The following is a 65,655-nucleotide window of genomic DNA, read 5'->3' as shown; positions in this document are numbered from 1 at the left end:
AGATGTGGAAATAAAATGAGTCATGACAAAAATACATATAAACACAACATACTTTATATGTAAAATTAGTACAAATCACTACATCCAACTTAAAGCCATCTGAGGTTTTTTTTTTATGAATACATATGTACTGCATTAGTGTAAGGGCATAGTGCACTCCATGAGAGCCTGTCCTTACATCTAACAGCTGGAGCCCACACAAATTCAGCATTGCCCAACATGCAATCAGCTATCTCAATAAAAACACACTGCAGTTACTCCAAAATGACTTTAATTTGCAGAATAAATACTCAGACATACTTAATGGCTGATTGACAGCAATGTGAATCTTTTTTTCCTGAATTGGTGCTTTCTGCCACTTTTCAATGCATTAACTGAACTGCCTCAATCTTACATTTACACTCCATTACCAGACAGCTTTTCCACCAAGCATACATCTACATCTACATGCAATAATATTAAACCTGGCTGTACCAGTGGTTGTTACATTTACTGAAGAGTTTCAATATGTCGGGGGGCTGAAGAAGTGCTCTCCAAACAGAATTCAGCAGACGTTAAAATGTCAGAGCACAACAGTGACGTCATTCAGATATAGTAGCGTCATTATTTAAGAGCTTTGTATTGAAAGACATTAATTCTTCCATAAACATGAGAGTCGGGTTATCCTGTGGAACATACTTCCAATAACAGTTTACCATTTAGCCATGCATATGACCCTGTTATTGTTTATTAGATGATAATGTATTGAAATCCATTCAGCTAATTAGGATCACTTTAAAAGAAATGCAAAAGCAAGAGACTGCATCTAATCAGGAAAGAAATGTACAGGACACTTGTAAAAAAATGTAGGATGACACTTATTCACTGTCTCAAGGTTAAGTAAATGAAAAGCCTGACGATAGGATTATAGATTCACCCTCACACAGGTCACAACGGTTGCTGGATTGAAGTTAAGTGTCCTTTTGACGTGGACACAATTTTCACCAGGTTTCATAATATCAAGGCTCGGGCCATGAACCTGCACACCTGAGCCAAACCCACCTGCCTCAGCTCTGCAGCGTGACCTTCTGTCAGTCTGTCAATCAAATGACCTCAAAGGCGTTTTTCCTTGACAAGACGTTTGTGCTGTTTTCACCCCTGAGCAGGTGTGGCAAAGACACACTTAAACACACACAAACACACACAAAGGCCCACATTGTTTCATCTGTGAGTGTGAGTGAAGACAAGGCACATTTTTAGAAAAAAGAGGTAAAGAAATGGAAATTAAAACACTGAGACTTGATAACACAACTCTTAGAGCAGTGGGGGCTTAATTAAAAGTGATAGAAGAACAAATGAGGGAATGACAAAGGATGTGATTTCTGCATTGAGCAGTTGTCGGTATTGTGCTTCCTCTGGAAGAAAAGTGTTAAAGAGCTTGTGTTCTGTGGGATTTTATATGGCTGAATAACTGCTGCTGAAGGCTGTCAAATTATGTCAAAGGAAAGGAAGGAGACTAATTTGGTGACATGCTTTTTGAGGGGTTGATAGCTCACAGCTCAGAAAGGTTGATGACAAAAATGATACTGAGATCATTTGTGTCAAGGCGAGTAAATTATTGTTAGATCGTTGTAAATGACATCAAATCAGGACTGCAGTCTAAAAAAACTTCTTTGTTCTGATTTTATTTGAGCATTTGACCTTTTCATGGAAGATGACTCCATTGGTTTATTGCAAACATCCCTTAAATATGTGTGCCCACTTCTACAACCTTTTTACACGAATCACCTGCTGTTTGATGCTGCAGCCCACGTAAACAGAAAGAGGCCGCTGATGCGTCTCTAATAGCAGTGCTTGCTTACCAGGAGTAACATATTGTCACCGTAGCACAATAGTTGAGACAAAAGCCCCAATTTACATGTCAGACTCGTGTGTAAAAGAGCTGTAATAGCCAAGAAAGCACCGGAGCGCTATGATATATGCCTCTTTTCACATGTCCTCCCTGTTCGTCTGCATGCAGCAGCCTGATAGAGAGGCTACATGCTGTCAGTTGAACATACTGCAAATTCGAAGAGTGTGATTCACAGCAGCGGAAAATTACAGGCCTTTTCATCTCAACATATCTTGGGAGAGATACTTATTGTCCAAAGACGGCTGATGAGAGGAGGGGAAAAACAAATTTGCATTTTTACAGCTTGCTCTGTACACGACTCATGATGCACCGACGTGATTTCTGATAACGACAACCTAAGCTCCAAGAAATTCTCCTACACAGCAATAACATTTAGAGCAGCAATGCTTCATTGTTATGTTAATTGTGGGTAAGTTTCAGAGACTAATCAAGGAAACAGTTCTCTTATAAATGATTGGTAGCCATCTTTCTAATGGCAATGATATTATTAGAGCTGATGTTGATCTAAATTGATGGCTTATTAATACTCCATTAGGCCTGTCATTTTGCCTTTTTCTTTCCTTTGATCTGGAGGAACGGTGCCCTCTTCCTTCATCAAGCCACAAAGAGGACCAGCAGATTTCCGCCACAATCTGGCCTGTTTGTTCCAGTTATTTAATCTTATTGTATGCTATGAATATTTCACTAATTATACTCAGGCTGACGCTGATACACAAACCAATCCAATGTTTGTGTGTTAGGTTAGCACAGACTATTAAAAGTGGAAAACAAAGAGAATATCTTCAGGAAAATGTGTCTGAGTTTTAGTCTAAGGTTGAGTTTGTTGATTACAAATCACTGACTCTACATAAAGGTGGAGGTCACATCTCCACCTTCCCTTGTTCAGCAGTGATGCCAACTCACCTAACTCCACCTGAACATTAAAAAAGACAGAAGAGCAGAAGAAAGCTCCTAGACCACCAGTAGCAGGCTGCTAAACTACAGTACACATTGACAAAGTTAGCTTCTTGTCACGTTAGCCTATGGATGCTAGGATCACCAGGCTTCCAAGAGAACTACATATAGCTGGCAACTAAACTATGGTACAAACTTACAACATTTGTTTGTTGTCATGTTTCAAACAACATTGCTACGTAACTGTTGATAAATACTTTACCTCGTTGCATTGTTTGTGAAAAGTCTTGAACAAAGAAAATTTGTTCCACTCTGATCTCCATTCATTTCCAAAACAAACACACGCCCTGTTAAAAGTCTCATCTTTACAACAGTGTGCATGAGACTCCAGGCCAAAAGGTGGCGCTACAGTCCAATTTCAACAGATCCTCCTCACAGCATGTTTAACACATTGACTGTCTAAAACATGGGCGTAGCCTCAGTGACGTCACCCGCCCGTTCCATGAAATGAAGCCAATTCACGGATGCAGCCACATTTGCTAAGACGCCAGCTGTGAGTTTTTTCTTCGGGCCGCTACAGGGGGCCCGACAGTCACATGACATGAACTGTGCCTCTGATAAGACAATTAAACAATCCTAATAATTTCTAAACTGCAGAGATAGAAAAAAAAATCACTTACCGTACAGTGTGTGCCGATGGTGAAATCAGTGTTTTAGACCCAAGCTGTTTTTTGAACCAGGCTGTAAATATGTTTTTTAATGCCGTAAAACTCGTTTTGATGACTGGGTGTGTACGTGACTTCCAGTCTTTCTGCAGCCAGCCTGAAGAGGATTCTCAACAAACAGCGACTTTTAGCACCTCCGCATAGGCTTCATTTTTACTAACCGGATGTTGCCCTTTTGTTTAACATTAAGAATGTGGGATTTATTCCTTATACTTAGACCTGCCAGTAGGGGGAGCACTGAATCTTTTAGCCTCCCTATGCTGTCTTGAAGTCCAACAGTCTTTCATCAGAACTATTCTAACAGTAGATCGGTACACTTTTGTTACATGAGTAATCACCATCCTTGCATGGTAATTTTTTCTCATATTATAATAAATTATATAAACATTAGAGTATCTCAAATGGATATTTTCAGGGGCCTTTTTTTTATAGTTAATGGTTCAGGCTCCACTTTTTTGTGTCTGCACTGCAAGAACTAGCAGTAGTTATATGTCTTAAAGTACTGTGTCAAGAACTTTTTTACAGCACAAGAGGAGGCTTTGGTAGACAATAACTGTTCAAGACGTACAACAATGTTCCATTCTCAAAGACTAAAGCCCAAACAGCTTGTAGCATCGCTTCAAAATAAATAATGAATGAAGCACTCAAAAGTTGTAGATCACCTGTCACAAACCCACGGAACAACAACACACACCAACCATGCATTCAAAGGCTTGTGTCCCTAACTGAACAACAGAAAAAAGGGGATGAAGGTAAAGGTATAACGTTTTCACAGGAGCTTCAAGGTGAGTGGTTCATCACAGAAAATCTAAGCTTGGTCAAAAAACCCTGTTGATGTGAATTGTATTAATGTTTTCAAATCAAACGTTCCCTCTAAGTCTGTAAATATTTCACTCAAAGTGTCTTCATGCCTGATTGTGTTTCTGTGTTTATGATTTGTTTAGCTTAAGTTGAACTAAGCTCTTCTTTCTGGTTATCTTAAAGCTTGGTGTCCTGGTGGCGGGAATACATGCTGCTTAAAAAGCTAAAATGCGTCCCCTGAAGATATGGATTCATGTGTGTGTGCTCTGTAATCCTGTGTGACGGGCGTATTTGCTTTGGAATACATCCGATATGTTGTCAACATGTTGTTACACCTTGGGGATTCGTGGCTGTAGGAGTAAAAGGGGGATTAGTGTCATTTTAGCGGGGCTATTTGAGTTAACAGTGCACTGTTAAATGAGAAATATTTAGTTCAGTGTGTCCATGAAGAACAGCAGCAGTAGTAAAACATTCAAAACATACTAAGGAGCCTCAAAGTCTCCGACTGTTATACTTCCTAACAGCAGATATGTTGAATGTACAGATTTGTGTTACACTTCTGAAACCTTATTGTGTCTTTATAGATAGCATAGTGGGTCAGTCTAGTACTTAAGTTAACCTCTGAATAAACGCAACAAGCAAGTCAGGGTTTTTATCTGATCAGTAAAAATAACATAAATGTGCCATACTTTAACACTAACTAGATGAACTGGAACAAACTCTATGTCCAATGTGCTATTGATGCTATGACTCAGCATTTGTTTGGTTACGTCACTATTTTTCTCTCTGTGTCTTTCTCTCTTTAGGCATCTCCCTTTAACCCACCTCCAGTCAGGGATGGTCATCACTTTTGTTGAATGTCAAGTGTTTGCTAATGATGGACTCGTGTTAAGTTACTGAAAAGTTTATAACAAAAAGTTCAGTCTAGACTTGCATTTTTTAAAAGTGTATTTTTGTTGAGTTAGTGCTCTTTATCCTGCTTATCAGGTAATCATTGGTGACTTGCTAATCATAGTTTGCCAACTTTAAAGCTCTTTGTTGGAAAGTTAACAGTAAGAGGTACCCTGAGGTAATAATTCAGCTGAGAAGTAGGGTGTGTTTTTTATTTTTATTTTTTTCATCTGACATCAAGGAGATGCCCCCTGCTGGCTCTCAGAAAGGATGGGCTTTTATGACACATTCATGATAACTTGACTTCAGAAACCTAGAGGCTATGATGGGTTTTTACAGTGTGTGACAGACATTTTCAGCCGAAGACTTTTCTGATGTGGGCTTCATGAGAGCATGAGATATGCATGCACACACATGCAAATTAAACAGTTATACACCCTTCCTGTCTCCAAGAAGAATAATGACTGCAAACATTCAGCATCAAACTGATGTTAGAGTCCTGTTAGTAGTCTTTAAACTCACAATCTAAATCTGATAAATTCTTCAAGGCTTTAAATTATGATGTTTGCATTAAGTCACAATCTTAAGTTTTTGAAAATTAGAGGCCTCCCAAACCAATGTACTACCAAAAAAATATGCAGATGTTTCCAGGCTCTCAGATGGATAGGTGCTGCGCAAGTGGCTGCCTTTTGCAGCAGCTCTCTCTTTGTTGCTGTCGTTGTTTTTGTCTTTGCACACAAGATTTCACCTGTTAGCTGCCTGTAGCATGTTGATGCTAACTGGTGCTAGGGCAGGTGTTCTCTGCAAGCTGAAGAGAGGGAAGCGAGGACCGTGTGCTCTAAGAAAAGATGACATCAACCTGTCCTTCCATCAATCGTTATGGACAACGCAAGATCTATCTCCGATAAGATGAACAAGCTAGCAATGCTAACCCAGCACAAGAGAGAGTACCAGAGGGCCAAGTAGAATCATGCTATTCACAGAAATAGCAAATGGAGCTAACACAGGACACAAACACCAGTCCAGCTCAGTCCTGGACCCTGTGTAGATGGAGGCTGACTAGAGAATTATGACCAACCTGTCGTCTCTGATGGACGTTTTTATTCTAGATGACACTAATTGTACTATTCTGATTATATATTCTTGAATAATTTGCACTATATATTTTCTTGTATTGCTGCTGTGACTATGAATCCCCCCCCTTGGGTTTGATAAAGTACATTCTACTCTGCTCTAAATGTAGTAGTCAAATGTCTGACAGTGTGCAGAAGTTGCTTGCAATTTTTGGTAAACTGTTCCCCCTCCCACTCACACTCTCAGGAATTACATTAAGTTTTCGACAAATTACAGCACGAATAAAAGAAAATGATCAAATTCTACACAAAAAAGCAGCCGGTTGCTGCTCGATCTACATAGTTTATTAAACAGAAGTTTCTGCCTTACATCTGATAAGGAAAACTATCGATGTGTTAAAGGGTGTCACCAGGGCGGGACTTTCACCTTACGGTGTGGTCAACAGCTGATCTAAATGTTAATTTATTCAATAATATCTCAGCTGCTTTGTGTGAATTTGCATATGTTATTGTGAGGTGGAAATGTTTAACAACATGGCATGCCATCTGCATGTCTTGCAGTGCTCATTATAGTGATAAGCATAAACAATGTTTGTTCCTGAGCATGCAAAGCTTCACAAAGCTGCTAAAATGACTGAAAACTCAAAGAGATGTTTATTCCGTGATGACACGAGTGACATGTCCTCTTCTATTTTAGCCTGTCTGCTTCAAGGATCAATGAGTCGTTCATTCAGGGGGGCATCAGTTCACCAAATGTCAGCTGTGTCTACGGCACTACAGAGGATCCTTCTGTACTAAATGCTCACGATTTACTTTGTGTGTTTAAGCGAACACTAACTGACCTCACAAATTTGTCTGTGTGCTTTGAGCATCCTCTTCACATGGATGCCAGGTTCTCAAGATATCCACCTAGGCTAAAGTTGTGTGCTCAAAAAGGTGTTATACCTCCAGAAGTGAGTCACTGAGTGTGTGTGTGTGTGTGTGTGTGTGTGTGTGTGTGTGTGTGTGTGTGTGTGTGTGTGTGTGTGTGTGTGCGCTGAAGAGGACTAGAAGCACTAATTCCTGCCTGCCATCCCCAGGATTCGGTCATGACTTTGTGCTCCTCACTCTCTCTCGTGTGCCTCATTCCTCGTCTTCCTCTCAGCATCCTGTGTCATACAAAAAGCTCTTAACACATCCCCTCTGCAACTTAAAAAGCAGCTCAGCTGAAGAATACTGATTTCGATAGATTATACGGCTGCGAGCTGGTGTACAAAAGAGTTATGAATGGGAGGTAAATGAAGCACTCAGGGATACAGATTCATTTGAAGTGCTATTTGGGTTTTCTTATTAAGTGGGTTTCTTGGAGATCAGGCTCTGCTTTGAGCGATGCTCCTCTATATGCACATTTAAACCTTTTTGTTCCCACTGAATATCTCAGTATCTCTTCATTTGATGGAGTGAACTCAGAAATGAAATTAGTGGACTAATTCAGTCAAACAGCTTGTCAAGAAAAAAAAAAAAAAAGCTTCTCGTCTCTGTGAGTCTGTTTGAGATCTTTTTAGCGTTCATCATCGTCACACGAGCATCTTTTGGGAAGGAGGCCGCCTGTGAGAGATTTATTTGAAGTTCACCCACAGTGTCACATCACTGACATTCTTTTGTGGCTTCAGATGGGATTACTGATCTCATTGAGGCAGAAGAATCACTACTTGATTGTGGAATAATTTATCACCTTCTTTCTCAAAGAGCAAGCCTCAGAAATGCCAAACATCACTCTCAGGCTGTGTGTATCAATCTGTTTGACAGGGTGTGTCTGAATGCAACAGTTATTAGGAGGGTGGGCTATATGTGGCAAATTTATGTGTGCACCTGTTCATGCACATACACCTGCATCTGGTATATAAAATGTAACGTTTTTAATGCAACACTGGTTCTATGTCTAATGAAATACTGCTGTCAGTTGCTTCTACTCACTGCTATTTCTATTAAATATGGTTGCCTTATTTTGCCTTCTATCCTAAAATGTAACTGACTCAGCTTTTAAAAAAAAAACGACCTAATCTCTAATCCCTCTTGGTCACATTGGGAACAAGACTTATTAACTCACTCTATTTTTAGTTTGCAGTGTTTGTTTTATGTATTTAAATAACGGGAATAAGGTGTTTGGTTGCCAAACTAATGACAGCATCACTGGTGACGTTCACACGAAGAAAGGCAGAGACTTGCGGTAACCGGGGCGCAGCTCTGACGCGTTTTTTTTTCTTGCTGCGCTTTGGCGCACACAGATATAAAACCCGCTGCGCACCGAGAGCCCAGGAGAGCAGACGAGACGCCACAGAACTGCGCGGAAATCTGCCACTGATTCTCTGTGAAATGTAAGTATCATGATGATAGCTCTACTCAAAACCTTAACATGCAGAAAGAAACTTATTAAAACTATCTCGGGACCACTTTATTTTACTTATTTAGTCATAAAAGTGCTTTTTTATGTTTTTATATATGAACTATAGATGCATTAATGCTAAGCGGTCGATCTTTGCTCAATAAATGATACTGATTCATTTATTAGAATAGGATAAGAAAGCTCAAGCGCTGTTTTATAAATTGGACCAAGAGCTCTCTCTCCTCTCCCTCAGATGCATCCCAACTTGGTGAGCTGGCTCGGTACTCTGGGGTTCCTGCTGTGGGCGCTGCTCTGCCTGGGCGCCCTGACGGAGGGATACCCGGTGAAGCCGGAGAACCCCGGGGAGGATGCTCCGGCGGAGGAACTGGCCAAATACTACTCAGCCCTGAGACATTACATCAACCTCATCACAAGACAGAGGTAGGCGGACTAATCACACTTCTCTGTGGGGATAGATTAAAATCTTTACAGAGCTACAGCATCTGATTTCAGTGGAACATTAATATAAATTGTGATCATTCTCATTTTCTATAACTCCATTAGTTTCATTTTTCATTGATTATTATCAACACTAGTGTGCTATTATGATATTCATTTTTATGTATATTTGTGCAAAGTTGGTTATCACTGCAAGGATTGTGAGAGCTGCTGGAATAAAAGCAGGCGGCAGACAAAAAGTCTAGCATGAAAAGTAAAAGATATTGCTTCATGGCACTTAATTAATATACTTTAACAGCTTTTTTTATTTTTTAATACAGCCCTAAGTACTTTACAAGCAACAGAAATTTGATTTTGGTCGGGTTGTCTTTTACTTTGGTAGGACAGTTGCGCATTGCACTAATACAAATGTACCTTAATGTGAAAATATGTCTCACGTAATAGTCTTAATATGAACATGTCCTGTCGCATCATTGTAATCTGACTTTAAGGCATTTCCACATCAAACAGACCTATTCATAAATCACCCTTTAATTTGCTGGTTGTGGCGACAAGTCTTGTGGTTAAGTCTGCAGCTCCCTGCTGTCGGTTAACGCCCTGTTAGAAAAAGAGACAACTGAAGAGAAATAACTACCATGGTCAGCGTGTCCTGCAGGATCAGCCTGGAGCTTTCTTATGAATGTCAGAGCCTGGGATGCACCTGCAGGCGACCACACACCCATGGGGACATACGCTCCATCACAGCTTATCATCTGAGGGACAGAACAAGAAATATGACCACCTGCAATGCAACTCATGACAGCCACAGCTGGGTCACAGTCTGACTGTGTTCAGCCTTCGCTAATGCAGAGCATTCAGAGTATTAAGTTTAGTTTTTGACATCTGCAGAGGTTTCTCTCTTTTTATTGGGCAGCTAAAAGGTTGGTGCTTTGTCCTTTAACGCTCCCCACAAACTTTTACACGTGTGTGCCTCTCTGTGTGTTCCAGGTATGGGAAGAGGTCCAATCCTGAGATTCTGGACACACTGGTCTCAGAGCTGTTGTTAAAGGAAAGCACAGACCCGCTTCCACAGTCGAGGTGGGTGTGAAAACAGTGAATGCAGTGCGGATCCCACCTTGTTACAACTCTCTCAGACGGCTGATCTTAACCTCCCCTCTCCTCAGATATGACCCGTCATTGTGGTGATGCTGCTAACAGTGTCCACTTAACCCCACTGCTGACATTCTGACCTCTACACACCACCTGTCACTCAGCACCTGCCCCACTCAGAGACCACCCCGTCACCACTCTGTTGGCCTCTTGGAGCCGCGAACTTCCTTCACCCATCCGCTACAGTCACAACTGCTTCTAGTATGTGCCATAACATTGTAAATAGTGTATTCAGAGTTATCATCTGTGAAACACTGAAGTTAAGTCAGGAGGGAGTGTTGATTGTATTGCATTATTGTGCTATTAAAGTTTAATTGTTTGAAAAAAAAAAAAGCTTTTCTTTGCTTCTATCCAGTAGAGGCAATATAGCCTGTTGAGTTATGTTTTCCTTTTTTCAAAAATCAAGTCATGGTATGATTTCTTAAGCTTGTAAAGACAGTATTGTAACTGTGAATATTAAAAGAGGATTAGGTAGAAAATTGGAGCATGACGAGCTGACATCATATTGATATTCTGAAATATCCTGATTTGATATTGGTGGATTAATTGTATCCTGTTTTCAGATCAAAGATAAAACTGATTCTGAATGATTTGGAAATACCTACTCCTCTCTTGACTCATCTCAGACACTGTCTGCTTGATGCTTCCTCTCAGGATGGATCATGTCAGGGCTTGCTGCGCCGCACCTTGCTTCCCAGCAGAAATCAATGATCATAGTGAAGCTAATGTAGCTCAATGGTTCTGGATAATGAGACAAGTGCATGAAAGGTGCATTTAAATTGGGTTTGACAAGCATAAATGTTCCAGTCAAACCTCATGGGCTGTGGTCAAAAATACATCAATGTGAAGCAACAAATTAGGTGGCTAATGGCGCCCTCTTGCGGTAATAATGATAAATACCTGTAACAGTAAATGAAGGGAGAAATAACATTTCCAGGGACACTACTTGCAATTAAACGAGTGATCAGTCTGCAGCAACCGGACACTGAGTCAGCCAAATGAGCACAAATAAGCAGTGGAAATGAGTTAATTCGAGGGCATGCTTATAGGTTTCTATGTGATGGTGGACAAAAAGTAGCTTACTAATTATATTAGAAGTAAAAAGTAAATCAATTAAATTAAACTGGTCTATTGCCAAACGTTCAGCCGTAAATTTTAACTCTCCCTTTCCTGATGATTTGCTGGAAAGTTGATTTCTGACTTGGTGAAGCTGTTTACTACTCTGGGGGCAGGAAATGTTTTCACTTTCTATCTAAAAACCGATGCATCAGTTTAAACTGCGACTAAAACCTAACTTTTTAACCTGTTAGTCGCCAGTTAGCAGGGCCACTCCTGCAACCGAAACACCGGCACATTTGCTAGCTCGTTTTAGCTTAGCATTAGCTATCCTTGTCAACATGGGTTGCTCAATGTATTTACTTCTACTGCCTAAATCTTCATTTTCAGACCTTATTTAATCTTTCTTGGGTTAAAAAAAACACATGTGGGTCTGAGCAAGCAGCTCACTAGTCCTTCTTTTAAAAAGGCCAATAGTTTTATAAAGGAGAATATTATATTTTAGAAAAACGTGAACAAACCTGAGCTTCAAGTTTTCGGCTACAGGCTACAGAAATACCACAGTAGCATGCTTGTCAAGCTAACATGCATTTCTGTGAATGGACGTGATTGACATTATGATAGAAAGAAAATACTACATGCCACAATGTACTCACTCAGCAAGGGCTGTACCTCGACGGCCATTGGTTGTTATCATATGACGTCAGTGGCCGAGGCGGGGCTTGACGGTTTGATTGGCGTCGTGTTCTCTGGTAGTCTGCTGCGGGACCAGGACAGACAGCTGAGGGGGGCTTGAATGTCCAACCGGGACAGTCGTTGGACCAACGAGAACTCACACGCACGTTTCACAGGTAAGTGTCGTCTCGTGGTGTTGTTTGTGGTGAGGAGAGCTTGAATTCATTCATCCTCCGGCATTCAATCGGCAGACAAAGACACTTTACCGTGTTTGAGGCGCAGGAGAGTTTGACAGAGGGGGAGGTTTGCCCCCTGAAAAGCCCGCTGTGCTGTGAGAACAGGATTTAGTCCGATATCAGCTCGCGTCGGGCGTCTGTTGTGGAGCTGGATGTGTCTTTTTCTCTGTCCTCTGTATATCATGAGGTAGAGCCCAGCGGATGGGTTGTAAACGTAAGTGTGCGCACGCCACAATGGCTCGGATGGGTAACAAAAAATGGCCGCACGTGTGGTGAGATCGGTGTGAATGTAGAGTTGTCTGGTCAAGCGAGCGTTTGGCACGGATCTGGCGCACGGACGAGACGCACGGATTTGGCGCACGGTTGTAGTCGTGGCATCGATCCATGACCGGCGAGACTTGATTTCAGAGCAGCAGGTAATAGTTCTGACTGGATGAGAGGGTTGAACACACCAAGGTTCAGAAATGTTAGACCATGTCCAAGCAGTAAGGGGGGTTGAGCCGATGATACACCGTAAACGCGCCTCTACTGTAACATCAAGCCATACTATAGAAAAAAAATCACCAGCTTTAGTCTGTTGGACAGATTTTCTTGTTTGGAGAAACTTTCAGAACAGATGCAGGCCAAACAAAGCTTCATTTGCATGAGCTGATGCTTAATGAAAGCGGAGAGGGGACTTGGCAGCCAGACGCTCCTATTGATTTTTATGATTTGCCCTCCACTGAGATGTAAGTGCACTGTGTAATAATAATGCACTGACATGATGTCAAAGCCACTTTGTGTGAGCACTTAATCGAAACGTAAAACCACTTACAGATCACAACAGACTGTGCAGCTCTCAATGAATCTTTGCTCCTTCTTGCACAGAGGAGCACGGGGTCACTTGGCAAGGTTTATAAGCTGTTTAGCCTCGCTGCACGTGATTGGGGAAGCCCATGCACATACGCAACATCCTTTGGGACTCTTTCCAGGGAGTTGACACAGGCCAACAGACATCTGAGAGAGACAGTATGGATCTTGTTGCATTCAAACCAGGGTTTAGAGGTCTTTCTGCTTTTGTTGCAATCTTATTACGACATCAGAATCAGATTTGTTGAATGTAATCGGAGGAACAATAGCAGGAAAGGGAATCAGACTGAAGCATTTTAGTGCATAAGAGGAAAGTCCCTGAGTATAGATATCCAGTAAGTCTTCTGAGTCAGGATCTAGGATGACCTTTACTGTTCTGCTTAAGTGGAAAAGTAAGGCCCAAAGTTCGACCGCTAAGCCTGCATTTACATCTCCCTTCCTTCCCCCAGCAGGGCAAAAGGAAACATGAATTTCAAGTTACACACCGCTCCCAAATGTTGGAACGCACGAGAGTTGTCAGTGAGTCATTCAGAGATCTAATCCTGCACTCAGAGGCTCTTACTTTTCCATTATTAATATGAGAGGGATGTTACAGAAAAGAGGAAGGAGGGGTTGAGCTGGAGAGAGATAAAGACACACACACACGCACATGTATGCACATATGCACACACACACTTGAGTGACTTAAGTCTCCTGGCTATGAACAACACATGTATCAGAGGGCTGTCATCTACACACCTACAATCAGCCCTCCCTTCACCAGGCTGCTCCTCCCTACTCTAGAAAATACACAGCTACATGATCCACACAGGGAGAATTTACTGTAATAGTCTTAAATAGGCAGGAATAAGATGAGTATCCTGCTGTTTGCAGCATCAGCAAAGCTCAACAATGCTATAGCATAATAACTGCATATCAAATAAGACAGCTAATATTTATGTATGACTGATCAGTTTTATATTGAATAACTACATAAGGAGACATATTAATAGAAGTGATTTGATCTAAACTGATTGAGCACAACAGAGATGAGGAAAATGAGCTCATATGCTGCAATGATTCACTGATAAGTAGATCATGAGATTAACAATGGCCAAATATTTTGTGAGGTGTGGATTGTTCTGTACTTTTTCAATCTAAAATGTCAAACCTGTGCAGGTTGTTGCTTCTGCAATCCAGAGGTTTGCTGCTTTGTTTAGTTTTTGAAGTGTTTGGTGGGAAAAATAAATCTAAAGACGAGTATTTACAAAACTTTTTTTGATATCATATGTACTGAAAAAATGTAGTATTTAATCTTAGAAAAGGCTGATGTTATTCTATGGGTTTAAACAACTTTGAAAAAGTGGAGCGGTTGGTTGTAGCTGAATGTGCATTCACTAAAACAAGCAACTGAAAAATCATCTGCAGTGCGTTTATTTGAGGTCATCATCATGTTTGCGCACCAACTCATTTTAAAGTCTCATTGATTTCTTCTGGAGCAGCTCTATGATACCGCTGTATATCTTTGCATGTATTCACATTCTTTGCCAGTATTTCAAATATGACGGAGTGAACAAAGAGGAAGGCAAACTCGCTGTGAAAATTCATTCAGATCTGTCTCTTGTCCTAATCTCTTCCTCCCTCGCTCCTTTCACATCAAGTTTTCTTCATCCACCATCACACAACACCATTTCTCTCTTTTTTAAACTTTGCAGTGAAGTGCTGTTGCATCACTTTGCCCCCCCCCCTCCCTTTCCTCTCCTATCTCCTTCATACTAATGATCAGGAGCAGGATGCTGGGGAGGAAGAAAAGCTGAGAAAAAGCAGACACAGACGGCCATGTGGCGCCTCAGATTATGTCACGAGGTGCTCATTATTAAGATTGCTGCACGTTCAGTGGCGTTTTGACGAGCTGCTTGTAATTGTACCATCCCATGCTGTGTGGTAAAGCACAGATATCCTACCAGCTGGAACATCAGCGGGAGGAGAATGAGGTCATTTCTGGTGATGCTGGGAAAGTGCGGCGATGCAACAATTGATGTCTTTGTGTTATACGGTGGTAATTTAGACTGCAGTGTTAAGTCTAGAGGTAAGCATGAATCAGCACAAAGTCAACTCTTATTATTTGTGGTAGATTTAGAGACACAGGGCGGATTGCATCAACTGTCCACAGACGGGGTTCTGGAGAGCTGGAATAATAGAGAGAAGAAGGGAGAGGAAATATGATAACTGTGAATATTCTGCAGATATTGATCTGCAGAGATGGCCATCTTGGGTCCAGCAGAGTAATCCTCTTATATGAGTGGCTGTGTGAACGCAGGGAGTGACCTACATAGAGTTTGTCTAGAGGCAGAGGGTGATGGGTAAGGGCAGGACAGGACTAGGTTGGCTATCAGGGGGTTGTGTCCTAACACATGTAACTCCACAAACACACACATCATACTGAATGGGTTGTGTGTCTGTGGCTCCTGCTGCTATGATGGTGTCTTGCAGTGAAAGCGCTGCAGCTCACTTCACAGGAAGGTTTGCTAATTGCTCGCTGCTTCCCCTGGAGTCAGCCAATCAAGTGACATCTGGACTCATCTTCTGGCCTCTTTTGTGATTCTCAAGTCATCGAGAGGAACTGAGAGTGATGGCTGATCCGAGAACCCTGCCGTGCCCCCCGGCTCTGCTGTGCACAGCTGAGCAGAGAGTGTGTTTTTATTAGGGAAGAGAAAAGAGGAGAGTATGGATGTGGTCTGGATGTTGTCTCTCAGATGACTCCCTGCTGAACAGAATCTGACAATAGCAAACGTGCTGCAGAGATACAAAGAGCTCCATTAGGGGGAGAAGGCTGCAGGTTCAAAGATGCATACAGAGGTCTAAAGATACCACAGAAAAATACCCAAAATAAAAGACTGAGCTAAAAAATACATTGGCTACCATAGTTTTCTACCTGACTGTGCATCATATTAGCAGGTCTGAGACCATAAATTCACAAAATATGCTCACTGAGACCCTGACTGTGACGTAGAATGAGATTTCCTGCTAGCGTGACAACAACTGGGGGAATTAAAGGGGCACAGAGCTGGCTGATGTTTGTCTGTGCTTTTAATAGTGTGTAGTTGTACGTGCACACTTACATGTGCATCGATGTTTTGTACAAAAACAAACCCTGTGATCCCTCTTTAATCCCCGTCCATGAGCTGTGCATCATCTGAATGTGAGGGCACTCGGAGGACGTTTGTTGACTGTGCAGCAGCCAATGGCAGCTGGGATCGCAGATTACCACTTCCTGTGGGTTTTTCTCCCCTGCTGTCCCAAGAGGAGTCAGTGATGGTCAAAACTTTTAAATGAAGGCAACAAACAAACTCATCATATATTCTTGTATGATCAGAAAGTCTTTCGGGCAGCTGTCATGGCAGAGAGTAAAATTACCCGGCAGTTTGTTGAGACTTTTCATGTGCACCCTCTCGTCTTCTTATCCTCCACAGACTTGAGAGGCTTTGCCCACAACTCTGCCTAATCTTTCAGGATTCCTCTTTCTTTCTCTTCCATTCTTGTTATCTATTCTTCATTCCTTCTTGGACTCATTTGGATTTCTCCCCACTCTTCCTACCTGCTTTTAAACCATCTTGCGTGACCCTTTCTACCTGCTTTCTCCCCCTCTCTGCTCAGACCGTTTTGATTGGCCTGGCCCAGCTTCTGCTCCTTCGTGTGGATGATTTGACAAGGATTTGCCATGGTGGCTTTTTCCTCCATTAACATTCTTCCAGAGGATATCTTTCACATCCAATAAGCATGCTGAGCCTGATTGTAATCTGTGTTGTGTAATGAATCGACCCCTTGTTCATTTTCACTCTCTTCCTTTGTTTTCCTCTCACACAATTAGGAACCAATTAGCTTTGGCATAATGAGAGAAGAATCCCTTGTTTGAGCATTTGAAAAATAGATAACACACAAATAAGAGACTTTTGTCGTGTGTTGTTATCCTAAAGTTCATATTTTGGCATTTTATTTTAAGTAAGCACAACGTAACATAGACAGGGGCTTAGGGTCAAAGGTTAAAGCAACAGTAAAGCCTCCCCCTGGGTGTGTCCACAGGAGTGTTCAGATTGTTTGAGCATTTCATACTTGCTCTTATTTTTATCTTGTAGGGTTTGGACAAAATATTGGATGTAATATTTATATAATAATAATGAATTTAATATTGTCTTCCTTACTCGAGTATTCACTTATCGCATCCCTGGTTTCAAATATTGGGATTTATGAATCTCTTTCAACTTCAACTTACTGTCCTACAACTTTGTGGATAAATTATTGAAAGCTATCCTGTGCTTTGTTTATGAGCAACTGCATTGCAAGACAGTTAGAAATCGATACAAGTATGTTAAATATATTTAAATGATGACCTATTTGAACAGCAAAGGGCTGCTTTTCCTTAGAAATACCATGTGAATCCTAAACCAGGAGCAGAATATTGTGTCTTTGTATTATTCATTTGGTAATTTTGATGTGAGATTTGTTTAATACATCACTTTTTTTAAGTTGTGTTTTTTTATTCAACCTAAAATATAATTTCACTTGCACTTTTAAGAAAAGGACAAACTTTGTTTTGCACAGTTTACCCTACCTCAGATAAATATAAAGGGAATGCTCTCAAATTTGTTAGAAATAAGAGAAATATATTTTGTAGTTTTTATACATTTAAATATATATGTGTGAGTGTTTGTTTATATTTTGCATTCATTTCATGGTTTCTGTTTTGCAGTTAAAATAATCTTTTTCAGTCATATTTGGTCTGCAAGCACATTCTGTTAACAAGTTGTGATAAAATTGCATTGTTAACCCAGGATCTGAAATCCAAACAAATCACGAGTTAAGTGTATCGTTACATCCCTACTTAAGAGAAATATTAAGTGGTCTTCAGGATATTATGATTAAGTATACATGACTGTGATATAATATGAATGTCTCACAGTTGGTCAGTTCATCAGAAGACAACCTCATTAAAGAATTAAAGTTATCATGATAAGTGGAAGAAGGTCATTCCATTGTATCAAATACTGTTGTATTTACATATAACATCACATTGTGTCTCATTGTACGGTATGGTACAGTATCTTATTGTATAAAATCTTACAGTATCAAACAATATCAGAACCTATCACAAAGTATTTTATTCCACACTACTTACAGTATCATTCAAAATTTTTATTAGGGCTGCACGATTATCGCAATTGCAATCGCAATGTCAGCACATGCAATTACGTAATCGCAATAGAAGATATCACAATCGCAATCGCAATGTCAGCACATGCAATCCAGATTTTTCTCCATGATAACCAAGCAAGTCTGTAAACTCATCATGACACAACTGTTTTTATTAAATCGCAAGCACAATCGCAATCGCAATATTGTCCACCTAATCGCAAATCGCACTTTTTCCCCAAATCGTGCAGCACTAATTTTTATCATGTGATATCGTATAATATCCTATGATCCTGTACCATGTTTTACATACATCATATCACGTTGCATCATGCCTCACTGTACTGGTGCACACCATCCTTGCCTGACCTATCACATCATACAGCGCACCATATCATGAGGTATGGTACAGTATGCTATCATGTCCTCTGATACGTTATTGTGTCATAGATAATCGTATCTCCAACTATCCTACATTCTCACTTATTATTACACGCTTTCTTGCAGCTCCTCCATCCTTTTCCTCTGGGCATGAGAAAGGATGTAGGGAAAGAGAGGCTGAACGAAATGAAGCATGCAGGAGTGATAATCTATTGTTTTGTGGGTGATTGCAGCCATCAGTTATTTGTAATTACACCATTTCATTGTTTTTTTTCCTGCTGGCTTGCATTTTCTAATGGTTCATCACACAATAGCTGCTCAGAGCAGCATGAATGGGTTTAGAGCCGCTAGACAGGACGGTTCCACTGGATGGTTGATGATTTTAATACAGTACAGCCGGGTCATAGAAGGTCCTTTCCGTTCACACACAGAGTCACTTTGAATGGATAGATAATGGAGTACATGAGGTGTCAAAGGTTTTGGTGCTGAAGCATGGTCACAAATGACTTGCAAATGTTTTCTTACTGACTTTGAAGCCTTTAACTTTTTGATCAGTGTTCATGCTTAGATGGTTCTGATATCAGTGAACTAGAGCTGGTGAGATTTGATTAGAGCACCTCTTTTTTAAATTAGATTTTAAGTTTGAAGATATTGTTCAATCAAGACTATGTGACACAGTTAAAAGAATACAGACCAAGCACCTAAATTTTACATCTGTTCTTTGTCTTTAAATATTGTGATATTTTTTTGCATTATCACATTGATACTTTTGGCAAGAACCAGGGCTGAACAATTAATCAAATTTAAATCGACACTGCAATGTAAGACAATGCAATTTTCAAATCCCAAAGGCTCCAATTAAAAAAAAGCATTTTTGTATGCATTTACTTAAGTTTGTGTTTTTTTACTGATGAGAGATCAGCAAGATTTTTATACAATTTCTATATAAATTTATGTTCCCATAGTATTTATTTTTAATTTTATAAAAAAGTGTGCTTGACATGTTGAAATATTTCAGTGGTTGAGCCAGGAATTCGGTCTTATTCACAATTCTGCACTTTATTTTGTGTGAGATTCATGGAAGAGAGGATTCATATTTATTTTTATTTCATCATCATACCAGGCCTGTCATTCTGCAGTGCTTTTTTTTTCCTTTTCTGATTTTGTTAGGAAATTTATGATAATTTAATTTTATTACACGTCTACAAGGCTTGAAGTTAAATCAGTCAATATTCAACTGTGAAATCAAGATGTGTTATTCTTATCAATTCATGCTTCAATTCATGTGTGCCGTTTTTCTAGTGGAGATCCAAAAAATAGACCATGGCTTTAAGGGTTAACTCCAAAAATTTAACACAACTAAACATAAATAAATGCTGAATTCAATAACATGAGACAATAATTAATGTTTTTGGTCTACATTTGCAAAGCATAGAGTTGTATTGTTAACGCACACTGCTTCCCACACAAAGTATTACGTCTACTTTGCCATATAAACCATCCCTTACAATGATATACATATTCAATCCATGAGCCAGTATCAATTTATAAGCCTCATTTTCTGATATACACACCGGTTTTGGATTGTGCACATTCAGAGGGAGTGTGTGCATGAGCTTGACTTTTCCAGCGAAAGTGAGGAGAAAGTCTCTGAGGTACTGAATGAATGCATACTGCTCCGTCATTACTCTCAGTGAATTGTGGCCTCTTACTATGGCTGCAGCACGGTGCCAGCTGATGATGCAGGCATCCTGGGATAGCAGAGGACAATGAATTGTCCTGGGTGACTCCGTGCATCAGCCTGAGAGAACAACATCCTCAGTCTGCGGACAAGACTGCTATCTCGCAAGTGTCAGGGGTGGCATAGATAGATGAAACTGATAAACCACCGGGAAAAAAATCATTGTGTGTGCGAAAGGAAAAGCAGGAGTATGTGTCTGAATGTTAAAGTCAGACTGTGTGTAAAGAATGATGAAAACGGGTGTGCAGGAGAGCTGAATATTTTGGAGGAAAAGATAAGTTTCACAGACTCTCACTTCTCTTCCTGTCTCTAGGTCTTCACAGTTGACTGATGAGCAGCCAGTAGGACGGGGGCTGGGCTACAGTGACTGGCACAGGTAAACACAACTTTCACAAAGCCCTGAGGAAAATGTTTTCTGCTTGCTGACATGATTTTTTAGTCTACCGGGAAGAATGCCAGACTTTGAAGCAAAGACTGGCAGTTCAGTGCCTCCAAAGAAACCCGAACTTTAAGGAAGTACGGAAGCAGCTTGTTTCCCTGTTTATCTGTGTATTTCCAAGTGGATTACACGCTTGAAACTACTTTCTCTGGACTCAGAGGGCCATGCTACTATCAATTTAGGAGATTTAATGTCAGTAACCATGAATCAAAGACCCTAATGTTTTCAGTTACCAGGCTTTAACCAGCAGAAAAACACATCTGTCAGCACTATTTTTATACAGTAGTGTGCTTATAGGTCAATCATCAGCCATTTGTTTTACTATGAGATCAGTTCAGAGTGCTTCTTGGCCTCTGACGACCTGGAATTTGATAAGTCAATCAATCTACCCCAACCAATCCAAAAACGTAACTACTGCGAATACATAACAATTAACACAACTCTGATAGCCTGATGGAAAACCAACAAAATCACTGAATCATTTCTCCCCCTGTGCAGATACACTCTAATTTGGCACAACCTTGATTCAAATTGAGCAGCACCTTTATCTACTTTCAAACATGCCCCCAAGATGGAATCACCCACCTCGACCACATCTTTTCTAATAACCAATTTATTTAATTGAATACTAAAAACCTGGGATACGTGGTTGGGAGAGATCAGATCCTACAGGACCATCAATTGAAATCTGTTATTGAACCCACAATCATTATAGCCAACAATGTACTAAATTCATACAAATATAACACATTGAAATTAATTGAAGAAATTCTGAAATGTAAAAACTCAAATAAATAGATGTAAAAAAAAACAATGTAAAAAAAGAAAAGTAAAAATATTTTTATTATTATTATTACTATTATTATTACTATTATTATTATTATTATTATTATTATTATTAATAATAATAATAATAATAATAATAATAATAATAATAATAATAATAATAATAAAAATAGTAAAAAAAAACATGAATAAATAAAAAATCACCTCTAAATTGTAAAGTAATTCCATGCACAGACACCTCTATATCATTCCTAACCACCAAATGGGAAAACAACCTGGCTCCCTTCCAACCCTGATTTCTGGATTCAAATGAATGAAAATTAGGGATGCACGATATTGGATTTTTGCCGATATCCGATATGCCGATATATCGAAACCCCTTTTGGCCAATACTGATACTGATAATCACAAGTTTGTTTGTTTTTTTCACTGTAAAGAAAGCTAAGTCTATCCTGTACTGGAATTTATATATTACTCTTATTGTGACGGTCTTATTTGTTTAAGAAACACACATAAAACAAGACAAAAAACATTTGATTTTACCATAAATAAGAAATGTATTATTTTTTCAAACTCAAGACATTCAGTATGGAAATACAGAAAAATAATTTCTTTAGATCACATGAACTTTAAATGTACAATGCATTTTTAAACATAACCAAGTTGCATTTGATTATTTTAGAGCTACTGTAACAACCTGGTGACAGACACAGAGTTCTGCAGTGCAAATAAATGAAGTGCTACATTTTATTTAAGGAGCTTATTTTTCAGATGGAAAATAATAATAATCCTAACTGAATAGCACCTTATCGGCTGTGCATATCGGCAGAAATTTTCATATCTGCAGATACCGATTAACGTGTTTTTAAGCTTTTATCAGCGGATACTGATATTGTGCCAATAATATCGTGCATCCCTAATGAAAATATTTTCTCCATGTCTACTAATTAAAACTTACAGAGCTCTTGTCTTTTAAAGAGTAACACTTAAACTGACATTTTAGAAATTAGCCACACGTGTTTACCAAGCTGAGGTGAATTTAGCTCTTTTGGTCCTTTACCTTCTATTCAAAGTCATATAAAAACACTACAAGAGTTTAGGACGTTCCAAAATATTGTTTGCTTACTGAGAAACTAGGGCAGAAGAAGAGTTTGACATTTCAGCCTCATTAACTAAAGAACATAACTGCAGAATCCGGCGGTTCAGCCAGCCACTCTCCCGCAGTGATGCTTCAACACTGGATATGGCAAGAGAGGGAGATAGAGAGATTCTGTAATCTCGTGCTTTTGTGACCGGATTAAAATCCCATGTCCCGGGCTGGGGGAGGGGTTGATTTGTCCTGGTGAGGATAGGGTGCAGGGAGAGGCGGGGCGGATTAAATCCCACAGATCTGCTCCTTGCACAGCTGTGATGCTGTGGGAGGAGCTTAATGGATGCTGAAAAGGTGGAGCTGTATCAGCAACAAGAGGGGCGACCAAAACACTGCTGCATGGCTTTTACAGTTTTTTGAAGAACAGCAGGTTTTCTGTTGCCTCTGGTTCTGACTCATGCCCTTAATTGATGCCAGCAGACCAGCACGGCAGCTCTGATATGATGATTGTAGATGTGGCCCTCGAAGATAAACCTTTAAATAACCTGCTGATCTGCCTTACAGTATCACCATGCTCATGCATTCAGGCCAAAGCTTTCCTTTGCCTCATCCAGCTGCTACAGCATAGGTTGTCCATGTGATTTATTTCCTCCTGCCTTGGTTTAAAATGCATATGCATTTATTCTGCACAGAGATTTAGCTAAGTCCAGCATTTTAATACAAATGAATCCCAAGGCCCAAAACTACCAGGGCTCAGGTATTGAGCTATTTAATTTGCAGCCTCAAAATGTGCATAATCCAGTCAGCACCTTAAGTTTACTGACTTAGCAATAAGAAAGGTGGTGAGGGCACATTACTTTAAAGAGGGAGGAAGTCCAGAGAGAAAAATGAGAGAGAGAAAAATCTCCTATTTGGTGAGTTCATGCTGCTTTAAGGAGGTGGACGACTGCTGGGCGAATGTGCACGAACACAATCTGCACACGCTGAGAGTTTCTGCACATTCCTGCAGCGGGGTGTCCAAAGCATGAGTGGTGTAAATGAGAGAAAGGAGGAGGAAAAGAGTGGGAATGTAGGGTCAGGCCCCCTTCAGTAACACTTACTTATGTAAGATTACTTACATAATGACACATTCAGATGGTGTGTATGTGTTTGAGTGTAAGCGTGTGTGTGTGTCTCTCCCTGTCTAGACAAGTGGGGCAACTCAGCTTTGGGTGGGGTCAGGGGAAACAAGAGGAGGGGTACTCAAGCAAGCTCCCAACAGCAGGAGAGGATTGTGGGATTATGTGAGTGTGTATGTGTGTTATCAGCAGAGAGGAGGGGTGAGGGTTGGGATGGGAAGGTATTAAAACCAGAGAGGAGGGAGGGGACTGACAAGCATTGAACTCATGTCCACATCTGTGTATGAGATCCAGCTTTCTACCTCTCTCTGCCTCACTTCATGCCTGTCCCCCTGAACTTATCTTCACATCAGCCACATCCTTTCTTCTTAAATTTCTGCCCTTCATCCCTCCTCGTCCTCTCTGCTCCTCTTTCCCTCCTGGTTTTTTAATATCCCCTGATCTTAATCCCACTCTATTGTCGCCCTCTTTGTGTCTCTTTGCATCTCTTATTCGCTGTCCTCAATCCCCTGTCTCTCTTTTCTCTCCTCCTTACTCTCCCTTTCTCTGTCTTTTTTGGGAGTTTAGAGGGTCAGCAGTGCCAGACGAGACGATTGGAGGACAGAGGACATAGTTGCTGAGCTGCTGGTGGTTTACTAGTGGTTAGCTGTAGCATACTTGTGGATACAGGGAGGAAGAAGGAGGGCTTGGCGATGGTCACAGCAATGGAGGATGCCTGTCCCAATGGGGTACGGGAGGAGGAGGAGATGACATCCCCGGGACAACCTGGCGTAGAAGGGCCCTCTGCCGTGCAATCCGCCCAGGAGCCAAATACATCTGGAGGTGAGGAAAGGAGGAGGGAGAGGTGTGCTGTGTGTGGATAAACATAGAGAAACTGAAGAGTCTGATTTTTGCGTGTCAGAGAAAGGGACAGCCAGAGAAAAACTTTAGAGTGAGGTTAGGGAGTAAAAATGTTTATATATTGTAAGCTATTTTAGGCTGTAGATGATCTGATGGCTAGTAGCCTACATGATGATATCTCGCAGCACTTTCTAACAAACTTAATTACCTCTGTGGTAATGGTCCAAGTAAATTCAAACAACTAGAAATCTGTAAATTTAGTCAGTTTATACTGGTTTACTGCTTATTGCTAACTTTAGTAGCCTTCTCAGTAAAGTTTTAAACAATTTAACCACTATTTGTTTGGCTAACTAAATCTGTTCAGCTAGCACATTAGCATATGTTATGCTAACCATTTAGACAGTTAGTATATCTATTTAAAAAGTACTTTTCAAAAACTGTCACTCACTAAACTTTGTCTAACTAATGATTAGCTTTTTCCTGCTCACTTGTTATCAGCACTTTAGGCTGTTTCTTGATAAAACTCTGATGTATTTTGGTGTCAGTTTTGTTAGCACACTTTCTATCAAACTTTAGTACCTAGTAGTTTCTTCTGTTTTACTGCATATTGCTAACTTTAGTAGCCTCCTCAGAAATGTTTTAAACAGTTTAATCACTTTTTGTTTGGCTAACTAAATCTGTTTAGCTATCACTTTTAGCGAGCACATTGCATATGTGATGCTAACTATTTAAACAGTTAGTTTATCCATTTAAAAAGCACTTTTCAAAAATGTTCACTCACTAAACTTTGGCTAACTCATGATTAGCTTTTCCTACTCACTTGTTGATAACACTTCAGGCTGTTCTAGATAAAAATTTACTGATGTATTTTGGTGTCAGTTATTTTAGCACACTTGTTGCTAACCATTTTAGCAGTCTGAAAGTGTTTCAATAACTCTGAGGCAGCTGTGTAAACTGTTTTCCTATTAGCTTTTTATTTCACTGTTGCCTGCTTAATGCTAACACTTCAAACTGTTTTGTTTTTAGCTAGTTGTTCAAAGCGTCAATTCTTCATCCTTTTTGTTGCTTCAAATTGTTTATTCTTCTTTTAGCTGCCCACCTCAAGTCACTTTTACTGAACATTTTAACCAATTATTTGAAAGTTCTTCTTTTCATTTAAGCTAACTTGTCACACTTCTCTAGCTAGCCTGTTTGTGTGAACTTTAAATCGGGAAATGTTCGAGTGAGAAAGCTGAATCAGTACATTAAGTTTTGATTTTTTTTTTTAATGTGGTTTGCCTACTTATCAATCTCACCACGTAAGCCCTAGGATCTAAACTCCCTGGGGTGCCTCTGGATGAAATCACTGCTTGCTGTAAGAGTTGCATATTTTCCCCCTGAGGCACTTCAAATCTTTACCTGCGCTACTGAGAAAATACACTGAAACACACTTTGTCAGTAGTGATGTTACTTCTGTGCTCCTCTGATCTTCTTCCTGTAAGCTTGAAAATAATAATACAACTTTAAATCCAGGATGCCAGGTCCTTTTCTCGTGGGATTTGAGTTGCATTTGTTGAGAAACAGAGTTAGGAATTATTAAGCAGACAGTCCCTGCATTGGCATTCACTGCACACCTCATGCTGGTGGGTGAACATACAGAGGGCGGTGGTTAGATGGTGAGAGAGACTGCAGACGACCCAGAGGGAGGAATTAAGAGCAGGTAAGCAGGATGATTCATTATGTAGATGAATGAACTGCTCCACAGTTACTGGCCAGCTGTACGCTGGAGCTTTGACTACTTCTTCAGGCCAGGCTTAGCGTGAGGCTGGTAGGTGGTTGGTTGTATCTCCATGCCATATTTTATGGGATTACAGAGTCTTTAGTGAGGAGGCTTTAGTGGGTCTCCAATCTCTCACTGCATGGAAAAACCACCTCTAGGTTTTCTGTTAGCATGAGTTATGTACACAGAAGTGCATGCAGCTGGGGAGGGGTGACAGATGAGCAAACATTCCTGTGGTTGAGGACACAGTGACACAGTGAGCTGACCAAGTGCATAAAGGTCAACACAGAGAGCGCAGAAACTCAGACGCAAGGAGGGATCCAGATGTGAGTGTTTATTTTTGTACATTTTTAAAGTTTTGTTGTCAGATGATGTCAGCTCAGATACATTTCACGGGTCAGACAGTGAAAGGGTAAGTGTCTTTTAGTCACTTTCTTTCTTTCTTTGACAAAAACAGGATAGGGATGAATCATTTTAGAAAAAGATTTTAAATTTTAGTGTTAGTGTGGATATTACAGCATTTACAGCAAATTTTTGAGACTTTTTGTTTATTCTTGGTGTGGAGTCCTCAGGGGAACTACCAACTGGTTCATACAAATTCCAAACCGGAGCCGAGTCATGGATTGTATTTCTAAGCAATTCATGCATCAAGTGTATCACTTTAAGATTAGATTAAAGAGTCTGCGAGGCAGTTTTAACCTCCCTCCCCTATTTGTTCTTTTTTTAAGCAGATCATAAATATTTAAGGTTTGTTTTTCACAGAGCCTGCTCTTTATGCAGTCTGTCTGTGCTCTTTGCTTATCAAGCCACGGTGAAGTTTCCTCTATATTGTGAGACAGAGTGTATTTTCACCAGTCTGTCTCTCTTTTAATCATGCACCTGTGTGACAGAGTGAATATATGATGGATAGATAGTAGATGATAAAAAATAGCCCTGTCAAGCTTGAGTTTATCTGATGTTAGAATTTTTTTGCGCAGCAGTCTAAAAAAATATTGGAATTTTAAACGAGGCTCAGTTTTAGATGCAGAAACACATTAATTTTGGATTGGAAATCCAACCAGGCTTGATAAAAGAGATGTATTTTGAATTAATATTCTAACTTATGAGTTATTTTTTAATCACAAATGCAATATGTCCTAGATTTTATATTATATTAAAACCTGCTTTAACAATTATTCAGTAACATTTCATAATAGACAGATATTGCATTTTAAACCCATATATTTGTGAATTTGATGTTTTTAAATCTGATACCTTATACTGGTCACATGTGAATTTTTCATGGGTGTCAATTCAAGAGAAAGTTACTTTACACCTTAATAGTGCACTTATCCCGTTTCACACAACACCACAGACAACAACACTGTCATCATGTGTCGTATTTCTTCAAAGTAGTAATTTAGCATGTGCCACTTACATCTAAAGAGCAGACTGAAGAATTCAAGTACGACTGTGTGACAAAGAACCAAAGGACCTGAGCCAAGGTTACAGATAATAAAAGGCTAGCAGAGCGCTCCACAGAGGTCATGGAGTATATCCACTGGGTACAAGTGCTGACTGGACATGTTTACTACCTGTTTAAGTATATAACGCAGAGAAACACACACACACATACACACACATAGAACCACACGTTCCTAGGGATTTTACTGTCTTAGATGGGCTTACACGGGCTTTGAGACCCTGGCATTAGGGGCGTTAGCTTGATGATACTGACAGCCCATACCTCTCCTTTTTTCTCTGTCCACGAGGTGCATAAAAAAGGTCAAAGTTAGTATTCAAGACACTCTAAAATAACACTTGAATCCTGGATTTTTACCCATACAAATTTCATGAAGGTCTATTTGAGGTCTATGTCAGGACTGAGATTCTCTTCCCTTTGTGCCTCCAGGTAGAGCTTCAATTTAATATTTTAGATTTTCCTGAAAGTGTGATTTGGTGGAACTTTTACAGAGGGAGTGAAAAGACTGAACACATGGCAGAAACATGTAGAGAAAAAAGTCCTCTATCATTACATTATCAATCAATCAGCCAAACTTTATTTATAAAGCACTTTTCATGCACACCAGTGATAACACAAAGTGCTTGACGAAAGAAAACAAGAAGTAAACAAAAATAAAAAAATTATTAATAATAATAATAATAATAACAATCAGAAGTGGCCTGATAACCCCCCATAAATGCACACATCATTACACATCACATGTTACATGTTTTTATGTTTTTAGCAGATGTGAGACAGAAAACATCAAACTTGACTCCTTTCCCTTTAAGCAGGTGGAAGACTTTATCGCTGTCATGTGTGTGTTTATGTGTCGTCTGACTGTCACACCTGGCTAACTGCTCTTATCTTTCACTCTTTGTCTATGTCTGCACCTTTGATTCTCACCCCGTCCGTCCAGCCATGCAGCAGGAGTTGGATAATGTCGCTGAGGCTCCCACCTCCACAGGCGCCAAAGACATCGACCTGCTCTTCCTGCGTGGCATCATGGAGAGCCCTGTGGTATGTTTTTTTGTTTAGTTAACACACATTTATACAGACACAGCTCAGGATGAGTGGCAGCGAGTGGACTAACTGTTACCCAGCTCTGGTGTTGCTTGCAGTTGCTGAGGGGCTGAAGTACAGTAAACTTTGACTCGCACATGATGCTCAGTGCATCTGTTTGGATTCAATAATGCAAACATTAAGTCAGTTTCTGTGTATTTTTGCTCATATAAGCCTTTTTACTCAGAGTGTATGTTTCACACTGTGTCTGTTTGCTCTGAAACACCTCTTCACTGCTGTCAGAAGTGAAGAGAGCGTTGGGTTCAGATAGAGGACAGCTGTAGCTCCTGCTAGACAAGCTGTTGTCATTTTCCACCATTCAACTGCCTCCCACAAGACAGAAGATAGAGACACAGCAGATGACTAAACAAACAAATACTCCTCTAACTTCTCTCTGAAACATCAGGTAGACGGCTTGTTCGCAGGAAAAAAGAAACAAAGTAAATAATAAATCAACTTTTCCCTGAATTTAAAACCTGACATCAAGTCTGCAGTCGCTCCAACACAACAATACTGTTCATTCACTTCATGAAATAAAACCTAAGCACAACACTCAGACACACCTTAACCGTCTGCTCACATCTTCCCTCTCTGAACTTCTGCCTGCACCAGGCTCAAGAGCAGCTGGATGAGCCAAAGCTGGAGGCGGTGCAGGACAACAACATGGAGCTGGTGACCGAGATCCTGGGCGACATCAGCAACCTGAAGGTCAAAGACGACAGCGCGGCGGAGCTGTCCAGGATCCTCAAGGAGCCGCACTTCCAGGTGAGGTGGAGAAATTAGAGTTATGTCTCTTTCACGAAAAGATAAAGAAGAGGTCATTAATGGACGTATGTTTCCTTTAAAGTGAGTTTCTTAACAGATCAGTTAGTGTCATACAACTGTCACCATTTTTAACACCTCTGAAATTTGTGGCCAGATTTTTGTCTGTATGGTTGAAATGTTTGTTTGTTTTGCTGTGAAAGTTTACGGTACAGCAAACTTTAAATTCAGCTTGGGGATCCGTTGTTTTGACTGTAGTCACAGAAGCACAGAGCTGATGTTTCAGATCCAGTCCTCATGCATCAGTAGAACATTAACCTTTATCCTTGGAGCTACCGGGGGCTTTAAACCGCCTCGTCCAATAGTAGCGAGACTATCGCTGGGCCTCTGCACCAATCAGAGCTCTTTGTGCTGTAAGCTGAAGGATAAGACCCTTTTGACCTACTGAGCGAGCGAGAGAGGCAGACAGAGAGATGGAAGGAAAGAGATTTTGCACCAGCAGTGAGAGTAAGAGTGTGAAAACTTACTTTTTCTATCAAAACATTTCAAACAGTAATGATTGGAACGATATTTTAAGAGGGGTGGCATCAAGTCAAAATAAAGGGCTGTGATGAAAGTCATTGGGTGAATGTGGGTAAACAGTGAGCAACAGATTTATTAATCGATTACTTTTTGTTGGTAATCCATATTTAGGATTTGGGCCATTAGATGATTAGTTTGGCTGCTTTTTAAACTCAATTTGCTGAAGGAGGTGATGACATTTTTTTGTACTCACACTCCAAAAGCGACATTTATTCTTCTTCACAATCAAGCAAATACACACAAAATGTTGTTTGTTAAACAGCTGTCTTTGTATACCCTACTTCACAACATCAATTTGTATTTTTTTTTTTTTTACGTAAAATTTATTTCAACCAGGCAGCATGAGAAGTGGCTACGAATTTAGGGTTATATTTAAATGCTAATAAAAGTCAGTGCAGTTAATAAACCACAGTTCTTAAAAAACAGTGTTTAAAATGTTGATCAAAACATCTTTTAGTGTTTTTCAAATAATTGAAACCCATAAATATTATATGTATATATATATTTATATATATATATATATATTTATATATATATATATATATATATATATATATATATATATATATATATATATATATATATATATATATATATATATATATATATATATATAATCCATGATGTTGGAGCCTCCTTAATCAAAATGATATATTTAACGCTTAAATATAATTATTGTTTTTACAATTGAATTCTCAAATGAAGTGTTTTACAAAATAAGCAGAAAAAATAGTAATTATTACATAATTCTTTTTGAATGACAAATAATAGTTATTTATCGTTGTTACTGGATAGAAAAATGTGTTTCAGTGTTTGTTTATCATTTTGTTAAATTTCTGGCTTTCCTGAGAATTCCAGTTTTCCATCTGAAATTTGGGAAAAAATACAGGAAATTAGTTTAAAACTCCTCACTCTTGTCCAGAAATACTGAAGCCTGGGAAAACATCTGAGAAACAAAGAACCAGGGTTAACATACTTCATGATGTTGGGTAGTTTTCTCATTTTTATGATGGCTGGTCTGATAACATTTTTAAGCACATACTGATTTTAAGATTTGATGCCAGCAACAAGTTATAAAGACAGTTGGCACAGGAGCACCGAAAACACTGAGTAACACTAAACAAACATCAGGACTATTGCTTGTCTCAGATTAATTTACTACAAGTTAGTCACATGACTGAGAAAAAAAGCGTTGTGGAGGTTAAATCTCTCAGAGGGAAGATGGGAAGAGGGCTCCTCACTCTCTGAGAGACTGGGTGAGGAAATAGTTCTGCAATTCAGGAATAATAATCCCACAGAGAATTTAAGACAGAGGGAAAGGTTTAGGGATTCTGGTGAAATCTTTGCACATTAGAGAGGACAGGGCCGATGACTTAAGCCCTTCATTAAAAAACAGACACTGATGTTGTCATGGAAATCTACAGAGAAATCACTTTGTCCCTGCATCCACAAATTTAAAAAAATAAAAACATCTGCGGAGTGGCCCAACTTTTTTGGGAGTCGGGGTAAAGAGAAGTGAAGAAGCATCATAGAGTCAGAAAACTTCCCTCATAAAGCAAACTAGAAGTTGAGTCATCTGATCTCAACTGAGTTCCTTCCTTTCATGTATGTGTTAATTTTTAAAGTGTTAATAAATGTCTAACATTATTCTAGAGGAAATTCCATTAACAGGTTTGATTCAGCGAGTGCCATTGCAGCTTGGTTTTACAGTTGTCTTTCACCTCAGTTTGATGATATAAAGCTTGAACTTGTTTTGGAATCCTAACTGAGCCTATCTGAGAAATTACATGACAGCAAAAGCACGGAGAGAACTTCACTTTAATCATTTGCATTTCGTGTGTTTTGACTTCAATATTTAACAAGTGAAAGGAACAATGTGCCTTTTCTTTCCTCAAAACATCAGCATCAGATCATCTGTCTCACTCTGACTGTCCTCCTCTGCCCTCCAGTCTCTTTTGGAGGCACATGACATGGTTGCCTCCAAGTGCTACGAAGTCCCACCCCCGACCGAGATACCCAATGATGCAGCGGTGAACAGCGCTCTCATGCAGGCTGATGCTGTGCGCATGATTGGCATCCGGAAGAAGGCTGGAGAGCCACTGGTGAGTGGAGGAAGATGTATATATAGACAGCTGTGTGTGTGTGTGTGTGTGTGTGTGTGTGTGTGTGTGTGTGAGGGAAGTGCTTGTGTACACAAATGACCCAGTAATGAAGTGTGTCAGTGGAAGCCAGGACTGAAGCAAAGTGAGTGAAGATGAACTAAATAAGTGTGTGCACATATTTATGAAGGTTGCAGAGGATAAACACCACTGTCTGTGTCCTGTCCCTCAGGGCGTGACATTTCGAGTGGAAAAAGAGGATCTCGTCATCGCTCGAATCCTCCATGGCGGTATGATTGACAGGCAGGGTCTGCTACACGTGGGTGACATCATCAAAGAAGTGAATGGAAAGGAGGTCGGCAACAACCCGACCGAGCTGCAGGAGATGCTCAAAGACTGCAGTGGAGGGATCACGCTAAAAATCCTCCCGAGCTACCGAGACGCTCCGGCACCCCCCCAGGTAAACACACACACACACACTCAGTGACACACACCCAGTGAAATGTAAGCACGAGCGTGCACACTTATGTAACGTGCGGCAGATGCTGGGCAGCGGTGCAGGGCTGGTGATCTGTCTGAAGGCCCTCCCACAATCCCCTGCACAGGAATCTGAACCCTGGAAGCCCTATTAATAACACTCCACATGTTAACTAGGTCATACTAACTCTCCTGCTCACTCTCACACACACACACTTCTGGTAATCTCGCTCCATCACATGATCATGACAGTTATTTTTATGATATTTATAATAAATTCATTCAGTTTTCAGATGTTTTTTTGCTCTGTATTTAAAGAAAACTTGAAGTAATGGTGCGTCCTCAGACCTGGAGAAGCTTGTGCTTAAATCGAATGAAGTGCAGTAAAAACTGATTGAGATATAATGCACACTCACATCCTGCCCTGTGGCTCCAGGCGCGCTGCACTCACACCATATTTTACTGGTGGTTTTTATTGCTTCCTTTGGCTGCTTGTTTAATCTAATACTCCGGTCTGGGCACTCACCCTCTCTGGCAGCAGCCTGCACTGTTGTTGGCGCAGCGTGAACAGCTGCATGGGGTGCAGTGTGGGACGCTGGTTGTAGAGGGTGTGAATGAGCCACTGTTACTGTGCCAGTGTGTGAGACCTCATGCTGAGCTGGAGTCTCTTTTGTTTTCTAGTTTTGAGTTCATCTCCATGCTTTGTCCACAATATTTTTTATTAAAAACAAGCTTTCTTGCAGCCATAAGCATGTCAGGTATTTCCAGACAAGGCTAAAGTTTGGTTTTGTTGTCACAGGTTCATGTGCGGCCGTACTTTGACTACAACCCAGCCAATGACAACCTGATCCCATGTCGAGAGGCAGGAATGGCCTTTAAGAGAGGCGACATCCTTCAGATTGTCAACAGAGAGGATCCCAACTGGTGGCAGGTGAGCTTTGAAAACCACATTTAAGATCTTAAAGGAAATAAAAAAAAAAAAAACAGACACATCCAAGTGTAGCTCTACATCTACACTGAGCTGTTCTCTGATCTTACCCAGGCGTGCCATGTGGTGGGAGGCGCTACAGGACTGATCCCCAGTCAGTTCCTGGAAGAGAAGAGGAAAGCTTTTGTCCCTCGAGACTTTGATGGATCAGGTATGTTCATTCATAGACTCCTTTTTCCCCCTTAAGCAACACTAACATTTAATTTATTACCCTTAACACCGTGAACTAGAGCTCTGTCAAACTTGTCATTTCTGCTCTTTCACTTTCATTACTGGAAACTGATTTATGGCCGGAAGCCGCTCAGAAATTGGTCTGACCCTGCCCCCTTCTGGCTAAATGCTGTAACAACATCTGCTTCACTGTTTTGTAGGGATCCTGTGTGGAACTATTGCTGGAAAGAAGAAAAAGAAAATGATGTACCTGACAGCCAAGAATGCAGGTCACACAGCGTTTCCTGCTTTAATCACACACCTTCAGAGTCGCTCTCTGCCATTTGTTAATTTTTACTTCTGTGCTTGTACAGAGTTCGACAGACATGAGCTGATGATCTACGAAGAAGTGGCGAAGGTTCCTGCATTCCAGAGGAAGACACTGGTGCTGATCGGTGCTCAGGGCGTGGGCCGACGCAGCCTGAAAAACCGACTCATGGTCCTCCACCCCACACGCTTTGGCACCACCATACCCTGTATGTCATGCTTGGTTTTCCCATATTTTAAAACCCAGTCGCTCCTCAAACCCGTTCAGACATCAGCTTACTCATTTTTTAGACACTTCTCGGCGGCCCCGTGATGAGGAGCTGGATGGCAACTCCTACCACTTCACCACGAGGACGGAGATGGAGGTGGATGTGAAAGCCGGGCGGTTCCTTGAGCACGGGGAGTACGACGGTAACCTGTACGGCACAAAGATCGAGTCCATCCATGAGGTGGTGGGAACAGGACGCACCTGCATCCTGGACGTCAACCCACAGGTAAGAAAAGGTTCAGATAAGGTTTAAATTTCCTGTGTTATTGTTGAGGGGCCTTGGTTATCGACAGATCAGATTCTTGTTTTACCTCCTGTCCCTCTCCTCAGGCTCTGAAGGTGCTGAAGACGGCAGAGTTCATGCCTTACGTGGTATTCATCGCAGCACCAGATTTTGACACTCTTAAGGGCATGCACAAAGCTGTGGTGGACGCAGGCATCACAACCAAGCAACTGACGGTACGTACACAACCCACTGCATATGGAGACACACACAAATGGAGGTCAGATCAGAGACACTGAATGACCCAGTAAAGCAAACCCCTGACACACGGTTAAACATTCACACATCCAAACTCACAAGCTGACAGAGGCGGCCATCAAGAACCATCTTAAGTTGTTTTAAAACTTCACGCAAAAGTTTCTTCGACTTCTGCTTGAGCTATAAAAAAGTTAATAGAAGCATGAAGTAAATGTGAACAATCAAGTTTAGAGAAAATACGTAGTTATTTGTCACATTGCATTACCAGATTAGCAACATGCAAGTCTTTTGGTACTGAAAAATGTTGCTCATTTAAAGTTCTTTAAAAAAAAGTATTTGCTAACTTCGGCCAGGGGTCTGCAACCTGCGGCTCTGGAGCCTCATGCAGCTCTTTGACTTCTTTGCAGTGGCTCCTCATAGCTTTGAAAAAATATACTGAAAGATGATTAATGACAGTGACACTAAATGAAATCGTGATTAAACATTTTGTTAAATTAAATTTGCATCACATTATGCAATAAAGCCTGCCATCTCTCTCCTTCACCTCCTACAACATCATCAGCCCACCTACTGTCCCAGCACCTGAGGCTAACCTCAAGTTTTAGACCCCTGTCGAAGCCCATAACGTAATAACGACCCATAACGTAATAAATTTGGCCTTTTTAAATTGCAAAAGGCCCATAACATAATAACTGACCAATAACGCAATCAAAGTCCGGAACCTGTAACATAATAACTTTTGACCAATAACGTAATTACATATTACATTATTGGCTGGTTATCACGGTATGGGCCTGATGCAAAAAAAAAACTTTGAAAATGTAATAACTGAGCCGGTAACGTAATAACCAGCCAAGAGTGTAATACATTTGCTCTTTTTGACAATGTTAGAGGCGAATAACACAATAACTTACCGTAACAGTGTATAGCATATCAGTTAGTGCCTCAATAAAGTACTAATTTTTGTCATGAAAAATGCAATCTTTACTAAAACTCTGTAACAGTTGTTCCTTAAATCAAAATTGAGTTCTGGTCTCAACAACTTTAGATCCTGAACTAAACAATAGAACAATAGAATTGAACATATTTAACCTGAGCACAAAAATAATGAGGATTACTGCTCCCTTTTCTTACAGTCAAACATTCAAAAAAAGAAAAAAAATCAAATTTAAATTACTTTCTACATTGAAAAACACATCAACTCTTCTTTGGCAAACATCTCTTAAAGACCACTTCTGCGTTCAGCAGCCCTTTACAGTAAAAAGAGAGAGAGTTATGACTACATATTTTTTTTATGATTATGAATCTAATTATTGATAAATTCCAGTGAAAGTTATTGTGTTATAGGTTCAGGACTTTGATTACATTATTGGTCATTTATTACGTTACGGGCTTCTACAACCCCTGGTAAGATAAGTGGATCAACAAAAAGATAAACCTGGAAGTAAATAAAAATTTTAATTCTGTGTAGATGGATTCATTTAACTACCTACATGTGGGCTGAATATACTTGCTTGATATGTAGCAAGACATTAGCAACCAAAAAATGAGTTCAGTGAAATTATCAATATGTTACAAATTCAAGTCTTCTTTTTCTAGTTCCACAGTTTCATGAATTTAAAAACTTTTTCTTTAGAGAATCAGGTGATATATTTTAACTGTGTATTGAATTTTATACACTGCGATGTCTTAATTGTAAAGTAGATTTTATGGCTCCTTTGATAGTAAAGGTTGCAGACCCCTGAGTTAGGCACACAGTCCAAACGACTTAAAAAAACATTTATTGGCAATGGGCCAATACAACCATAGTGTAAATTTTGACAGTTAAGGCAGTTTTCAGGAGTTTTCTGGAAATTTTCTGATGGATTGATGATTCTTCTCTTAAGCAACTGTCTAATGAAAGCATAATATGACCAATGTTAACTTTTCCAAAATTTGAAGTACCATCAAAAGAGAAGGAGCTACGTTTAGATGTTAAGAGAGCTGGCTTATTGTAACAGTCCAAACTGTCCTGCCTCTGAAGAAGCAAGTAGCCAGTCATAGTTAGAGATGTTAGGCTGGTCGTCCTCTTGGCCTTGAGAAGGCTTGTGTGATTGTTTGTACATCTTTCATCCTCACCTGTCATGTCCTGTGTGCCCCAGGACGTGGACCTGAAGAAAACTGTGGATGAGAGCGCCCGAATCCAGAGGGCGTACAACCACTACTTCGACCTGACCATCGTCAACGACAACTTGGACAAGGCCTTCGAGACGTTACAGGCCGCTGTGGACACACTGTGCAACGAGCCCCAGTGGGTCCCGGTCAACTGGGTGTACTGAGGACCTGCTGCTGTGCTCACACTGCCCACTCTGAGCGGGTCACATGACCCTTCAGCATGTGTGTGTGATCTCCACCGCAAAGGCCAAAGACGAGGAGGAGAAGTAATAAAAAGAAAAGGTTCTCCAACAATAACTCTTCCTCCTCTCGGGCCTGCACGCTGTGCAACTTTTTTATTACTCAAAACTCAAAGGGAAAGAGTGCTTATTTATTTTATAACTTTTTATGAAAGATCTTTCTATTCAATGTGGAATTCCAACGATTGAAACAAAAAAATCTGGTCATGTTACTTGGGCCATATTTTTGCATTAATTTATTGTAGTTTTATTTCGTAGCCGTCCCACTGTTTGATTTCAAGTGTTTGTGTGAGTTTGTCTTCATGGACATCCAGGATTTATGATCACCCTCCAATCAGAGGAAAAGGAGATGGATTAGAGGAACTTTGAGTGGTCACTGTCCAAGAAACCGAGGTCACATGTCTGAAAATATCTAAAAGCCTGTGTAGAAGTTTAAGTTTTGCTTCCATACAACTTAAATCCTTTAGTTTTATGTAGCCAACCCTGAACTCTTATCAGTGGTACACAGGATCAACAGTGCAGAAATACAGGTTCAAAAGCTAACATGCGCACAATACTGTCAGTATGTAAAGAAAATCAACCTTCTGATGTACTTTCATGATCAAACACTGTCTGTTAACGTTGTCTGTGTTCTTGTCCTAGTTTCCCGTCAGTGATTATTTGATAGTGTCTAATGTTTTGTCAGGAATGATCTCATGATTAGTTTTCGTTATATTTCCTGTCACCAGCCTGTCTCAATCACAGAAACGCTTCGTTGTCTCCATCAGCCAGTCTGTTCACGTGTTAAACTTATAAGTGTGGCACTAACCTGCTCTCTTCTCACAGTCCTGATCTTCAGTGTTGAAGTACGCCAAAGCCCTGATCTCGCTCCAAACACATATAGAAACTGATTCTGATTGGTATCAAGCTGCAGGCTGTCAAACACACGGAGGGTTTTACTTTCCACTGTGGACGGTAAATCCATCCAGCAAAGCCAAAGAGTCAAACGTGTGCTGTTGTTTGTCTCAACTTCTATAAACAAGTAAAGAATGAATTTGCTCTGAAGTTTGAAAATGCATACAGGCCCCTGTGAAACAACACTATGTGGATTTTGTATAGTATATATATTTCTATATACTTAGTGAAAGGTCTTGAGGCCACTCTGTGCCACATACTAGAGAACAATCCTGCGGTCTGTTGAGCTATTTTCACACCAACCTCATGTCTACTGTTGTTTTTACATTTTTATCAGCAAAGCTCTGACGAATAAACCTTAACAAACCTCACAACATGTCTCCTCTTTACATCAAATGTCTGTTATTAACAATAGAGAACAGTCAGGTCAGTTAGCAGATAGTGCAGGGTTTAAATTATGAAATAAACCAAGCAGTAGCATCAGTAGATGTAGAAAAATGAAGCAAATACAAAGTGCAGAAAGACTGCAGGTCCTGGAGTGTCAACCTGAGGGTGCAAGAGAAACCTGTTAGGCCCCTTGTTGAGGTGTCTATTCTTACCGCAGAAAGAAATATGTTTTAAGAAGGGTTACAGCCTGTGTAGCTTGTTTCTCCATTTTATCTTTGTAAAGCAAACAAAGCTCCTAATGGTAGCCCAGCATTATATCTTAAAAAAGCTCCCAGCATGCAGATCTGCTTATCTCACATAGAGTCTCTGAAAGTAGTATGGGAGGTCGAGTCCCGGGTTATCAGGCTCCTCTCCTTTGGAAATATCCACCAGACAGACTTCAAGAGGCAGACACCTTCTCTACTTCTGTGAGTTTCATTTTTGAAAGAGCTGATAGTCAGACCTGGCTCTCACCTGGACCAGGTCTTAGATGTGCTGCTGTACACTTAGACTGTCAGGGGACCGTTCCTCTCTCTTCTATTTGTCTAACTTTAAATCGTAATGTCTCATTGAAGTTACTGACAATTGCTCTTTCTGGGAGCCCTGAGCTCTCTTGTCTAAAAGGTTCCTCTGGATTGATGTCGTAGATGACCCAAGGTTATAATAGTTTTGTATTTGTCATTATAGTTTAGTTTTAGTTAGTTTTGACATTTTATTTTCCATTACAGTTTAGTTTTAATTAGTTTAGAGCGGGCATTCTAGTTTTTATTTAGTTTTGATTTTTGCAATAAGGCTTAGTTTTAGTTTAGTTTTAGTTTTTTCATACCTTATTCACCAGGTGCAGGATTCAAAAAAGGTCAGAGTAAATATTTTGTCATACTGTTTATTTTCCAGTCCAACATAGTGCTCTCTGCTCAGTCAATGCTGATACTGAACTGTTGGCTGCTGCCTTCAACACAAAAAAATAATATAAACTTAGTATAAAAAATATAAGCATCAGTCATATAAAATAATGTTGACATAAATTACATAAAAACAATATTAGCAGAAATTATAAAAAAAATCAATATAATATGAGCTTCAATAAATAAAAACTTGGACTCTGTAACAATTAAACTGTTACAGATGCTCTGATTCATTGCTCCACTACGTTTCGTCACAGCACAGCGCACAGCCAGTCAGTGCAGTAAACAAGTTTGTCCCTATACGCTGCTATGATGGTGCTGTGTGGCGCTGACAACTGCCGAAAACTGTCGTAAAATTGGTTGGGAAAATGTGTCGGATTAATTTAAATCCTAAAGGCTATTAATATTGTCAAAAACTATAACTAAGGACATTTTGTCTTCAATTTTGGTTTGTTTCAGTTAGTTTTGTGAACACAAGATACAGTTTTAGTTTACTTATCGTTTTTGTTTTCTTTTCTAGTTTTTATTAGTTTGAGTTAACTGCAATGTATTTTACAACCTTGTGATGACCTGATGCTGTGGATCTGCTAGAATCTAGCTGCTATGATGACTAACAGTCATCATAGCAGCTACAACAACAATGTCAATTCTAAAACTCTGTCCTTTGCTCTCTATCCCTATTTTCAACCCCAACACGGTCCGGACAGTCTGTCTGTCTAACATGGGACTGGTTCTGCTGGAGGTTTCTGTCTATTAAAAGGAGTTTGTCTCTGCTGCTTTAAGTTACTAAATGCTGCAGAGGTCTCTACTCATGGTGGGTTAAGATGAGCTCAAAGTTCTTCACTGGTTTTGACTTGTCAACTGTCAGACCTGCTTATATTCAGAAAAAGCATCTTGAGATAATATTTTTTTATTTGGTGCTATATAGATATTGATTGATTGATCCATTAAGATATCAAGGCTAACACTTAATTGTACATAAATTTGCACAGTTAGGGGTAAAGTGTTGAGCCTGCCTGAAAACTGCCAGTAGATTTAGTCAGTTTTCCCCATACAGCAACCTTCAAAACACCTTTTCAGACACACAGGTGAAGAAACATAACTGTTTTATTTACTAAAATTTACATTTTCTATGATAAAAATGCTCTTTATTCAGTGGAATAGCCTGAAGAAGCTGCCCAAACATGAATCTCAGTGTCATCCTCATATTAAGGAAGAGAATCTTAAATAAATCCTGGTATAACATTAGATTGGTCAGTACCAAAGTCCAGGTATCGTATCAGAATCAGAACTCAAAAAGTGTGATCAATGCAAACCTTTTTTATTGGGCATGGATGATATGCTTTTCTCTTGATTTGATTCTTTGACGGTCGTTGGGTGTTGATCCAATTTGAACTGGGATTCTTTGGTATTTCTGATTTTTGCAGTTTTTAATCTGCCTCTTTAACACTAACAATGTGAAAAAGTTGAATGATGATGTCTACAGACTTATACTTGTTATCTACAGTTTTTAGGATTAATTTGGTGGATCTGGAATCACATTAGTAGATAGTCAAAGAAAAACACCCTCTACTGGAGAAAAGTGGTAACTTTTATTTAGGGTTAGGGTTAGGGTTAGGGTAGGGTTAGGGTTAGGGTTAGGGTTAGGGTTAGAGGTTAGGTTAGGTTAGGGTTAGGGTTAGGGTTAGGGCAGGGTTAGGGTTAGGTTAGGGTTAGGGTAGGGTGAGGGTTAGGGCAGGGTTAGGGTTAGGGTTAAGTTTCGGTTTAGGGTTAGCCCTAACCCTAACCCTATATATACTTTTTACTAAACTTGTAAACAAAGACTAAAATGAAGGATGTAAATTTTGGGAACAAAAGTTTTTTGAACAAAAGCTTCTGATTTAAAAATTGTAAAACAAAAGTATCCAAATACTGATGTGAATTGATTATTTTCTCCCTATTTTCTGCCTTTTACTCACAGAATTTTAAGAACATTTGACTCCAATCTTCTGAACCTCAGCGACAGGTCTTTAAAGCTTCATTTGGAAGCAGTTTACTCATGAAAGACACTTTTTATGTACAGCACTTTGTTTCAGCTGCGGTTGTTTCTAAGTGCTTTATAAATAGAGTTGAGTTGAGTTTAAAGTACCAGAATAAGAAAAACCAAGTGGACACTGAAAGGTATAAAACAGAGTCAACACAGAAAGTTTTTCAACATTTTTATTAATTAACGCAACTTACAGTCAAGCCAAAGAGTGAACTATATTAAGTGATACGTATTCACATTATGTCCTAACAGGGTTTACAGCATATCTTGTGTTCTGTAAGTATAGTTGTTAACAAAAAAAAAATCAGGAAATGAAAAATAGAAATCAAAGCTTACAACTTTACAACAACAAGAACAAGGAGCTTAGCAGTGGATGTGAACAAATTATAAATGAGCAACAAAAAGACCCTCACCAGAACAGGAATGACAGCAAATTCAGTTTTGGCATGTCGTGGTTTAAATAAAGGGAGAAGAGAGAAGAAGAAGAGAGAAAAAGAGAAAGAGAAGTATATAAACAAGAGCTCAGAGCTGAGCTCAAAATGATACAAATGAAGGGAGGTTTGAATTCACGCGGCTGTGCTGGGCTGCCTTCGTAAAGAGACTTTGGTCACTTTGCTTCTCCGTCATGGCTTGTGATAAAAAAAAAAACAAGAGTGAAAATGAAAATGGCCAATGAGGAAAAAGACGGAGTGCCCTGGAATCAGCTCTATGTACGGATGAAGAGGGAGATATTTAACATTTTCAAGAGTCTACAGATGATTGTCTTCTTTCCTTTCAGTTTTGCAGTGGACTACAATTCCAGGACAGCCCCTACATTCATAGGAGGTAGATAACATGGCAACGCTTCAAAATGTGTCTGAATCAGAAATGGAGCTTTTTTCTGTCAAGTCTGTGAAATTGTAGTGCATAATTTGTTCAACTTTTAAGGCCAAATAGGGACCTCACATGTAGATCTAAGGCTATATTAAGACAAAGGTGCAGGGGGAGGAGGGGTGGGGCGGGACGCAGTAAAGCAGATACAGCCCTTTCACGACAATACCTGAGTCAACAGTCGTGTTTTATACCACAGAGCCTGGCAGGAGGCTTCTTCTTCAACTAAACCCGATATTTTTGGCTACACAGACACAGAGAATGCACAAAAAAAGTAAAAGACAGAGCACAGAAATATGATGAAGCTACAACTGAGAGTGACTCTGATGAGATTTGTGTAAAAATTGCATAAATGACACATTTTCATTTGGCCACAAGGTGTAACAAACTCATGTGTTACGACAGAAGTCGATCATATTTACGGGTTGTGGCGTGTGCACAGCCTGTAGTGACATTCAAACCTCCCAAAAAAGGGGAAATTAAAATTTTATTGGACATTTTGAAGTACACTAAGGAAAAAAAAGTCAATGCAGCATATATCAGGCTTATGAGGTACTTCATGAATATATATAGATATATCAACCTTTTTAGAAAAGCTCTTCAAAGTCATATTATTCCTTATAATTCCTATTGATAGCATAAAATACCTCGTCAGTTATTTCTTTTTACTTTCAGCCCTCATGTGGGCGAGTTTTTTTTATGTGAGACTGCTTGGAAAGTGCAAAACACAAATACTGATCGTTCTATGCAGCATCTACACGCAAGGTTGCATGATAATTAAAAAATGGAAAATTTATTTTATGTGGCGCACAAGATTTTTGTCAAATCTTTCTTTTGAAAGACTCACAAACCAGATGGAGAAGAGAGAGATCCGACAAAAGGCACACATAAAAACAAGTATGAACACGCTGGATGTTTTCAGTTAAGGTTACGACAGACTGGCGTCATTCGCCACACATCATATTCTGTACCTTTCATTGACATTTACAATGCTCTGTTAAGTTGTAGAGTGTGTTTAAATGTGTGTTTTCCCTTTGTAAGTTGTCATCTTATACCCTTAACAAAAACGGCGTGGAGTCTGGTTATTACAGGAGAAGTGGAGATGAGAACACATGGTCTTATTGCAGTATTGGGTTGACACGGCAGAGATATGCAGGTATCTGATCACGTGGAATGGCTCTAACCTTAATATCTGAACTCTCTGGTTGAACCAAACCAGTGCAAACTGGTTCCAAACATGAAAACAAACTATTTCATCTGACTGCACGCCTAAAATGAGCAATATCTGGACTGGTGTTGAGAGGACAGACATTTTGCAGCTAACACACCAACATTATTGCTGTACAAACATCTTTCCAACAAACCTCCACCAACATGTACCAGTCACACCAGCATTACCTCCAACACCAAAACCCTGTCACATGGAAAGCAGTTCATTTCTGACGTTTGCTGAGAGATGATTGGGTCATGATTTCAGTCCTGGGTTGTGCCGTTTCTGAAAATAAAGGGTCAACAGACACGGTGAGAGCCCCAATTACAAAAAATTTGGTCCCCTACATGTAACCAACTAAAGCAACCAACCAGCCGTACATGATTACTTGGTTTTTCCATTTCTTAAGGTTCAAGGAAGGAACAGCTGCTCTTACACTGTATTGGCTTGTATCGGTTTGGTCACAACAATTTTTTTGATTTTGTTACCATTATTATAAATTAGGGCTAATATTAGCTAGCACCTGACACTGCTCTGAGGTAGTTTCTTATCCAAGTTGGTAAATAAGAAGCCAAGTCATGCCGAAGACGAGAAATGCTTTAAAAATACAAAATACCCACGTGCCCTCCTTGGTTGGACGCACGTACATTAGCTGGATGGCCTCGGTTTAGTTTGGTGAAGCTTGGTAACAGTTCTCCAAAGTCAACGTTCTATTTACTGCAGAGCCAAACCTCACTTCTTACGTCCACTGAAAGAAGCTACGTCGCTGTCTGGTTTGGACACAGCAGCCTTTTGTTGGAGCAGAGATGAGATCATGTTCTTATCAACAGCTGTCAGAGCAGGATGACGGACCAATGAAAAGGAGCCAGTTAAAACCTGTGACGTTTGGACTGCAATACAGGTGCGCAAATGTTTAGCAGGTAAGAAGTTTACAGCAAGTGTTAGGATGGTTTTAATAGAACTCAGGTGTTAATAAAAAATATCAGATGTTATCATTTTTGCATCACTTGTAGTTTGTGATAAATCAATAATTGAACATGTTTAAATTTCTGATCAACAGTCGCATCAACAGGCCTGACGATTGGATTTGAGCTGATCTGGTCATTTTAAACGTGAACTGAAAATTTGCTTCCTAACACAAATCTGTAACCACATGATGGAATGAAAATACAGATCGAAATCAGTCCAAAAGCCAAAATTTGTCACAGAGTGTTTGCTTTGTTTTAGCCTTTTTGAATCAATTGTCTTGAGAGAGATCCCACAGGCTGTTGTCAAGCAGTTATTGTTGTTATTAAGCCATGGCTGGAGCTCCTGAAGCCCTGTTTATTATTTCGATGTTTGGTAAATAAGTTTGAGGAACCTGAAATACTCAATTACACAACAATTTGATATCTCAAATGTTAATATGCACAGAAAAAAGTACTCACTAAAGCAACAGAGGGGCTTTTAGATCCATGGTCTTTATCATAAAACAGGAATGAGTGGGTTTGTGATTCATCTCTGTGACTGAAAATTGAGTTAAACTGAGCAATAATAGTCCCCACTTAGAAGAGGGTTTTGACCCTAAATGTGATTTTTACAACAATGTTAGTCATGCTTAATTAGATAAGCTGAGATGTTTTGGTAACTTTGTTTACTTTAGCGATTAAAAAACAACAATATAGTGCAGCGCTATCAGCTACGCTAATAAAAGAGAGATAAGGACTCAGTATCTGCAGATACAAAATATTGCAAATCTAGGTTTTGATCAGAAGTCAAATAGCTGACGTCATGCCTGTTGACATATGACTGTTTGCATTATGTTCACACAATCCACAAAGGTTTTTAAAGCTCTCTCAAGATCATTTGCACTGCTAGCGTTGCAAAAATGTGAGCACACCAAACTGGAAAACACGATGAAAATGTTTCAAAAACGCTGCTTCAACATTCTGTGAGGTTTCTCAAAGACGTCGTCTAAACCAAGAAAACCAGACGGAGATGAAACGAACAGGATGCGGCTCAAGTCAGTGGACATAAGGAGGAAAGGTTTGGACCTGAGATCTGCCAATACTGGGTTCAAATTTTTACTCACTGGTTCAGACTTTCTTTTTAACGTCTGAGGCCTCGTAGACGCCACTTCAGTGTCACATGGCTACACGTTAGTTTGTGGATATGATAAAAACTGACTGTCAAAGACTAAAGGATGCTTCAGAAAGAGTTTTCTACAAAAAAAAAAAAAAAAAAAAAAGCTGGCTGAGCGCCTTGAAATCAACGGTATCTTGAATATTTTGAAGAACAGTTGCGTCGTCATACAATCACCAAAAGTGAAAAACAAAACAAAACCCAAACAAATACCTTAGCTTGTTAGCTTTCAAGTGGCACTGCGCTCTGGGAAGATTTTGGGGGGTTTTTACAGGACAACTCTGCAGGAGCAGAGGGATATGTGACTGAGGGCTTAAGCAGAGGCCAAAAAAGCAAACACACTCTAAAGTAACAATCTTATATATACACACACTCACACACAAACACACAAACACACACACAGCTCTTATGTTACAGCACCTCACGCAAGCACGACTCCAGAACGCACAAGATGACGACTCTTTGCACCAGTGTGAAACATCCGTCAACTACAACAACAGTAGCTAACATCCAGAGAAAGACATCGTAAGGTTAGACTGTTTCTACCTCCGAGGACAGATGAACGCTCTCAGCGGTGAGGAGGGTGATATCTAAGAGGAAAATAATACTTTCTGCAATCGTTAAAGCCTATAAATAGGAGAAAAACACTAAAAAATATAAAATGCTGTACACGAGAAGCAAACATGGGTAGAAATGTACTGGATGGATAGCCTATAGACTAAGACAAACCACGCAGGCTCTGAGTACATTCATCGTTATCTGGAGCGAGGAAAAATAGGTTCTACTCTACAAGAAGTTTCTCTCAACAAACAACGAATTCTCTACAAGAGACGGACGAGGGGCAGAGAGGAGGAAAGTTACTTTACACCAATGAATCTATGTATGAGTCGCTGCTTCATCTGAAAACAGGGTTTGATTTGAACAAAGACCCCCAGAAAAGTAAAAACGCCGATTGTTGCAACTTTGGAAGAATTTGTCTCTTCAACCAGAAATTTGAGGAAAGTTACACATGAACAAAATAAATGAGGAAAACCGACTCATCAGTTCCTTTAGCTTATGATATGTGTATTTGTTTAAAAACCAGTCCTGTGTCTTGGCTTTGGCTGCTTTAAAGGACACCGAGGACTGATGTCTTAAATGATCCTGTCATATCATTACCAGTGAAGCAGGTTTGAGTTCCAAACTCAGCATCTGGGGTGCCATCGCCACATTCATCCAGGCTGGTAAACGCATTTAGTTTCATACACATTCTTGACTCTTCTTGATTTCTAAATATTGATATGTATAGTTTGATGGTTCTCGTATAGACAGCCTTCCTTTATAACACACATACACGAGTCTTCACGCAGCACTTTGGCATCCATGTCTCCTCAACAACCATCTCTTCTCGACACACCGGCTTTGCATAAAGCTCCTCTCTCTTACCTCACTGTACAAAAAGGCAACCCATCCACAAGCTTCACTCCTACGTTAACATTTCAAAGGCAGAAGGAAATTTCTCAAAGACGAAATGCTGAATGCTGGTTGGACAGGTGGAATCATACACGAATGGCTGTGTCCCATCGATGTGCTCTGAGAAGTCTAAAGCAAAACAAAGAGGCCGCCGCTCTGCCACCTGATAAATACTCTTAATGCCGAGACAGCTACAAAAGTCCATTCTTGTTTAGTGCAAAAACATCATCAAATGTTTTGAGTTTTATTTCCCGGGGAAAACAAGCAATGCCATTCTGATCTGCTGTTTTAAGGTGCTGGTAAAGGTAAAACACACAAAGAAGAAGTATCAACATATAAAACGCCACCTCATCAGGCCGTGATGAATTTCAGCACGCTGTCATTTAGGACACTTGTTCACTTCCTCTCCTCTCTGACACAATATGGCAGGCGCTTTCTGAGGACATTCACATCGCCAAACAGACCAACACCGGCGCTCTCCTGACACCAGCCTCCATCAAACACCAGTTTCTATCATTCTGGTCCAGTCTCACTAGGATGAAGTTTGTTGATACATGATTGTATGATTATAATAAAATTTCTGTGGTGCAACTGAACTGATTCAAGGCCTGATCAATTTGACATGATCATATTTCAACATGGATTTCATTTTGTGCTCTTTGTACTTTATTCAGCTTTCAAGTAACTTGAACAGTCAGCACCACAGGGGTCAACTCACAAAGTGTCCAGGCTAAGGATCTGCAATGCTCATACCTCATGTCTGATGTGGGCACTGCATTAGTTGGTGTCTGTCATTTCAATGGTGCATAGAATAAATGGAAAGAAAGAAGGGAAAGCTGCGTGTGACTACAAACACACGTCAAGAATTTGGTCGTACAGCTCAACGCTCAAAAAGAAAAAAAAAAAAAAAGACATTCTCTCTATCAGTTTGAGTAAAACTATGAGAAACACCTACATAAACTGAGAAAGCACGTATAGCCTCATGCACACCAAGCGTTTCAAACCTCTACTGTCAATGCAAGACTCCAAAGAATGCCAATTCGATAGATAGCAGGGGTAATTATGCAGAAATGGCCTGCAGTGTGATGTTACCATAACACTTTAACAGGTAACAAGAGGTAGGACACACGGCCATTTCCACACAATTACACCAGTGTCACGCAGTCTCTTCCGTGGAAGTCGCAGCAATGCTCTGCTATCAAAAGTGCATCCAAATTTTACACGTTGTGAGACCAGCACCGATAAGAACAATATTGACATCATAACAGTAAATATCAAGTACATGAATTTTTTTTTTCTTTTCAGAATGCCCCACAAACACAGTCAGTCGGATTTCTAGTTGCTTTACAGGTAATAACGAATAAAAAGGGTAACACAGAGAGGTCGTCGGAGGGAGAAAAAAAGATCCTCGACTCGATGAAGCATCTTTTCAAACGTACATAATGTCAAAAAAAGCCTTGTTGACCAGTCCAGTGAGGATTTAAGGTGGTTTACAGTGAAAACTTCTAGCACCTAGCATCAAGATGTCCTTTTGTTTTTTTTTTTGTTGTTTGTGCTTACGTGTCTTTTGAATCATGTAAAAATTTGTAATCTTGTTTGGCTAAGAAAGATTGCGTGTTACAAAGGATACACCCAATTTTCAGGCTATAAAATCTACACGGTTACAAATGACCACATAAATACTTCATCCCGTTAGAAAGGCATGAAGATGCTGAAAAGCACTAAGAAACACTACAAAAAGCAACATGCTAAAAAACAAAAACAAAATAAAAGCCCTGATTATCTACCTCTAGAAATGACCCAAATTCATGTGAGATGGACTCACTGCTAAATCTCTTGGTTAAAAACGATGCATAGTTAGAAAATGTAGACTACTCGCCTCCAATCTAGACTACGAAACATTCGCCAGCTTAACTTAGTAGTAAAAGGTATGTGGGATATTAGGAAATGTCTAGAATTATTAGTAAGACTGTAACAGTCTTAGAAGGCAAGAGAGTATTTGCATTTAAAATCTGTGTACAAATAGACAGTGTTAATTTAGACTACATGTGGGCCGGTCATTTAAAAAAAATCTCTGTTATATTTCCAGCAGCCTCTGCTGAAAGCTTATTCAAAATATACCTCATTACCAACTTCACTATATAGTATAAAGACTCACAAAAAGTCATTTGCATAAAACCCAAGTTTTTGTGCGACGACTGCTCCAAACTCACAGAGCAAACAGTTTTTTTGTTGTTGTTTTGAGGGAATTTCAATCAGATAAACTCTAAAAATGTTGCAGCTTTCACTCCACTGTACCGAACGCCTTGATGTCGAGCGCCACATAAATATCCCGCTCAGACTAAAGCACTGCAGAAAACACTATCCTGCTGCTATTTACAATAAAACATAAAAGAAGGGTTAATATGTTTAAAGGAGGAAATAAAACAAACATCACAAATATGCCTAAATGTCTACAACATGAGTCAGCTACATGCATATTCATTACAAAGAATTGATTGAAATTAAATTAGACGATAAAAACAGACGGGGAGAAAGAAAGATTTCATCAGGTTCCCCTCTGTGTTGATTTCTACATCATGTGTCTTTCTATCAACACGGCTCAGAGCACATTAGAAAGGTGTCCTTGTGGGAACCAGTCCCAATAAAATATTCCTGCTGATGGGAATTCGATTTAGCGGTGCAGCTCTTTGAGTTCAGACAAACAGGAGAGGCAGAGCAGAGTAAAACGGCTGTTTTCGACTCCTGAACATTAAAAGCCTCTGGAATAAACTAAGTGTTGGTTCGAGGGTGGATGATAACAAATCTGATGTGAAGGATCCTTTAGTTTGTTGTCACCAGATTTGGCATAAAACGGTCATCAGTGTCGATCAAGGACAAATACTGAAAACCCCAGCAGACGTGGGAATAATAATTCATAGTTTTTACACAGAAAAGACGACAGAAAGGTGGTCTCGAATGGCACTTCTCATCACATAGTGCCCTATGTGAGAAATCACACACAACCCTCAACATATTAAGTACTTAAGTCCTGATTGAAGTACCCATTCTGGTCAGTGCACTTTGCTTTGATTGGCTGTTAAATAATGTTTGTCAGAGGAGTAAATCAATAGGCTTTTAAACAGCAAACAGAGCCCTAATCTTTTGATGATTTTGATCCTTCTCCCTTCAAGCACCGATGCCCCAACTAACAATGGAGACAGGAGGAGGAGGAGGAGGGTGAACCTCGACGTTTTAAATCACCCAGATGTAGAATGATACCGCCCTCTAGTTTGGAAAGGATGTCTTCTGTCAGTGTACATACTTTTGCTTCCATATTCTGCAACATAATTCCCTAGGACAAATAAAAACACACTAATGCACAACATGTAAATAACACCTCTTCCAGCTCAAACCTCGAGAAAGAGGGATCATGATGCATCTTACAGTCTAACAGCTGGCTTCGTTTGGGTGAGTCGGGGGCTGAAGTACAATTGTAGACATAAGGGTGACTGACGGGTCTCTTACGAGGGAGATCACCACTGTGAGCTATCTACAGCTGGCGGTGAGACAGCGAGGGGTAGTGTGTTTCATCAGTGGGATGTCACCCACGCCAACCTGGGGTTGTGCGCTCTCAGGCAAAGTACATGGTGCGCAGAGTGTCCTGGTGGATCTGGACGGCCTTGGCCAAGGCCTGTTGGTCCCGCCCGTTACTCTGACCTGACGTATGGCTGCCCTCAGCACTGAAACGACAACATTCAAGAGTTATACAGTTGTTATTGTTGCCTGAAAGCGCAGCAGAGACAGGAAGTGACTTTGGATCCTTACCTGTCATGCTCTTTGTCCACCAAGTGATAGCGAGCCCGGAAAGCCACCAAGTGAGCGTAGTAAGCTGGTGCTGGGATGGACACTGACCGGGTGCAGCGCACATACGTGTGACACAGCTGGTATGTTAGGACCTGCAGTTCGTCTGAGGAGAAGTGGTTGTCGTCCCAGAGCACGTGGTAGTGAGACGGCCGGCTGGTGCCCTGCAACAAGTGAAGAAAGATGAGAAAAAGAGTCAGGCGTATGTTCCTGGACAGATTTACTGATGGAGAGTTTAATTTCTCAGGCCCATGAACAACCTGACTTGCTGTTTTGTTGACCGAGGGTTCCTAATTCAGTTCTTACCTGAATGCCAGCGTGACTGCAGAGATAGAAGTCAAACTCTGATGGGTGGGTGATTTTGGTGTCCACTGTGGTGCCTGCAGGAATGTTGCCACTCTTCCCAACCTGCAGAAAACAGAAAAGTTAAATGGTTTCAAGCCAGCGTTGTTGTGCCAGATGTCTTTCACCAGGCAGATGTGTATGTGAGAAAGTGTCTTAGTTTTCTACTATTGATAGAAAACTGACCCTCTCGTTTCTGTCCATGCAGAACAGTCTCGTGTGGTGTCTCTTCTGCACCACCACAAAAGTGATACCGGGCTGGTAGTCCTTCTCCAGTTTGATGCAGGCCTCACGGATCGCCAGCAGCTCGTGCTGAAGGACCTGTGAGTTCACCAGTGGAGAGATTAACAGACGGACAGAAGCAGAGATTCTGATTAAATGAAATCAACACTTTATAAAAATCTGCAGTAACAAACAAACACGACGCCCTGCTGAAAACATTTTTAAACCATTTTGAGTTTCCTGACATCATGAATTCTGGGTCATTACCTGGTTAAACTGCCCCTCAGAAATGCCGTCGCGGTAGTAGATGATTCTGGTGGGCTTGAAGCGGGTCGACTTGTAGAACTGGATGAGGAGCTCCCTCACCATGGCAGCCAGGTCCTGGATGATGTCCTGACGATGCTGCTGCACCCGTACTGTTGCACAATATCTGCTGGGATGGGCGTCCATACTGCCAACAACCTGCACAGGTGAAGAGAAATATCAGGACCTCATGAGGAGAACTGCAGACAGACTCTGTGTGGAAGCAGCTTTAATTTAGGGAGGTGGCACATTGAGGATTTTTATGAGCTGCTTTTGGGAGTTGCTGGGAGACCTGACCCTGAGACTCAACCTTACAATAAAAACTGTGGCCATAAAACTGGTGTAATGGGTTTGAATACATGGCTGCATTAATGATTGGTGATTGGCTTCAGTTTCACCCCTCTGCGTGAGGTTGAGATGTTCACAGTGTGGTGTGACTTACTGCAGCGATTGAAGGCTTTTTTCCATCTCCAGCAGGAGGATGAGTCACATCTGCACCAAGGAAAATCACCGGCTGCTGGAACACCAACGGTCTGGATGACAGAGTTGAGGTTATAACTTCATTTTAAAAAGCACATGAAGGGATTAATGTTTTATTTATCAGTGCCATTATTTCCACTCACCTGCCCTGTGGGAGGAGGATGTTATTGACCCCGCCCAGCTTGACGTTGATCTTCAGACACAGGTTGGAGAGGGTCTGAGGAGTCGTTTTTTGAACGTTCTTCACCTGCACACACTGTGTGGCCATGCCGAGCACTGTGTCCCCCACACGTTTCACCTCAGCTAAAACACACAGGGAGAATTATTCTTACATAGAATCAGAAACGTCATTGCTTTGGTGCTCATAGTTCAATCAGCATTTACAGCCAAAGGAAACTGGAGACAAGACTCGGTCCACCAAACTGGCAACCCTAACTTCAGCACACACCTTCTTATTTTCTCCTCTTTTAACTCTTTGGCTAACAGTCTTTGTGTATTTCTTCACTGCAGAAGAAACAGAGGCAGTAAAACGAGCTCAGAGTGTTGAGGAATACTTGACTAACAAAGGATCCAGATAAAACCTCCTCTCAGAGATTTGCGAAGGTGTTGTTCTGCAGCTATAATCTATGGTTCGTTTGTTTTTAAACTAAACCTATCTGACCATGACTGCATATCTTTTGGTGTTAGAAAGATCTTCTGTCTCTGCATGAAAATAACTTAATATTCCTCAAACAGCACATGCTCAGAGTGGATCCCTCACCATAGACGGGCGTCTTCCCTGGCAGGATGACGACCACCAGCTGGAGGCCCTGGTAGGTGTACTTGAGATGCCTGAACATGGGCTCCACGCTGTCCGCTCCCTGGGCGTATTTACAGAAGCAGGGCTGACCCTGGATGGGCATCCCAGCATCCCTCGAGATTTTTCTGAGCTGATCTGTGAACGCTCTGAAAAAAGAGGGGAACTTGTTGGTGGAGGTCATAAAAGTAGAACTGGTCTGAGGAGTCTCGTGCTTTGCTCATGTGCTCCTTTCGTTGGTTACAGTGTAAAACAACGAGCACCGTGCTGCAGCTCTTTACTTACTTGAGCAGGAGTTCAGTGCACTGTCTCTGTGGCGCGAAGCAGGCGATGGCCCACACTTTGATCTCGATGCCAGTGTGGAACTGCTTGTTCCTCATGTCCCAGACTCCCTGGATTGGTGTGGCTATTGCTTTGTTCTGAAATCAGGGACAACATGATAACTTTTAACAGTGTAATGATTAGGAAATAACATTTTAGCAGCAGCAACTCAAGGCCAGCACACACACACTCACACTCACGTGGGGTGGTTGACTCACCCTGCCTCCGTACAGAATTGAAGGTGCTTGAAGGACCCGGCCGTTGACTTCTGTCATCTCATCCCTCACCATCACTCCAAACTCACGAACATACGGGTCGGTGTTGAAGTTGGCACTTCTCATCTGAGGAGAGAAAGAGCTGCTGTATCATATGATCCCAAACCAGCTCATATACCAACAAACTTCACTGACTGAAGCTGTAAGTGGAGGGTTCTCATATTTTCCTGGAACGTTGATGTGAAAGAAAATGTTTGTGTTTGTTAACCTCTCTTCTACATAAAACACTACATTAAACAGAAGCAACACTTTGATTTATCTACTAATCTAAAGCAGCTACTGGCTGGCATTAACAATAAACTCTGTTATGATGAGGAGATACAACATAATTAGTGCTGTCAGGCGATTAGAAAAATTAATCTAATTAATTACAGGATTTGTAATTAATTAATCTAATTCATTGCATTTTAATCTCATATCTGCTTAAGGTCCCAAATAAAGAATTTGAATTCCAGGACAATAAAATTACATTAAAAGACATTAAAAAAAATAATTAAACATAAGGTGGGAATATAAGCAACACAATTTTAGGTACCCTGAAGCATAAGGAACACATGAAAAAAGTTTTATGGTTCTATCTTTACAAAATCTACACATTCCTGCACCTAAGATAAGCTGATTTGATTTTTAGGACAGTTTTTGCTTCTGTCACATTTTTACTCGATGTGGACTCAATTTTCACTGCAATATGAACTTCTATACTTCTATGAGGTCAGGAGAACCAGGGCTAAAGGCTAAAAACTGTGAGGAACTATGTACAAAACGCTTTATTCAAGTCTTGGATCAAAGAAGAGTGAAGTATTTTCAGTTTTACATGCTCTGAACACACAAACTGTTGCTCAATGGTGCAGAGCAGCCCTCAAGCTGAAACATGACGCCAGGAAGATGGAAGCAAATTTTCAAAGAATTCTTTAGATTTAAATACAGGACAAATATCGATCATTCGGGGCTTGTTTAAAGCAGTAAAGAGTGTAGAATTATCTGTCTTTTACAGAATTGAGCAAACGGTTGATTTTCTGCAGATTTTCAAAAAGGACGTGTGAATAAACGAGATGTGGACGGCAGTCCCCCAAAAATCGTGTCTCTTCGTCCTGGCAGACTACCTGCGTTTGTTTATATCTGGCATGCAGCGCGCGGACTGATACACTAAGCGACGAGCGCCTCGTAGCCAGCTGTGGCTCTGCAGCGGAGGTAGCGCCGTTTTACGACACAATGAGAACTGGAGCCTTATTTATCTGTGTTTTTGTGTGAACGTAAAACGCTGAAAATTCTCTAAATAAAGCGTGAATGCAGACTGATATCAGATTTTTCCAATGGGAGTCCGTTTATTTGTGTTTTTGGTCAAGTAAAAAATGGCCCCGTCTGAGTGCAGAGGAAACCGACTGACGAGCAGGGAGGGGGTGTTTGGTGCGAGCGTCCTGGGCTTCTGCTGCACAAAAACACTGCTGTAGGGGAAATTTCTGCCCTAAACCTTGTGATAGGACCCAACTTGTTCCATCCGGGAGTATCACTTTAAGAGTCAAAATGTCAATATTTTATCACAGGTCAAAATATTTGGATTTATTGCCGTATCAATATTTTTTCAGACTTCTAGTCACGACGTCCAGAGCGTGTTCTTATGTAAAACATGTTGCTGGCTATGATAACCATGTGTATCAGGCTGTAATGTACATAGAATAACGAATGTAATTATCACACTGCTGTTTTTTAATCAAATGAAAATATAAAATAAAATCAGCCATTAAAAAACAGTACACATGGACCACTAGCATACACTGAATGCATATCTTTCTATCAGAAAACTATGGCAGGAGGAGAGTTCGTGACCCCAATTTAGCAAACACCCATGGGCCTGTGCTGGGTGTTACACTGAAAACTTGGCAGCGTGGGCGGAAACTTTCTTATCACACCAGAACAGTCTGTGGAAAGCATATTTTTTAAAATGAGCCCAGAAACTGGGAATTCAGCCACTGAACCTTAATATTTTTATATATTCATAAAATGGTTTTGCTTCACTTTGGATTTTTTTTCACACTTGCAGTAAAAAAAAGAAGAGGAAAAAAGACAAACAAAAAGTGTGTTATTTCAACAGATCAATGATTTGGTGAGTTATGTGTCACAGGCCGAACACAACAATAAAACTGTTACAAACTATATCTTTGTGCGTCCGTTCGACATCAAGCTGTTACATTCACAGTCTTGACATGGTCTGGTTTTGGACTATAATGATCTGGGAAGTCCCACAAATGAATCCATGTAGGTAGCACCTGGTAGACTTTTATTTCGGTAAAGTTTCTCATCATTTGAATGTTTTTGCAGTCACTTACCAGTTTACTGATTTCATCTTGACGGTCTGGTGCTGAGCGAGCTGTGGCACGGATCATAGTGGAGGTCTGATTGTCTGTCAGCTTTTTGATGCAGCGCTGTCCTGCCACTATGTTACACACCTGACATGAACATGAAGGATACAAAAAGATCAAGCAAAACATTAACTGTGAACCCAGTGATCAATAAAAAAAAGGAACACGAGTAGAGGAGTTTATAGCGCTTACCTCTAGAGGTAGGTAGGTGTGCTTCTGCTCCTGGCCCACCTGTAGACATGGGAGGTGTGGGTATCTCAGGATGAGCTTGTATTTGTCTTTGAAGTACTGTGCTACTGTGCATTCAATGGTTTGGCCGTTTTCCTGCTGCAGGGGGAACCTGAGGGGTGAAAACACATCAGGAATATTGGAGCTCTGTTTGTTCTTGTGCTCACAATCTGACAAGTATCACTCAGTACGTTTACTACAGTCATAGCACAATCGTACAATCTGCGTGAAGATCCAGACAAGAGACTCAGAGTTTTGGCTAAGAATGTCACTTTGTCCTTTTTTGATACATGAAGCTGCATGTGAATCAATCTAGTTTTGGTTCATCCGAAGAGGAAGCAACGCTCTAACAATGATGGCTGAGGTGGATGCAGCTGTAGCTCCTTATGTTTCTTATATATGATGCGTGTTAACCAAGCGGCAACCTCCACTTTAGGAATACGAGACAATGCATAAGTGCTAAAATCTGCTGTTTCTCAAGTGTCCACTTGAGGCTGGCTCCAGGAGTACCAGAAGTCACATACTATCAGCACACACTGTACAGGGGGTGAATTTTTTTTTCTAACACTGCAGTTTAGAGGATATTGAGACCATGAGCTCGCCAAATCAAAAGGCACAGCTCAGGGTCATGTGACTGACGGTGCCCTTTAGCTGTACTTGAAGTCACCCTCACTTCCTAAATGGCCGCGACAGCTTCAAAAATCAGTTCCAGAAACATACGGGTGACGTCGGGGAGACAGCGTCCTTTAATGATACAGACTATGTTGTCAAATACATCACATGCTGCTAATTACTTGCGTTGGAGTGCAGCAACTATTCATCTTGGTCATCTACTTCCTTTATCATGTGAAATTTGCTTGCGCTGACCTGCTACGATCTGATGAATCCAAATGCAGTCTGATAGAATCGCATCATCTACGTGTGTCGATAAAGCTAGGTTGGGCCTGTTCTCAGGCTGACTGAGCTCATAGTCTGATTTCTTAAGCTGCATGTAAACGTACTGACTGACAACATGAGTTAATTTTGATCTAATGAGAAGAAACAGGCTAAGTGAAGTGCATTAAACAGAAGGATAATAAAAAGAAGAGAAAAAGAAAGATTCCTACGTTTGATGGCTCGCTGGTCTTCTGGTCACGTTACAAACTCTGTACTTCCTCTTCATCTGACCGCAGTGTGTGATCTCCACCTTCAGGCCTGTTGGGAAAAATCATGTGAAAAGATAAAAATCAGAGAAAAGCACATTTTTACTGACCTCAGATAAAGATATTTATCTTTGTGCCTCTGAAAACTTCTAACATTAACTCAACTTTACAAACATTTTATAGAGAGAGAACCAAACCAAACAATCTCTAAAGAGGATAAAGGTGTCATATGCTCCTGGCTTCCACCCACCTTTGATTTCTTTAGTAAATTTCACCCTCTGGGAGTCTGTTAAAGGCTTCTGTTGTTCTTCAATGCTTTTAAAATCCAAGACCTCACACATGAACTCGATTACAGGCTGGGCTTTGTAAAACGCGGTGGCTGAAACTGCAAAAAGAACCAGGACCCAGCGATAAGAATCACCATAAAACAACAATCTTTCCAAAATCAAGCGAAACTAATAGAAATCTTACCATCGATGTTGAGCATCATCTTCCAAAGGGAAGGCCTGACAGACTGGTGGAAGCCGAACCACACCTCTCTACCACCGCCGAGAGGATTTGAACATCCCTCTGAGGGGGTGAAGAAAGAGCGGCCCACTGGGGTGTACCTGAAAGACACGGAGGACGGCTTTAAGACCTAAAAAAAGGTGTTCAAACAAAGAAACAATCTAACAGGATGGTTAAAATGAAGACAAACAACTAAGAAACAAAGAGATGTGTGATTTGTTTTACTAAAACTGTTGGAAAGGAGTTCAAAAAAATGAAGTGAACACTACGTAGGACAACAGCATCGGTCTCAGCTCGCAAAAATACAAGTTTGTTCATTTTACAACATTTTCATCTCAAAAATGTAGATTGTGTAATTCAGGGAATTCCTAAAGTTGCCCAGGGGAGATCAAAGCATGTCCACTTATTAATAATAAGAAAAGTCTGGTCTTAAATATTGTTCTCATAACAAAAGAATATTTTTTGATAAAGATGCAAGAAGTCCATCACAAATTGAAAAATCAAGCATTCACTCCCTTCAGCCTCACCTCATTGAGGGCAGATGTCTCATGACCACATCCAGGGCTTGGACCGTCTCAAAGGGGACGCTGGGCAGCCGTCCTGACAGGGCCTCATGCAGGGCCTGCAGGCTGACACAGGACACCCACTTGATGGAGACTTTGAAGCTGCGGTCTTTGCCCTCTCCAGGAATGGTTACCTCAAGCTCCACCTGTGGCAGAGGAAACAAAAAAAAAAAACAGAGGCGTTAACTACTCTGCAAACTATGTTTCAGCATTTTCTGGAAAAACTGTGGTGGAGCTTTACTTACTTTGTCTCGGCCTATGGGTAAGGGCATGGCAGTGTAGAGATTCTTCCTCCCATCATACACCGGCTTTCGGTCACCAAAGATCTGTGTTTTAAAGTGCTGGACCATGTGCTCCACGATTTCCCTGAGAATAAAACAGCCATGACTCTTGTGTGATGCTAAAATACACCGAAGGAGCTGTTGGAGAGGTTCTGTGTTAAACATACCGATTGACCCTCCTGGGACATTTCTCGGGCTTGATGTCGATGTCATAATGGTAGACCTCCAGTTTAGGGATTTCCATCTCAAAGAAGTTGGCTTGGAGCTTGATTGTCCTGCCCATGGTGCCAAAGTCTGGCCGTGATGGAGGTTTGAACACATATTCTGGCACTGGAGAAGACGGGGGCTCTGAAGCAGGAGGGCGAGATGGAGAGACAAGTCTACAATTAGGATTACATTACATTAAGCTTAAGTGTATTTATTTAAAACAGGGAAAATACACATTAATGAATGTATACATGTAAATATGCCAATGGCTACTTTCCATCTTTAGTCCATTTGGCAGGTTGATGTCGACAACATAAAACAACCAAATCAATGAAAACAACAGTAGCGACAGTTAGCCTTCATGGCCAGTTTGCAGGAGGAGCAGTAACAAAGACAGAAAACGTGTCTTTAAAAACAAAATAGGACAGAAAATAAAAAAGAAACGCAGAAGCAAAAAAAGCCCTAATTTGTTTGTACAATACCTGAACTCACCGACACCGTTTTAGCCTTAAAATGCAGATTTAAAATCATGTGACTGGAGGGATTGTTTCTAAGGTGAAGTTGACCTTTGATGGACGGTGACAGACGAGAATTTGTACGTAACTGATTCTGAATAACAACACATTAACAATATCAAATCTCCTTTTATACTTGCAGTACTTTTCTTTATTGATTGTGTACAGCGAGGCAAGTCACCATCAAGATATATAACTTTAGCAACCATAGAGTTTGTAAGACATAATTTGTAGATACACCAAAGCTTCATATCTGCAGCTGAAGCAAACTCCCCATCACAGCCTTATCTCAGTGCTGCAGCTCTGGCTCTGTTTATTCAAACTGAATAACACCAATAAAACCATGTAATGCAAAGACTTAATAACCCTGTATGTGCACAAGAGCTCTGCCGTTAAGAGCACAGAATGAGTTTTATTCAGAGGGAGGTGACTATCTACAATGACACTGTCCACTTTACTTACTCACATGTCTCGCTATTTCCTGAACTACTTAAATCCAGCCAGAGGGTTAACTGTGTCTCACATGAAAAACACGACAATGGCAAAGGACATCAAGAAGTTAAGTGTTGCCATATTTACTGGAACAACAGGGTGGCTAGAGTCTTTGAAAGCCCAAATATGGAATCAGAACTTACCAGAGCTCGCTGACCCGGAGGATCGGGCTCCCTCAAGCATCTCGGTGGCTACAGGGGAGAAAAAAATGACACGTTAAGGACTCTATATACACTCTGGATCTGATACACAAAGAAACTGCATTTCAAGAGGGACAACTCATCGCAAAAGTGTGCCACATTATTTAACTGTAATCCTCGAACACAAATGTTTTTTTCACTTGTTATTTCTACAGCACCACTGACCACAATCAAGGACAGCTTTTTTTTTTCAAAACTCTTATCAGTACGCACACAGAAGGAGTCCAGCAAGCTGGATATCTAATGCTCCTGAAGCCACCCATCCACCCAGAAATAGCCGTAAGCTACAAGGCAAAATTATGAATAATGCAGCTCTACACAGTGAGCAGAGATGTTTCCCCACAACATTTTAATCTACAGAAGCCTCAGTTAGAAGTGCGTTCATAATATTAGATGTAACTGTATCTTGAGATCAAAACTATGCATCACATGATCTTATTTAGGGATGGGTACCAAATTAGGTACTTTTATAGGTACCAATTGAATTTAGAGCTGAAACGATTCCTCGAATGATTCGAGGTACTCGATTACAGACAATACTCAAGTAATTTTCCCGCCTTGAGGAATCGTTTAATTTCAAAAAAGATCAAAGAGTGGTATTTCAAATAGAGCTGAGGCCATATTAAGAGAGTTTTCAGACCCCTCAAGCTACCTCTTATACAAAATAGCAACTAGCAACAAATCTAGCTTCTTTTCTGGAGTTTGGAGACTAATGGGTCATTCTACGAAACGGGTGCCATTTGGGTCTGCAACATTTGATGAGATATACAAGGCACAAAAAATGTGTCAAAGTGTGTTTACAAGTTTTGGAGCTACCAAAGCAAGTGCTCTTATTGACATGCTGTATCAGAAAATTCTATTTCTTAAAGAGAAAAATTTTCATTTGAAAAATAACTGCTCTTTAACTAAACAAAAATGTATTTTATCCGATTACTTGATTAATCGATGGGATTTTCAGTAGAATACTCGAATACTAAAATATTTGATAGCTGCAGCCCTAATTGAATTCCATCTGTAGTACCAGTTTACGTAAAATCGAACAGTGCCATTTTTCAGTACCTAAACACATCCTTGTGACTGTGAGGGAGTGGAAGAGCAGGTGATTTTCCATGATGGACATAAACACAGCATTGCCAGTTTATAGAGATATGAATATGTTAAATTGGAAAAACTCTGTGATTTTATTCTTAAACAAATTTGAATTTATTACCACATAAATGCAAAAAGTTGCTAAAAAATCGGTACCACTGAGTACTGACACCCGTTGCCAGATACCAGGCATCCGTACCATATCGTTTTAAATGTGAAAGGTACCCATTCCCAACCCTTTTTAGTAAACTCAAAATTGTAAAAGCTCTGAAGAAACATTGAATTAGACTTGACTCATGCCATTGGTGTGGGCTCTGTGGTTTCTGTTGTGGCTGCAGGAGTCATTGTATTGAACTGTTTCACATAGTGCCAAAAAAACAAAAAATAAATATAAATCATCAAACCTCATAAGTCAAAGGAAAATACTATGTATAACTCTTTCTAATCCGTTAGTTATTTATGCCTTACCATTGTCTGTAAGCCAGATCAGAGCTTGTATAAAACAAATGAAATGAAGTCGGTATCACACAAACACACAACACATCAATAAAAGAAAAGCTTGAAAGTCCGCGAGACTTTCGTAGAAACCAAACTATAGGTTAGAAAGTCACTATGACAGAAAGAAAAGTAATTTCTTCCAGATAATAAAAACTAAATTTTATGAGAACAAAAAATGAACCATTGCTACTTTAATGGAATTGTGACTTTGTTTGCTAAATGAAAACCATCGATCAGACTGTAACTTTGCCAAGTTTCAGTCAAACTTCGTGCACAGATCTCTCATCTATCTGTATGTTTGATATAATACAGCTTGACCTACATGGGCAGTGTGGTTTATTATCGTCCTATACAAAAAGTGTTGGTAAAAAGTGTAATGTTGCTTAAATTTACCACACAGAGTTGTCTACTGTACGAGACCATGGCTCCTGTAGGTGATGAGATTAGATAGCATGGTCGGCCGCTTTTAATCAGAGGAAGCAAGAAGGCTCTCAAAAAGAAATATCTGTCTGCTATGGAAACCATTAATTAAGAAAAATACACCAATCTGCCCAACTTTGTAAATTTATATTAGCTAGCTAACTAACAACAAGTTGAAGTATGAGTTCTGGGTGAAGCTAACTTGGATAGCAAACAGCAGCTTGTTGTTGCACGCTAGCTAAGCTTGCTTCCACTCAAACTGGGACGAAATGTTCTTCACCTTAAATTTTTCTGCTCTGATTACCCGGCGCATCAAACAAAAAGATGAGTTGACGTTTCACCGAAGGCTCGAAGCAATGAAGCATCAAAATTGTGCAGTAAATGTATTAATTTTAAAGAGGCTGCATCTCTTAGCTGATGCTAATGCTAGCACTTACCTCCAGCAGAGGAATACATTTTGTCGACTTTTGAAGCGTGTCGTGGACGTACGGGTACTCCACTTTAATATGGCCAAATTCCACCTAAACTCATACGTGTTCGAAAAGTATATCTATAAACAAGAGCAGTGGAGGTAGCCCAGTTTAGAAAAAAAGATATTTAGTAAGCCAAGTGGTAAATATTTGGAGTGTCTCATCCTCGGCACGGCCCCATCCCCCCAACATACAAAACGGGAGCCTAGAGAAAAGATAGCACGGAAAGGTCCCACGCAGGCCAAGAGGAGTCCCTGCAATGGACTTCCGTCTTCGGTCACTTCCTGTCAAGCACACACTTCATTCCCTTTTTCTTCATCTTCCTGTTTAATGACAAGTGGGATAAGGTGTATTACTGCCAATTTCAACGCTGCAGTAAATTTCCGTGGTGGAAGAAAATAATGACGATATCAACAACAGATGAAAGGTATTTGCGAAATTATAATCAAACCAATTAATTTCAACACTTTGATAGTAATCGCAGCCTTGTTGACTGTTTGGTATTTTTCATTCTTCTCACTTTTTTTGCTGAAATTTCTAAAAATGGCTTCCCTTTCTCCTTTCTCCTTTGTCAAGGCAAAGTTATTTCTGTTATTATGTTCTGTTTTAACTTCAGACTGAAAGCTACCTCCTTGACTTTATCTATGATCACGTGGGCAGTTTGAATAGTGTTTCTTACATGTCATATTAAAAATCTACCCTGCTTTGGCATAACATGGACAATAAGGATATAAGGGGTGAAACTGTGTCCACACATGACTGCTTTCAGTTTATTATGCACAGCACAGTGTAATACTATTATGATTGACATCATAATTTTTGTGATCACTGGTGATGGTGATGGTGATGATGTTTAAGTCTGGGGTGACAAAGGCAAACCCTGTAGTTCCTTTCTTAGAATCCTTTTAACCATCTGCATAACTAGGGATACATGTTATATGTGTTTATATTATCTGCGCAGCTTCCTTTGCCTTTAATTCTCTATTTTCTTTTGATTAAACAAATCTCAAGGCAGGTGGGTGTTGTAAAGTGGGGGTAGCTTCCTAAAGGCCAGAAGTAAAAGGAGGGCTCGAAATGTTAAATGTCAGCAAATGTGTAATAGTGAAGCATTGGGGCTCTACATGATATTTTTTATGGGGCCAAATCCATCATGACCTTAATCAGTGGGTAAGGTATCTTTGCCTATTTCTCCTCGAATGAATTTCTGTTTGTTTAACAACTTTTACATACTGTCCAAACATTTTTATTTATTTATTCATTTATTTCTGCATTTATAATTTTTGTTCAAGAGAAGTGCATCAACGACACCAGAGCACGTTCAAGTCATACTGAACTGTCAAAGTGCTACACCTAAATGACATTAATCAAAATAAGAGGAAAAATGTATTGATCCTGTATTAGTGTTCATTAAGTTGGACTACAAAGATTTATCTAACACGTCTGCTCACATGCTAGCCTGATCCCGTGCCTGAAACTGCAATTCCTGTTAGCGTGAGCTTGGAAGTTCTGATGAGGACACCATCAAATCTTGTCAACATGTCCAGGAGGTGAATTATCTTGTTCGCTGAACTCTTCAGTGACGTCAGACGCACGCTGAGCGCTCTCAGCCTTGAGTCAAATTCAAATTTGAGAAACACAGAAAGAGTGGTTTTACTGAAATTGACTACAAGCGTAGCTTTTTGTATAATTTCAAAAACAATCATCATATAAATAGTGCATTAAAGAAATAAGCAGCGAATGTAAAACCTTGTCAACAAAAAAAAAAAAGTAAACCAGGAAGTAGTTAATTGCGCGGGCGGGGGAAGTATTTCCGGGTCATCGAATTCAGGTAAATTAGAATAAAATGATCAAACATTTTGCAACAAGCGAGCGAACAAACGTTTCTATCGTTGCTAAAGTTTGACATTCTGACAAAAATATGTCAGCTAAAATAATTTTGATCGTATTTTTCGATTCTTGTCGAACATTGATAAAAAAAAACACAAAATGTATTTCTTTGTTTTTCAAGGTACAGGTGTTAAAGACGAGCCTTGAAAACAGCAAGTTTGAGATGTAAGGTAGGCTACATTTCCAAAAACCACGATGAATTGTAAGTAGATAATGAATTTAATGATTTCAGTCACCCAAAACGTGTTTTTCACTTGAAGATATTAGTTCCAGTTCCGTGTCTCCTAGTTTAGAGTGGTCAACATCAATCTATTATCTTCTTTTCTTCTTTTTCCCCCTACAAGTCGGGGGCAGCAACAGTAAAAGAGTAACTTATTTTTCCTTTACACTGTTAACGTGGTTAATATGTTTAAAAAGTTATTCTAGTCTTTCACCTGTTCCCCCACATCTTTCAGATAGCACTTCTTCAGTTAAGTGTTTTTATTATTATCTCCGGTCAATCTTTAAGATTCATGGAGATTATCTTTCATCTCTTCTTGACTTTCCGTCTGCATGTGTTTGGGGTGCAGCTCTTCTGCTCGCCCACTAGTCGGCGTTGCTCACCACTAAATGTACACAGACGCTGAGATTTGATTCGACATGCTCCTTAAACTGTTAAACGATTAGATTAGATGAAATTTATTATTTGACTCCTTTTGGGTACACTGGAATATATAAAAATGTCATGTTTAACTCATGATAAACAGCATGGAAATTACAATTCGTATTTTGTCCACGAATAGATGGCCTATAATATATCGTATTGATACTGCGAATCAGATGGTTCTGGTAATTTTATAGTTTACTTAGGA

General features: G+C 40.1%; 4 protein-coding genes and 1 long non-coding RNA gene across 10 annotated transcripts in view; 3 read left to right on the top strand and 2 right to left on the bottom strand.

Annotated features, from left to right (window-relative positions):
- Positions 1–8,521: 8,521 nt before the first annotated feature.
- npy (neuropeptide Y) lies at positions 8,522–10,545 on the top strand. The gene is made up of 4 exons (XM_074686538.1): positions 8,522–8,632; positions 8,894–9,081; positions 10,087–10,176; positions 10,263–10,545. The coding sequence occupies exons 2-4, from the start codon at positions 8,894–8,896 to the stop codon at positions 10,282–10,284; spliced, it is 300 nt and encodes a 99-aa protein (XP_074542639.1). The 5' UTR covers positions 8,522–8,632; the 3' UTR covers positions 10,285–10,545.
- Positions 9,774–11,905, bottom strand: LOC141802800 (uncharacterized). Its single transcript, XR_012599534.1, has 3 exons — positions 11,826–11,905; positions 10,854–10,989; positions 9,774–9,851 (listed from the first exon to the last, which is right to left on the bottom strand). It is a non-coding gene; the product is annotated as an uncharacterized LOC141802800 (long non-coding RNA).
- A 106-nt stretch (positions 11,906–12,011) lies between these two features.
- pals2b (protein associated with LIN7 2, MAGUK p55 family member b) lies at positions 12,012–38,718 on the top strand. 4 transcript variants are annotated; one of them, XM_074686533.1, is made up of 14 exons: positions 12,012–12,155; positions 20,669–20,731; positions 24,356–24,610; positions 28,790–28,890; positions 29,545–29,697; positions 32,226–32,378; positions 32,608–32,835; positions 33,652–33,783; positions 33,895–33,991; positions 34,212–34,280; positions 34,365–34,526; positions 34,609–34,811; positions 34,916–35,044; positions 37,208–38,718. In XM_074686533.1, exons 3-14 carry the CDS (start codon positions 24,481–24,483, stop codon positions 37,382–37,384), a joined length of 1,734 nt encoding a protein of 577 aa, XP_074542634.1. In that variant the 5' UTR covers positions 12,012–12,155; positions 20,669–20,731; positions 24,356–24,480; the 3' UTR covers positions 37,385–38,718. The 4 variants fall into 4 exon arrangements, with proteins under 4 accessions (XP_074542634.1, XP_074542637.1, XP_074542635.1 ...); XM_074686534.1 differs by lacking the exon at positions 12,012–12,155 and adding an exon at positions 12,458–12,631; XM_074686536.1 differs by lacking the exon at positions 24,356–24,610.
- A 7,278-nt stretch (positions 38,719–45,996) lies between these two features.
- Positions 45,997–63,162, bottom strand: ago2 (argonaute RISC catalytic component 2). Its single transcript, XM_074686108.1, has 20 exons — positions 62,885–63,162; positions 60,384–60,431; positions 59,194–59,374; positions 58,991–59,111; positions 58,710–58,891; positions 58,147–58,283; positions 57,926–58,060; positions 57,640–57,727; positions 56,498–56,645; positions 56,273–56,392; positions 53,889–54,011; positions 53,635–53,768; positions 53,314–53,498; positions 52,697–52,856; positions 52,516–52,606; positions 52,038–52,232; positions 51,735–51,869; positions 51,513–51,614; positions 51,171–51,370; positions 45,997–51,085 (listed from the first exon to the last, which is right to left on the bottom strand). Exons 1-20 carry the CDS (start codon positions 62,901–62,903, stop codon positions 50,977–50,979), a joined length of 2,613 nt encoding a protein of 870 aa, XP_074542209.1. The 5' UTR covers positions 62,904–63,162; the 3' UTR covers positions 45,997–50,976.
- Positions 63,163–64,526: 1,364 nt separating this feature from the next.
- Positions 64,527–65,655, top strand: part of dlx5a (distal-less homeobox 5a) — a 3,496-nt gene continuing 2,367 nt past the window's right edge. Inside the window, exons 1-2 of one of the 3 annotated variants that reach the window (XM_074687607.1) lie at positions 64,527–64,745; positions 64,926–64,974. The gene's annotated coding sequence lies outside the window, so the exon portion shown is untranslated. Of the gene's footprint in view, positions 64,746–64,771; positions 65,007–65,655 lie in introns of those variants that run through there. The other 2 variants (XM_074687605.1, XM_074687606.1) reach the window with 2 other exon arrangements.

The sequence above is a fragment of the Halichoeres trimaculatus genome, unplaced genomic scaffold, assembly GCF_033239565.1.
Source record: "Halichoeres trimaculatus isolate MK-OKI-2021-1 unplaced genomic scaffold, fHalTri1.1 fHalTri1_scaffold_14, whole genome shotgun sequence".
Classification (NCBI taxonomy): domain Eukaryota; kingdom Metazoa; phylum Chordata; class Actinopteri; order Labriformes; family Labridae; genus Halichoeres; species Halichoeres trimaculatus.
Note: the sequence above shows the minus strand (reverse complement) of the source record. Positions and strands in the feature narration are given on the sequence as shown.

Bases quoted from the DNA above. Each gene is read 5' to 3' on its own strand.
- npy (XM_074686538.1), top strand. From the start codon at position 8,894: ATGCATCCCAACTTGGTGAGCTGGCTCGGTACTCTGGGGTTCCTGCTG. The intron at 9,082-10,086 runs GTAGGCGGACTA...TGTGTGTTCCAG, and splicing joins AACCTCATCACAAGACAGAG to GTATGGGAAGAGGTCCAATC. The intron at 10,177-10,262 runs GTGGGTGTGAAA...CCCTCTCCTCAG, and splicing joins GACCCGCTTCCACAGTCGAG to ATATGACCCGTCATTGTGGT.
- pals2b (XM_074686533.1), top strand. From the start codon at position 24,481: ATGGTCACAGCAATGGAGGATGCCTGTCCCAATGGGGTACGGGAGGAG. The intron at 32,379-32,607 runs GTGAGTGGAGGA...CCTGTCCCTCAG, and splicing joins AGAAGGCTGGAGAGCCACTG to GGCGTGACATTTCGAGTGGA. The intron at 34,527-34,608 runs GTATGTCATGCT...CTCATTTTTTAG, and splicing joins CTTTGGCACCACCATACCCT to ACACTTCTCGGCGGCCCCGT.
- ago2 (XM_074686108.1), bottom strand. The intron at 58,284-58,709 runs GTGAGGCTGAAG...CGTGTCTTTCAG, and splicing joins AGACATCTGCCCTCAATGAG to GTACACCCCAGTGGGCCGCT. The intron at 53,769-53,888 runs GTGAGTCAACCA...CCCTGATTTCAG, and splicing joins CAATTCTGTACGGAGGCAGG to AACAAAGCAATAGCCACACC.